A 72,089-nucleotide genomic window follows, 5' to 3' on the forward strand; every position below is an offset into this window, starting at 1 on the left:
TCATTCACCTCGCAATTTTGTGAAAGTGCATGACATGTGTGTTTTTCTCTGCTGTGATGATAGTGATGCTGAGCTCACCTGAAGCTGAGAGTTGATCATGTTGAAGTAAAACTCATCTGGGTTCTTCTCCAGAGCTTTCTTCCGCAGAGCAGAGAGAGTGTTTTGTTTCTTGTGGTAGTCACTGTTATAACACAAATACAACATAGTTAGATAATATGGAGGAGACTCATGATCCATCAACCATGTTAGACAGTCAGACTTTAATCATTTTGAATCCAGAGCCTTGAAATATGTTATACTGTATACAGTCCTGGATGAACTCACTCTGCACGGAGTTTGTAGTCTTTCTTCTTCTCCAGCAACCCCAGGTGTTTCCTGAAACCGGGCTGGTCAAAGCAAACGAGGCGGTTAATACACATTCAATACAGTCAGTAACAACATATTGGTTGCTGCATTGGTACGAAAACACGCATGTATTTGGTTTGGTTTGAGTCTGTAGTCATCTGTAGAGTCACAACATAGCAGCTAGCTGACAACACCTCACCTGGGATCTCTCATGGTGGTTTTTCTGTCGGGATTTCAGCGCTTTCCTGAACGAAGACATGTCTGAGAAATGTCCCCGGGCGGTAACTAAGTAAAACCGTTCAGTCGAAGTAGATATAAACAGGAGTTTGTGAAAGCTAAACACACAGACACTGAGCCCTGCTGCCTGCTTCCCTGCTCGGCTAAACCCACGTGGTTTCCTGCCTGCTTCAGTCCGTGGTGTTCTTCATTTCCCTTCCGCAGATTCGCGACTCACGACTCACAGCTGAAACAATACTACAGAGCTATAATGAGCCTGAATTATTATTTTTACTTATATAAAATATTCATTGTTGTAATTTAAAGGGACACAAAAGCTTCAGAGTTATCTTTCCGATAAAATGAAAAAGCTCTGAATTTAATGCCACATGTTGTAAAAACGCAATAACAACACTAGGGGGCGCCGCTGTACTGAAAAAAAATAAAATAAAAACAGTTTTTCATGCCGTCAGATTAAACTGACTGGATAGCAGCTATATACAGTACAGTTCTGTATAACTAACACTTTACATGACATTTGAGAGGGAAAATTTCCCTTTAGTTCTTCAAATTTATTTAACAGCTATGGTTCCTACTTGACAGGTTCAGATTTGATTTGGTCAGTTTATAAGTAGCCTCTGATGCACGGTTATCCAATAAAGTTATCAATAACGTAGAAAAATGAACAGTTAAATGGCACTTACTCTGTTTATGTATCAATAATTTTAATTCAACAATGCCACACATAATAGTATAATTAAATTTCCCGTTGTTCTTAGTCTATGTATGCAGTAACATTGCGTGCAATGGGGTATTCCTACTGTAATGCTACAACAAAGATCTTACTTCTCCCATCAAAGTTTTTCATGTTAATAAATCATTTTGAAATGTGTGCATGGACGGAAATCCAAAAACATTTGAATAGATGCCCTAAATTGTGTTTTCATCCAATAACCTCATGCCATTGATGTTCAAAGCCCTGCAGTATTTCATTTGGGCTTAAATGTTCAAAACTTTCAAAGTTGCATGCAGAGTTTACTGGCAATGGGAAATTAGATTAATCATAGTCAGCTTATGGTCAATAATCAACTAAAACCAATACAGTTGATATTGGCCATATTGGCCATTCTGAAGCTGTAGCCTATACAAGCCAGATCTGGCACCAGAAAGACCTAAAGCAAATGAGGGTCATCATAGTGCTGCTGACTTAATTTGTTTTGGCTGCAGTGTTTATACACTAAATTATTTTGGTCATTATAATTAAGGCCTGCATTTGCCAGCGTGCACAGTTAACACTAATTGGTAACAAGTTTATGTTTTTCCAACATGGACATTTACTGCTTGTTTCCTCTTGGGTTCCAGACCCCTGTTTTGATTTATATCCAGACCAATAGACCTAAAAGAGATGACACAAAAACTGTAATATTTACAGGCCTTATATTTTGCCGTTTGTATTTCGCAGGTAGAAATAATACGATATGCTTTTGGGATAATGTAAAACACACATATATATAGGCTACACATGGCAGGCTTCTGTGCAGTTTTTTCTCTTCATATTGAGAGAAAATAATATTGCAAGGGGGAAAAGGCTATCTGTTTCCTGAGCAGAGAGGAGACAAAAGGCAAAGCTGCAATGGCACCAGTCCCCTAATCTCACCCAGACTCCCAACTCTTTGTGGATGTGAGAAGAAGCCAGCACGACAGAGAGTTATATTCCACTAAACAGCCATTTTTCCCTCATGGCAGCTCACTATCCCCACTCCAACCGCAAGGAATTTGTTTTATATGTGTGAGATTTGCCTGGCATGCAGAATGTTTTGCGGGTGATGAGACCTATGAATGGGATCAGTGTTTCCACATTATGTCACAGGCTTGTTTATCAGTCTGATGGCTAATGACCCCGATTCCTGTGAAGGTTTCAGCCCAAGGCCCGAACGGTCCACCCACCCACCCAACACACTAACACTAACTGTTTAACTAGGCAAACACAGACAGAAGCTTGAGCCAGAATTTACGGGTTAAATGTCTGCGTTCTGAATTATTGGGCTCCGTGCTGTTTAATTCATGTGAGTATTTATCATTACAAGTGAAAAGCCTGGTGAGCCAAGGCAGGGGTAAATACTACTTTGGAAATCAGGGGCCTTGTAACAAGCTGATGCAAGAGCTGAAGGACAAGAGGTAGTGGGTTTGTTCAGGGTCAGCAATGGAGGAATGCCCTTGTGGGACAGATGCAGAGCCGTTTGGTTTTCTAATATGACCCTGTAAAAATAACACTGCTGACATATTGTAAGACTGCTGCACTTGGGCTTAGCTCAGGGCTTTGGTATGTCTCCCCTGACCATGGTTGGTCCTCATCTGCAGCGAGCCGCCAGGCCAGCCCAGTCAAAAAAATGCCTGAGCCAGTAGTTACTCCTTTGTGATTCTTTAGCTGCATCCCCTACACTTTATAAAAGGGATACAGACAACATCACATAGCGTCAGATGTTTGCCTGTTAAATTAATCCTTATTAGAAGTGGTGCTGCAGGTTGTACTGCAGTACAATTTTCTACGCGTCCTTTACTCATTCTCATTTTCTGCTGATTTATACTTGCTCTACGTTACAGTGGGAAACATAAGTTTACATTTATATGACTACTACAAGTGCTATAAAAAACAAGGGTTATAAAAAACAATGCATTTTCAACGATTACACCAGGAACCTTTCCCAGCTTTTCTGGCTTGCAAGTAGTGTCTTGTCCATCTTGGCACATGGCATGCGTGCCTGTTGTTTGCTCTTCCACCAAGTGTTTTCCCCTCTAAATCTTTTGATGATTTCTTTCAAATAACTGGCCCAATATTTCACAGAAAGAATAGAGAAATGTCTAAAAATGTATTTTGATACTTCTTTTTAACAATCTTAGTTTTGAACTAAGATTGTTTGCTTGTAGTGGAGTATTTTTAGGTTGTGGTGTTACTCCTGAAGTCAATTATCTGAATACTATTTGCACTCTGGACATTCACAGCCTCACCTCTAAATATTACCCTCTTGATACCCAGTTTGTAGCTGTGACAATAGGTGTGCTCCATAGTATGCTTGTAAAAATTGTCTTCAGTTACAATAAATGCTAGTAGATTAACTAATTTTCCCTGCTTGAGCTTTTAGAGTGTATATTGTGGTATGACCCGTTGAATACTCTATCGCAGAAGTGAAGTGGTGAGAAGTAGATGGGTTTCAGATGAGGCACCGTAAACCACAAGTGCTCTAAAGAAGCTGTTATCACCAATATCATCAAAAGGCTCTTCCGCCTGATGCTCTTTTGACAGATTGTTTTGAGCTTCTCTTTAACAGCTAGCGGCTAGTGCATGATTTCACATGTCCATACTGAAATAGAAAGCTACAACTACATTGCTAAAATCTTCAGTCATCACACTCCTTTTTTTTCAACATTGTAGCCTACCTCTTAATGAAATGATGGCTTTGTTACATAATGGCAGCTTGACGCTAGTCACCATCACGTGTGTGGAGAAAATAGACACAGGAGGATGATTTTAGGAGGAGGCAAAATACAGACAGGTGACAAATTAAATGAGAAGCGGGTGGAGAGATGGGAAGACAATGCCCTGGTCTATAGGGTGGAAAGGGTCACTGAATGTTTTCACGATATTTGAAATGATGTGAATCACAAGGTAAGACCTTTTTTGGACTAACGTGTTAAGACAACGCTCTCCGCCGCCATCATCAAAGCAGCAAATGAGGGAATGTCTTATGGAAGAATGGTGTTGAGTCCAGAGACTTGTAAAATCAATGCCTCGGACTATTGAAGCTGTTCTGGCAGCATGTGGTGACCCAACACCTTGCTACTTACTTTATGTTGGTTTTTCCTTTAATTTGTTACCGGTCTGCATCACTTAAGTGGGACTTTAAACTATATAATTGCTTCATTAGTTTCCTGTTCAGGGCCATGATGCCTGTTAGAGGTAATTCCACTCAGGTGTTCCAAAATTGCACATCCAAGAAAAGAGTGCGTGATTTACAGTGTAACACTAATTCAAATTTCATTTAGCGGAGCATGACAGTCACTTGACACACCATCATCACCATTCTCACACCGCATCAAAAAGTAAAGTATGTTTTCAACTGTATAATACTGTATTCCTCACCTGGGCTGGAAAATATCTTAAATAAAGTTAAGTTTTTAGTTAGGTTGTTCCATATTTAGACCCATACTGTTTCTATTCTGCCTGTCATCTTTTTTTCATTTCATTTTTTTTAGAAGTGATCATACTTTGAAGTGATTACACAGTTAACCCCCATTACCCTTTAACTTGTTTTTCAAAAGTAAAACAGAGAGATGTTTCATGTGAAAGGTAAAAGAGAATAACTGTTAACCAAGGAAACAGTGAGGGAGTCATCAAACTATTTCTCCCATGATATATTGACAAGCTTCTATCCTCTAATTTGTTGCAAAGACTGACAGGACCACGCCTCAGAGTGTAAAATTAGAGTTTATAATTAGGGGGTTTTGGGGGAATAGACGGGTCAGACCAGAACAGATCACACTCGTTCAGTCATCACAGGACCATGAGAGACAAGAGTCACATGGTTGTTATATAAAAAAAAGAGTGGATTGAATGGGCTATTTCATGTGTAACATTTTGCAGCTGCGTTTCCCTTTAAAAACTTATTTAAAAAAAGATTCAAAAAAGAAAGAAAATATAGCATTGTTGTCAAATCCAACAAAAATGCAAAATTTACATAATCTGGTTCATTGCTTTTAATTTCCAGAGTACACAGTGTTTTTGTGGGAATTTACAGATGATGAGTAATGTTACTCTTAAAACCCAAAAGTATGATTTAAAAGTTTTAACCCAACAATGGTGATGTAGTACCACAGATTTTCCAGCCTGTTACTAGAGAGGCTGGAAAACCAGTGTCATTTTCCATGGAATGATTACATACTTATTTTTTTGTCTTTTCTTACTTCCCTCAAAAAGTCTTGCTTCAGTTCCCATATTGACGTTGATGATTGATGTTGTGTGCAAAATTTTGTCTAATCTTACACGTATGATTGCGATTGCAAATAGCAAAGCAGCTCACACACACACAACACACTTTTGGGTGAGTTGACTTTTCTTTCCAAACAAAACAATCTTAACCCTCAGATCCTGTTGGCACATTTTTTGTACCATCTGATTTTTAATTTGGCTGTCATTTTGGCTGTGATCATGCTATAATGTTCGTAGGTTGCAGAGAGGTGGCTTTTGCAAGGTAGTTGCAAGCTCCAGCAAACTATAAGCAAACAAATCAATGTTGGCCCTGTTCAAAGGCAGACATATGACTGTTCTCATAATAGTTGGAGTAAATAAAATTATTTTTAAAATTTTTATTTTATTGCAGTTTTTCAACATTTTTATGACGGATATTAGCGGTCCCTCACTAAAACAGGCCATGAAAGGGTTAAATTATAAAAAATATTGATGAAATTACACATCATTCATTAGAAGACAACTAACCCTAAGAAACAACAAAAAAAAAATATTGTAATACCTATACTTTGACACTTTGAAAACAGGGACATTTTTTGTCCCTATGAGGAGAACGTTAGTGATTTTTAACAGGATGTGAGGGTTAATAATCGAGAGATAAAAAAAATAGTGACAACACTTTAACTCTAATTGTCCTATGTAGCTGGGTGTGTGTGTTAAAGGGATTGATGTTTAGGCTATTTGATGTGGGGTTGTGTGAGGTAGAAAAAAAGTGTGCAGTCCACACACTGTATAAAGCTCCTCGAGTGTTTATTATAGATCAGCGTTTCGATCACAGTGGATCTTCGTCAGGAAGTCAATTTTGTTTTTTAGTCCTGCACCTGTAACACGTTTCAATGTGCTTTACCCCACTGTTGTGTTCTCAGGGCTGTGAGGTAGCCACACATAGTTACTGGAAGTACATCTGGATTTAGCTCTTTCTTTGACCTGATTTTTTGTGCACTATTTTAAATGGATGACATACAAAAAAATAATTATTGAGCCCTATAAATGGCTTATACATGAATTGTCTTTGACAAAGCCAAACTAGCTGTGTCCCCCTGTTTCCAGTCTTCATGCAGGATGCTTCCAAAACTTTCACAGAATTTCTTTTAGTCTGGTTTATTAGTTGGTCTCCATGATCAGTAGCTTTTTGGGAAACACTGAATTCATGTAATAGCTTTTGCGTGACCACAGTCTCGGTATCAGCCTCTAAAAAATGTCTTACCAGTCGTATTCTAGTGTCATATGGCAGATAAGGCTGAAACACAAACCACAAGTATAGTCCTTGGTGACTGGTTGGCTGGATTCTGGTAGGACAAGCATGAGAGGCAGGACAACAATGCCATCTGTCATACAGGGTGGCTACTTATGTCAACAGTACTGTTTTAAGTACTACTCTGGACACACGCTGATAACAGCAGTGACTCAAATGATCAGATGTAAGGTTCCTTCCATGTGTGACAAAACAGCAGGCAGCTGCATCCAGATAAACGTCACTCCCATTGAGTCAAACATCAGGACCGAAGACAACGCTGTAAAATTGGGAAGTGAAATTTAACCCTGTTAGGTAATGTCAGGGAGGACATAGGTCGGTCAATAAGGGTCACTTAGGAGCAATACAGATACAACTGTGGGTGTTAGAGTGAAGCTCAAATGTCTCTTCGTCAGTCTCTCCAATTAAGGAAAGACAACAACTAAGGGACCTAAAATTGACCAGTGTGTTCTCTATGAAATATGTGACCCTGACCTTTTCCTGTTTCAGATCCATCTTACTCAATCCTGAACAAATCCAGACTCTACGCCTTCAAAACTTAACTATAAACCAAGAGTGTTCAAACCCCACAGTGCTTAGTTGACCCGCCATGACTTATTCAAAGGTGAAACTTCACTTTGTCTGGATAATAAACTCCAATTTTACTCCACTGTAAAAGCAAAATTATTACTTCAGTTTCAATGTTTCTTAGGGAGGAGTAGATCCTCTAAAATCAGTTTGTTGTGGGTTTTTGCAATAAATCTGGATTTTTTCATGAAATATATAACTTGACTATGAGATTGATTCATTCATCAATGGAAAATGAAAAAGAAGCACAGAAAGGGAGGCAGTTTGGCGGATTACACATCCCCACACAGAAACCTTTTAAGTGACAGGACCATCCACCAATACTCACCAATAACACTCAGTCCTGTTCAAATACCTTGGAAACAGCCGGCAGCAGGGCACAGAGACTCGGGGCCCTGCCCTCCGCTGCACGGGCTTCTCTCTGCCCCCGTTTGAAGTCGCTGGTGAGAGGGAGGGAGGGAGGAATGTGTGTTTTTTGGGGGGGCGGGATCTTGTGACTCACCAGCAACTTCCTCAGTAGTAGGACAAAAGTAGCCGGCAAGCTGCATCACTCTTCGCCCGCAGAGGTTTGCCTACAGTCAGAAGTAACAAAAAGTTTTACAGCTGGCGGGCGACGCTCCTGAGCCGCCGGAGTAGCGACCTGCAAACTGATCCCAGTCCTGATCTGAGCGACAGAGAGACTGCTGACGGAGAGAGGGAGGCGGGCTGCCGCTGTCAAGTTGCTAAAGGTGTCTCCAGGCTTCAGACAATACTCCTGGTAGGACTCTTTTCTTTTTTTAATAGCTACATAGGCTACCTTGACTTTTGTTCGTGTTCAGCTCTAGTGGAGCTCCACAGAACAATGAATGAAAAAAAAAAAAAAGTGTTTCCAGAGTTTGTTAAAAGTTAAGATTTTGCATCCCTATGTCATTAAAGCATACCATGGCATAAAGCAAAGAGACTTCAATGAGAAGAGATGTCAGAAAGAAATCTGTTAACTTTGAACTGACTCTAGTCAGTAGTAGTCTAGTAAAACAGTGTGAATCCATGATGAATGGAAATGACAGTGTGTGGGGGGAAAGCTGTTGTCTCAGACCAGAGTTGGCCAGAATCAGAAACAGTTTAAAAGACATTAAATCATATTGAGGCTCGATCATTATTTAGCCTATATGATTGTTATAATAATTATTTCTTTAGCACAGCCTAATTAGTCGTATTAGGCTGTAGTTTATACAAAAATTATGATTGTATTGTGCAAAAATGTTGCTCTCTAGTAAAAAACCTTTGAGGGTAAAGATGAAAGCAGGCGTGGGCTTGACAGCATGACAAGCCTTAATACTTCACACCTTAGTCAAACACGCTGCCTGGAGAGAAGCTTGCAAAGTAAAATCCTGACAAAAGAGGAACCACTTCCTGTGACAAGTGAGGAGGGGGTGGGGGGCAGGGAGTCTGGATATTTTCTGTCAACCTGTGTGTTTTTCTGCTTTTCCTTGATCATGCCTTTTCACTGTCACTCAAATCACAGTCTCACACCTGCACCCATGTCCCTCTGTTATTACAATGTGCACCCACACACATACAGTAAGGCAAAAAAAACAAAAAAAAACTAAATAAACATCCCTTCAGCGAAAGAGCAGACCCTATTGGAGCGTGTGACCCACTGAACTGTGTGGAGGGAGGATTAAAGAGCTACAGTTGTGTGACAGAAGCTCCCAGCTGAGCAGTGTGTGAAGGCCTCAGAGAGCAAAAGTCCCGCAGGCTAAACTTGTCTTTTCTTCGGCGGCAGGAAGTGGGACATGGCAGTGTGCGTCTGGGAAGGGTGTGTCTCTGCTGCAGCCTCTGGGGTTGTTTGGGTGTACATCATGGCTTGACATTGCGTAGTAGTAGCGTCATCCTCATGGCACGGGTTTGGTGTTTCACCTGTTGTGTCATCTGGGCACAGTTGGGAGCGGTGGGAAAGTAAAATGTTGGATCTTGCCAACGGGGAAGAATTGCTCAAGATCACACCTGTTCTTTTGTGAATGTTTCACCTGTTGGTTTTGATACTAGTGCAGAGCTGCTTTTCGGCCTAGTGGACTGTTCACATGTTTTCTCTTGGTTCTAAATAAAATAACCTTTTTTGTAGTGACACCATTATCGGAATGTGTAAGATGGTTTGATTTAGATGAAGCTATCTTTTGGCCATTTGAGCACAGTGGAAACAAGCTGTAAACAACACAACTCAGCAAACAGTTGCTAATACATCCGATAATGGAGTAACACTGGAATAAAGTTGTGTCTCTGGTAACCCACAAGAGTCAGTGTAAAACTCATTCCCCTTGTTGCTATTTTTATTATCTCCATTAACTCCAGAGGAAACTAATCTGGCGCTGTAGCTGCTAAATTCTCCACTGTGTTCCTCAGCTAGTTGCCAACTTCTTCTGTCTGCTGTTTGATGCTGGGCAGGTCGTCCGCAGCGAGCAGGCTTATCTGAAATTTGTTTCCGAAAACGACTTCCTACCGCTGCTGCTGGAAACGACAGTGATGAATGTGATCACAGGGAATTAAAAGAAAGAGAGAGAAAAAATTGAAGATGAGGGCTGGAAGGGGAAGCTGCAGTTGTGTGATAACTTTCACATTACACAGAATCACTTGATCTGTTGAAATATTGACTAGTGGAACTTACGTAATCATAAACCACATCTCTAACTCCATTTACTCTCCCAAATAGTAAGTAAATACATAGGCAGATTTACAACAAGGATGAGAATCTGAAAATGTCTTTTATATGGTAAAACAGCTTGGTTCCTTTGGATGTCATAGCTGTGACTAAAACTTTGGCTTGAGTAGTACAGATCTGATGTCAGGCAACAGCACAGTTCATTCCAGCAACTCTCTCTTCTCTCTGTTGCTGCAGAAATTACACCTTGGAGGAATTTGGTGTCTGAGGCGTCCTGCTGGGCTCCCTCCACTGACAGGTTTTTTTTTTTTTTTTTGCACCAACTGTTTGCCGCAGTGCAAGAAATAATCCCCCTAGCAGCCAAAAGCCAGTCATTTTGGCCCAATTAGCATCTGTGAAGTTTGCCTTGTCAGAGCCCACGGGCTGTGTAATGTATTTGTTTGCTTTCTTCCTCTTCCTGTCTCCCTCTCTGTTTCATTGACCATGGTCACATTCTTCAGAGGTCTCAGTGTTTTCCAAAGGTTAGCCCCGCGTGGTGGTTGGACCCCGGCCAGTTCTAAACTACAGTCTGACTGCAAACTAAATGACTTGGACTAGTTGCGGCTGGTTTTATGGGTTGGCATCGCTTGAAACCATGCCAACGATAATGATGGAGAATCGGCGGTCAAGTGGTTGCAGGTGGTTAGGGAGCAGAATTTAGATTTGTGTTGTGTAGTGAGTAGTTCACATTCTACAGCTGTCTGTCTTTCCATGTCTTTCCATGGTGTCTCATGGTTTTCATGCTGACTTCCACTGATGATTTTTCGAACCTGATGGGTTTTCCCTCACCTGCTCCTTTAAAACACGTTTGGTCAAAGCACATCTGAAGGATTCAGGTTGTGTACCTAATCATCGACTGCTTGTTCATTTCCTTTTTTGTATTTCGGTGTCTAGATTTTTGTGAAAAGTTTTTACAGTCTGAACATTCCAGTGCAGCTATTAGGCTGCATACCTTGTTTTCTTATTCATGTGGTTCCAAGCAGGATTAAAAAAAATGCAACCCAATCCAGCTTTTAGCTGTTCAGACTGATTAAAATAACATCACATCTGTGTTACATGTGAGACCAAAAAAGGGAAATTGGAACCCTTTCTGCTTTGGTACTAAGAAAACCTGTCTGGCGCGCAACCCTCCTGCCCGTCTCGGTGAAACAGCATCGGACATCTTGAAGGTTTGTCTGTATATTTTCCTCACAATTTCGATGTTCTCTTTAGTTTCTTGTACGTGCGGCTCCACATCCTTCGCCTCCGTAGTCAGCTCCCTCTTCAATAGGCTGTGGGGGCGCGTGGCTGGCAGCAGGAGCGCGTCTGCATTCCCTGAGTGGGGGGAAGTGACCTCAGGTTTCCTGCGAGGGGATGGCCAGGTGCTGTGGTGTTATTGTGAGGGGTGCAAGACTTCCTCCATGGATGCTTTGTTGGTAAACGTCTGAAACTTGATCCTTAGAGCTAGGGCCCCTGTGGGAGGTAATATGCCCCCCCCCAACACACACACACACACACACACACACACACACAATGCAGTCATCCTGCTTCGCGCTCCTTCCCTCTTCTCTCTCTTTCTCTCATTGCTCCAGCCTTAAGTTCACTCCATTTGAGTTTTTATTTAAAGAGAATATAGGCATTATATAGGCAACAGAAGGGTGTTAAAGGTAACTGACTCTGTGCTAATGGGGTAATTACATTCCTTTAGGGGTGCAATTACAGGCCTATACCCACTACTTACCTGCTACTTTCAAAGCAAATGCTGTTTTCAAAGGAAATACCAAATTGTTAGCACAGGATTGCAGATCCCCTCTGACACTCACTACTTTAATACAAACTAATTATAGATTCTGAAAGAATATGTTTGCCTCAGTTTACCTTTCACCTGCTCTGCTGCATCGTGCCTCTGTTATATTAATTATACACTCTACTAATGATGCCCCCTGTACCTTATCAGTATTTCCTTTACACTTCCCTACATGAACCAGATGTTGTTTGGGTGCACGAATCCTGTCGATTCACTGCTGCATCATCATGTTATGAACCTGCGCTGAAGAAATGTGTGAGTCACACCATGACTGTTTCCCTGCACCCTCGCCTTAAGGGAGGAGGCTGAGCGTCATGCTTCGACAGACGTGTATGGCATGTACTGCTCACAGGACGTGATGAAAGGAATGCTATGATGAAAAACGCAAAGCGGTTACCAACTCCTCCATCATATACCGAGCCTGCCTCGGTTTGTCTCTGGGATCCCAGATAAACCTGTCTGTGTTTCCTTAAAACTCCCTCACCTCTACAGTTCGTTGCCAATCTTGCCAAAGTGCGTGCAAACCCTTCTCCAGAATTGCTCAACGTTAATCTTTTGCTCAATACAGTGGCACCCATAAAAGATAATATCATGGGAATAGACAGTACAGTTATGCAAAGGGAATAAATGTCATAAAAGTCCATAAATAAGCGGGACAGCTGGGTATATTTTGTCAGCAAACTGGCCTCGGAAACCAACTAAGCAACTCACATCAAGCAGCCGGGTGAGGACTGAGAGGAAGGCACACATTTAAAGTCTGTGGACAAATTGCAGTGGTTTTTATACAACCGGTAATGCGATGTGTATTATAAATTCATATAACTAATGGTTATGTTGGGCTGTGGCTAATGGCTAAATCATAGGATAACCAATGTTTAATGGAGCCACTTGGGGAGAAGAATGTTGGGTGAAGAGAATTTCTGCAGCACATGAGGTAATAAGATGTTATTTCATTCTTATAGATCTCTGCTGAGAGAAATGAGAAAGTAACGAGGCCAGCTAAGGCTTACACTTCGCACTGTGACACCGCATCTTCATATCTGGGATCAGACAGTGATCTCCGGCTGTTATTGAATGAATCACTGGGCAACTGACCTGCAATTATCATGACTTTCCATCAGAAGTGGATTCTTATTAAATTTCTGTATGTGTTACTTATTGTAGAATTTAATTCTAAATCTTTGATACTGACTGACACCCCAACCTATCTTGGTATCTTTGAATCAAGACTGGAGAACTTGAGAAAATCAGCCATGGTGTGCGTTAGACCGCAGTAATCTAACAGCAATGGTCTGCCTACACAGAACTGACAGAGTGGTTTTATTTCAGTGGGAGCAACAATGTCGTCACCCTTCCCATTGGATGTTCTTGCACACTGGCTTAATTTGGCAATAATTTGAGCCCATGTGGCACACAGTCTTTAACCACACAGTGATACACAGCAGGCCTCAAACAAGGCAGCAATGCCCGAGGCTCAACATGTCACCTTTCAAAACAGTGAAGACCCTGGAGAGAGCTGGTCGTTAACCAAGTATTTCCCCACAACAACATGCGAGCAGGATTCTGCCCCTCACAGCAGATGTCTTGAAGAGCTAATGAAGCCTTGGCTCTGTGAACGTGTGTTGTTTGTTCCAGCACTACTGTATCCCAACCTCCGCCCCCCTACTGTTGTGGTAGTTGTGTCTTTATATGGCTAGTAACTTCAGTTTGCCACAATGCCAAGTGCATTAGTGTTGATTGCTTCCCAAACACTTAATAGGGTAGGCTCCCACATCTGCAAAGAATGAATCCAGACTGTGACATCATGGCAGAGGAAGTGCAGTCATGAGAGTGTGGGTGTATGGTAAGGTGTTGGTGTTGAGTGCACGCACATTTCTATTCAGATGTGCACAAATGTTCCCTGTGTTGCACAATCACTGTCTTCCAGGGATGAAGCAGAAGGACCGGCTTGTTGGACAGCATGGAAAGCTGTTACTTGTTCAGATTAGATGTGAATTATCTTGTCTCTGATAAATACAAGACTGTTTATTTGGAGTGCAGCTGTGAGTGAGAGCATTCCCCTTGCTGAAAGTAAACACTGTTAAGATGCCTGCTCTGCATGATGAAACTAGCAAGCGATCAAGAATGTGACTCCTAACCCAGAATCTCTTACACCATCTCTGTCTCATCATCATTTTTTTTTTCTGCCCACTAGTATTCACAAGCACACACACACATACACACTTTGTCGTACCCTCTTACTTTTGTGTCTATGGCTCTGCTGGAGAGACAATAGTCTCCACAGAGGAGACAGGCTGAGGCAAGCCAGACTCTCTACATACACTGAGGTGTGGGTTTGTGTCAGTCACTGGTTTGTACATTAAACTGTGTACACCAATTGTGCCCATTTCAAAATGCACAGAAGTGTGCGCTTGGCACTGCTCGGGTACACTTTGGCTTTAATTTGTAAAGCTGTCAAAGTCACACTGAATGGGAGCAGGAGTTGAGCAGGATGTTTCTTGGCCTCCTTCGCTTCCCTGTCTTGTCTCACCTTCATGGGATACTGACCGCCAGCCCTCGTACGGTGCCTTGGAGGAGCCATAAATGGCAGAAAGTGTCCTTGGTGTGGCTATAAAAGGACGTCAGCTCCTCGATGAGAGGTCGATGGTAATTTACAACCGGGAAAAGTAACAGAGTGAGCTAAGGCGGGATTTCTTGGCTGAGAAACAGAACGAAAGGATGTGACGGAGGCGAGAGGAGTGGTCCGAGTGCAACATTATTGCCCGCAGGCGTGTCTGTCAACGGGCTGTCACAGAAAGGCGTAATCGCGGATAAATGCAAATCCTCACTGTGTATAGTTTTCTCAGCATGCGCCACCTCTACATCTCGGAAGAGTTTCTACCAGAGCGCAGAAATTCCAGCGACTATTTGCCCTTATCACAACAAATGTACACAAGAGAAAGAACATGTTGTGACTCCCCTGAAGCATCCGGCGTCAGCGCTCACTCACTTTGTGTAATTAAAGTTCTTGAAACTGTTCCACTGATACCATTGTAGTGAAACACTGCTTTGTTTGACAGCGCGTTCACAACTGGCAGGTCGTATTGAGCGCAGGATGTTTGTAGTAATCCGACGTAACTCAGTGCAGAGTGTTTAAATTCAACACAATTACCAAATGATTCACAGACCTCCAGTACCAGAAAAAAATACTATTGCTTTGCCTACTTGACTCCTGTTTAGTATAATAAATTATTACTTGTGTCTTTTCACTTCACTACAATATGTACTTCTTGGCTCCTTTTGCATATTTCTACTATCCGAGCAGCAAAACATGGTCTTACTCCACACAGAAACTCTGCTCTATTTAACTTATTGAAGCTCTAAACAGTCACAAATCCAGCAAGCATTACATTTTAATAGCTTTGGATTTCTTTTTTTAAATATACAGTATGTTCTTTTATTATTATCATATGTTCTTTTATTATTATCAGTCCTGTAATATTGCTGCTGTCTGAATGAGCTGTCATCACAGTTCACAGAGATTACAAAAACACATGCATAATAATCACAGCTATATTTAGACACAAACCCTACGCAAATCGTAGCCATATAGAGCTTCTGTCTCTCCACCACAGCTGAAAAAGCAAAGATGGGCACACGCAAGAGCGCTTACTGCCGTGCATGTGGTATAGCAATAGGCTGCATGTACAGATGGTACAGTGAAGTGGAAGAACAGTGACTTGGTGTTCTTTTGTAACAATTTCATTTCATTTGATGGGGAAAAAATTACAGATGTCTGGACCTCATTGTCGTCAATGGTAGCTCTAGCTGTATGAAGAAGTATATATTTGTGCACTGTTAAGAATTTTCCTGTAAAATAACAGTAAAGAACTGGCAGCTGGGTTACCATTATGATACTGTAAAATTTACAGTTTTTTACTGTCATGGAAATTTACAGCTTTTTACTGTTAATGAAGAAAACAGTATGGGACTGTTTTTTTATTATAAAAAACAGTAAACAACTGGCAGCTGGGTTACCATTATGCTACTGTAAAATTACATATGTGTTACTGTTACTAAAAACTACAGTTTTGTACTGTATTTGAAAATTACACTGTGTACTGTTTTTTAAGATTACTTTAACAATACTTTACAGTTAACTGATTTGTTTAAAAATACATTATCAGTCTTCACAAAATCTACAAACTACAACAAAATAGAAACAGAGCAGCATGTAATTGCAATATGAAAAAAGCACAGCTTCTTAATACACTTTGACTTTTATTTCAACATGAATTTAGAATCTCCACATTCAGACACCTTCTTTTTAAAAAGACGTTACAGACAATTGAGCAATAGATAAGTCATAAATTTACAAAGCTCTCAGATGTGTCTGCCCTTTGTATCCTCTTGTAATCTGCTATTGTAATGTGGTCTATGAACATAAAAATCAAAGAAAAGCCACAAGTCCAGAAAAAAATATCCAAAGTCCTGACCTCAGACAGTCAAAAATATGCCAGAATGAAACATTCAAACAGTTGTATGTTCAGAAACAGACACAAATAACTTGGCAAGAATGACAGCAAGGGACTTTCAACTCTGTAAAGGAGAGAGAAAGAGGGTGAGATTGAGAGGGAGAAAGAATTAAAGCAATGAGACAAGATGGTCTGTGTGTGTTATGGGATTGAATAATCTCACCTAAATGAAGTCCTGCTGAAATTCCATGAGTCTTTCAGCATGTGGATACAGTACATGTGGTTTGACTGCTGTCATCCTTTTGCTTGTGGTGCTGGTGCCCCATCCAGCCTTTGGTGCCTCTCAGGGTTTATGAAGCACCTGCAATTAATAGTGTCTCATCAGACAGTGGGAAAATCATTGCACATATTCATTAACAACACAATAAAAAGCAGCAAATGTTAATTTAGAATAGCATGCTATTGAAAAGATGAAAAAAACACATGTTATAGTGAAAATACCTGACGTTTGGGTGAATTCAAGGGCACAGGAGGCATCTTCCTGGTTGAAGATAGAAGGTGGAAAATAAGGTGGGTTGGATTCCCTCACATACGACATGGCCCTCGATGCTGACCATCCAGCGCTGAAGTTTCGTGTTGTTTACCTGAAACTTGACCAAGAATTGCCCTGGTAAATTAAGATGTGCTCACTGCTTTCACCTGCACATTTTTGCAATTTGCAATCAGGCAGACAACACTACAGGTCTAATATTGCTGTGACTTTTCATGTACCCCACATAGGCAACTGAGGTGCATATACCTGACAAAGAAAAGATTATTGAAAACTTGACCATGATTCAACAAACAGGAAGCACCGTGCAATATGAACAACAACTCACAAATACTTGTGATCAGTAGCGCAGCAGCAAATAGTCTTCAGTAGGCCTATGTGTAATGTCAAAGAAATATGTCAAAAACTGTACCGTAAATGACGCTCAAAGAACTCAGCAAACATCTTATGGATCATGAGCCCCCATAGATTCATTAATTAATGGCAAACATGGTAACAACAACAGCAACAACAGTGGTCTTATACTGACTAGAAAAAGTACTAAAGCACTAAATTTCTGAGCTAAAATTTAAAATCTGGAATAACTCAGAATGAACAGACCTCTTATGTTGTGGTGTGTTACACCATTAAGGCATTATATGAATGCTTCATGAATTCACTTCATCTATCATCTGTGAAAATTTAGCTAGCTACCGAATCATTCTGTCATGACATGCACATTTGCAATAGGCTGATGAAAACAAACTGAAAACACTGCCAATTTACTTTGTACCAATTTACAAATGAAATAAAACTGCTACTCACCAAATAATTTGCTAGATGGGGGTGGATGAAGGGTCGACAAAGAGAGGAACAGATCCGGCTTCACATGTGTAGTTTCGGTTAAATTTCCCACAATGCAAAAAATACAACATGATACCGTGACTTAGATGGTTTAGATGAAAGATTAGCGGTTAAGTGCTGTATATTAGGAAAACAGTATAGTTCTGTTAAAAGAACAGTAAATTACCTAAATTTAACAGTTTTTGTTTATTTTAACAGTAGAATGATGTATTTAAAAATAACAGGTTAATACTGTTGGAATTCTGCTGTAAATTCACAGCTTTTTCTTACAGTGTGTGTGTGTGTGTGGAAAAGTCTTTTTATTCTGCCATTCGAAACTCTTTTATCATGTGGAACATCACTGAAGAAACCATAGTAATATGACTATGGCAGTCATAAGTCCACGGTCAGGTGCTGACTTCACTTCTTGCAGGGAACCGTAGCAGTGGCGTACTGCGTCTTATCTGAGCATTAAGAGGCACCGTGTAGTTCTCTGTAGTAATGTCTGGAAATGAAGCCATCTCTGTGATGCTGGGAGAAATGATGTGACAGATACAGACCCCCATTACAACCAGCAGCTTGATGTAGCGCATATAGGTCTCGGGCATTCAGCCAAACCACCTACACTGATGGAGCTTGACCACATTTGCAGCAGCAAAGTGCAAATACAACACATCCCTGCCACCAGTCTACATATAGGCTGCAATACACATGGACATGAACTACTATGCGCTGACACAACAGAAAGCATAATCAGTTTAAACAGGCGGCCTCCCGCTCACACAAGGAGATACCATTAGAAAGATGTTCAGACTGACCAGATGTACTCATAAGAGATATTATATATTATATATTATATCTCATAAGGAAAAGAGAATTCCAATTTTGTGAAATTCTAATGCCCAACATTAATTAAATCCAGCTCAGATGCAAGAAACTCATTAAGACCAGACAGAGTTTTTCCCACCTCACCCAAACACTGCTAAAGAAGTTGTACATTGTGTTTACTTCATTCCTCTCAAAAGTCTGGCAAACATCACTAAGTTGTTTTCTCCTTTACTTTTCCTGAGGTCCACCATACGTTTGCAATTCCGTCCATGCTTTAATGGGCCTAAACATTCAGCTTCAAACAGAACCACATCCAGTGTTGGCAATGGAAATTAGATCAATGGGTAAAATGGGGGCCAGACGGTGAGCAAAGCACAGCAGAGGGCCAATGACACAAGCACCATGACTTCACTGTGGAAGTATTCACCCCCCCGCCCTTAAAAACCCCCATCCCTCATCCCGTTGCACGCTTTCTCAACACTGGTGAGTGGAAACTGTTTAAGGTTTAATGATTGCTGGAGAAAGAGTGGAAGAAAAAGTGTCCCATAGTATGAGAAGTCATGCATAAAGACGATCATTAGTCATACCACGTCATGCTTGTGGTAGTCGGTCAGGGGAGCATTATTGTGCCTCTGCACAGCACCCTGTGTAAATCTGTGCCATGCAGCTTTTAACCTTCATCTACTTGCACCAGTGGATTCTGTGAGTCTAATAATAAAGGCAGAGCTGTATATCCCTTTAATTTACACGATGGGTGACATACATTTACACTTCGTTTGATGGATGAAGGGGCCGTGGAGCCACGGCGAGAACCTGGTGCCTGTGTGTCAGCTATCATCTCAGTACGTATGTGTGTCTGTTTTGTGTTCACCGCCGTTCTCACACCCCTCGAAGCCAAGAATACCGCTGTATGTAAAAAAAAAAAAGAATAGCAGGGTAAAAGCAGAATGAGGTCGAACAAGAGTCGGACGAGAGTAGTGGTTAATAGATTGAAAGCGATAGGCAGGTCTGTTTGGGGAAGCAACATAATTCAACCTCGCTATCAGTGTTTACCAAAGCACCTGTTTTCACGTCTTCTCTGCATTTAACAGCTGCAGCTGGGACTTTGCATTTTATCACCGATAATGAGTTAGGTGGAGAAGATGAATAGAGTTTTGCATGGCTGCATGATAAAGAGATCCCAGTATGTGACGCTGTGAGATAAGGACCTGACGGATTGCAGCTCTCTTCTGGCAAAGTCGAGAAACTAGTTATAGGATTTCTGAACTCACAGCTTTTCCCAGGACTTTAATGAACCATAGATAAATACACAGAGATCCATTGTCTACCAACAGGAGTTCTGCTGTTTGATACCAAGGCTAATCAGTTTTTGGGGAGTTTTACATCTACCAATCCTAGGTCGCACAGCCAAATTCAATTACGGTGGCAGCGTGCGTGGTTGCAAAAGCTGGAAAACACGAAGAACTAGTAACGCACAAAGGCACAAGGTTTGAACCTGGACTGGAGGACAGCAAAGAGGAGGAGATAAGGGTAGGTGGGTGTGCGGCTGGGGGACGTGCAGAGGTGAGGGTGGAGGCAGTCCTGGATACATGGCAGCATGATTTATGGACACCTTTGAAGTGAGCTCATTCCATCCACACGGCCTGCCTGCTGCATTACAGAGCTGGGACATTCTCCTGGCGGTACGGCGAGGGGGGATAAATTACCCCTAGGTCACCAACCTCCACTAGTGTACCACTCACATATTCACTTCAACCAGGGCATCTGATGAACACGAGACTCACCCCACAGTCATCTATTTGTAGGTCAAAGCAACAGGGAGAATGACAAAGCGGGGAAGGAGGTGGTCCCTCTCTGGGATCATAGAAATTGGGTCAAGAGAGATATGTTCCTATACAGAGCTAGTTTTCAATTTCGCCTCATTGTGCAGAATTATCAGGGAAATTTATAGTATCTGCAGTTGAGTCTGGATGGAAACTGATTTTTAATCATTATTTTCAGTTTAAAGCTCTCTCCGCAGTAGTCTCTAGTAATGATAACGTCACTGTCTGACTACGTAAAGCTTCCATCTTCTGTTCTGTCGGTGAGGAGTGAGGACTAAAGAGGGTGGCTTGGCAGGAGTAAGTCCCAGTTTGTCATTCTAGTTTGAATTCATCATCCACTCGATGTGTTTGGATTGTTATTACCCGGATCTTACCACTCTGTTTGAAACTCATTTCCTAAATACGTCAAATTGTTTGATCTTATCAGCTTCATTTATGTGAGCAAGAAAGCAGGGGGTTGTGAATATGAGCAGTAATTGCACTCGACGGGAAGTCCCCACAAAGAGACTTAAACAAACTGCTGGAGTGTGTATGCAGCTGCTCGCCGTGTCTGCCCTTCCTGCACAAGTCACCCATTGTCCCCCAGTTGGGCTGCTGTGTTTATTTTTTTGTTTGATTTCTCTATCTACCCTCAGCTTTGTGTGTTCATGGGTGGGTGTGTGTGTGTTTGTGTGTGTTTGTGTGTGCATGCATAATACTGTGGGAGTGTGCCTGTTAATGCACGTGGCTGCAGGTGTGTTTGGCTCTCTGGGACTTTGTCCGTCTGCAAGACTGCATCGGTGTGTTTAGACATAATACGCCTGTTTTTCATTGTGACTGTGTGTTTGCAAATGTGTGCGACCGTCTCTCTGAGAAGTCCCAGAGATCTCTCTGTTTGGGGTAACAGGAAGAAGCACAGCGTGTGTGCACACTGACTTGGAATTGTTGTCAATCCCATATTGGTGAAAGGGATCATTGCCCAGTAGGAAATGAACCCATGTTTGGTTCTCACAGTAAATATCAGAGTAAAGGAGGAAGACATTATGCTTTTATTACAGGAAAGTGATGCACAGGGATGTTTCAGAGTTCAACCATTACTGTCACTTCTATTTTTAGATCTTTGGTTTTATGCCGTGGAATTTTACAATGTTTTACAACGGCGCAGTTGAGAATGCACGAAAAATAATATGCGTTTAAAATTGCAAATTTACTCGAAGCAAGTTTCTGACCTGATTTCATCCATGTGCAACGCAGGCTCTGTTCTAGAAATAGTCAGGAAGTCTAAAGTCATCGACATGATCTAAGTTTAGGATGTACGAGTGTGATTACTTTTCAGTTTCCTGATGGGTTCGGTATGTTTTTGTGGCACAACACATCAGTTTTCATTTTGCCAGATCACCCTAAATAAAACACCGGGGTTGTGCCCTCAGTCAGCGCTGCACAGGATGAAACAAGAGCACAACGTCACCACCAAGAGGTTTATGGTCTAGGGGAATGAGGGCACTGTTTACATGTTGCCATGGAGAAGGGAAGGGAAAAAATGGCTGGATATACTGGAAATGACTTCTAAGTTATCCATCCCAGTCGTTTCACATTTGGCAGGAACCGCTCTGTTTTCTGAGCCAATGCTTTTTTTTTTTTTTTGCTTTTTTTTTCTTCCTTCATATGAACCCGTCTTCTCGGGGTTACAGAGTCAAAGAGGGAGAGGTGAGGTGAGTTTTTTGGTGTGTTGCGGTTGTGGGAGATAATTTGTGCAGCTGTCGTTAAGAATGTGGATTGCTCTTACTGCTTACAATGTATAACAGCCATAAAGGCCATATACGCACAGTGATTGGAAACACCCACCTGCTTATAAAAACATGCTGTTTAATATTAATGTCAGGGTTGTATGTTTTTCTTTTTAATTTTTTAAAAGAAGAAAACGCCTTCTTGTCTGGGCATTAACCTCAGGGTCAGGTGCCATCACTGCAGCCACGGGCCACAAGTCTGAATGAGTTATAAATAATTGCTTGCAGTTGTGGGTGTGTACTGCACAGTTGTGTGTGGCTGAGATTGCTGCGTGTGCAGTCTGTGAAACCTAAGCCCAGCTCCTTGATGTCCTGGCTAGTTGTGCTGACTCAGCAACATGAGGAGACCACCTGGGACTGACCAGCGGCCTGCAGGAGCCACTTTTGGGGTTTTTTTTGGTTCCCACATAACCTTGGTGCTCAATACCAGTGGGTTGGTTAGTAACAGCCATGAAGCCATACATGGCGTAAACCAGGGCATTTTTACGTCAAAATGATGATGCAGCTTTCACCATGGTTGCTTTAACAGCTGCTGTCATACTTTAGATAGTAATTTGAAACAGTGCAGGATCATAGTGTAAGCAGGATGAATTGAATTTGCATTAAAAGTCCAAAGGTCATCAGCTGTGCTAAGACCTTCTAATACATTTGGCTGCATATTTTTTTTTGTTTTTGAGATTCATCTTAGCAGGAAATGAGAGTGGCATTCCTTATTTTCCTGTTCCAAAGTAGGAGCACAAGGGCAACTGATAAAGACAACTGACAGTATTTGGGTTTATACCAAGGCCACAAAGCCATTCAACACACATTTCTAGTACAAAGTTTAACAATGAGCACATAGTCATAGCAGGAAGAGAAAAAGGGGAAACACATGACCAATTTTATATCATATCAAATAGGGTCAACGGAGTCAAAGCATCCTCAAAATCCTGTGTCATCAGTTTTCATGCACTCCAACCTCACAGCAACAGCTCAAAGGCACATGCCTGAAATCCATATCAGGACCTGTGTAAATCAATGGAGGACAAACTGGCTCCTAAATCTTCTGGCCGCAACAGTTGAGAGCATTTTGTTTTGTTTATAAGACGTGGTCCAGTGGTAATTTTCCATTGTGATGACTTGCAAGGCCTTTGCTGTGTCTGCACAGACGCAGAGACACAGACATCAGATTATATTTTGGTTATTCCACTTAAGATATTGCATCAGAAAGGCACTTTTTCAGTTCTCCCTCTCCTTTTCAGTTTCTCATGTGCATACAGCATCCTCTCCTGGAGAACGTACTCGGACATCATGAGCCACACTTCTCAGTATGGTGAGATTTAAATAGAGACATGGCTGTGGTACACCACACCTGGGTAGGATGTGCAAGGCATGGTGTCTTTCAAATAAAATAAATTCATTCAAACAATCCCCAAGTCCATAGTCCTCAACAAAACAAAGCAGGTGACGAAATTGAGGTGTATGTCAACTAAATAGGTCAGGGCTTTACATTTCAAAGGGATGTCCTGTCCCCTGGGATCCCAGGGCTGAGGATGAGAGGGAAGATGTGAAGATATCAGGATGGTGACTAGGATAGCCATTTTTGGGCACAAATCTGCCCCTGGGAAACTCTGCAGTTAAAGGGGTTCCTGGGATTAATGGCTGTGTTTGTTCTAAGAGAAATAATATACAGCGTCTCTCATATGGCCGCTCAGAGAGAACAACCCTTCTTGACTTATTTATTCTTAAAGTGGCCACACCAAAGCACCCAGCGAGACCCCCAGAAAATGTAACTGTTACCCTGTGATATTTCAGCGCCTTCCTTGTGTTTCTTTTTACTATATACTGTATGCTTATCTTCGTGACAGCACACTTTTGTTCAGCAGGCGTCGACTTTCAGTCTTTTTGAGTACTGGCTGGCTATATATCGCACATTATTTGTAACTCCCATTGTTTCTACCTTCCGATCCTTTCACCACACTGTTTACCACCTCAAAGTGTATCCAAAGATCAGCTAGCACACTGTCAAGAATTTCTTTCTTTTTTTGAGTTTGCTTTCAAGATTTGCTTTCTCTTTTCTCACTCGAGCTCCAGTTTTCCCTCTGCCATCTAAACATTTACCGGCAAATACCAGCACAGAGAGAGAGAGAGAGAGAAAGACACCCTTTCTTGCATTCTCCAGGCAATGACTCTCTCAAACCTCCACTGGCACACAGGAGTTGACTGCATAGTTTCCCCAATGCAAACCAGATGTGAAGCACTAATGTATGGCAGCTTTTTTTTTTTTTTCTTCAAAGGAAGACAAATGTAGGCCAAAAATGTAGTCTTTTGGCCATCCGCATCGAGTGATATAAAAATAAATTCAGATTCATTCCTGAGTTCCAAACTTTCCCTCACGGTGGTTGGGACAGTACTGTGTGATTTGGCGTAATTGCGATGTTATTGTTTGGTGTCAGTGGAGTATTGTGGAACATTGGGATTGAGACAGGAAGCGGATAGATGAGATGCGACATGCAGCATTTTGAGCCGAGCTTAAGGAGGTTCCATCGCCTGTGGAGTCTTTCCCTTTGCTAGCACGTCCTCAGGTCTCACTGTGCCAAGTAAGTGTCAGATCATGACAAATTTATGTTTTAAGTGTAACTAAACATAACATCAGCGGACGATGTGCTGTACTTTTGTTTATCTTTTGTACACAACATCACTATGTTGAATCCTTTTAATAATTGAGTCCACAAGGTTTGACTTACGGTCCTTTCAGGGCCAGCTGCTGCAGCTTTTCCCCTAATGCTGCAGTGTGCACCACGCAACAGATTCAAGGCTAATATTAAAAGACATCAAGTCATATCCCCCACACTTGCATGGTATTAAAAGTTGCCAAGAAGGGACAAATTACAAAGGCTGTGGTGACATTTGCTGCTGCAGGTAGTCATTTTCCTCCTTCATGTTTATGATGTCGGCTTTCATTTGAGCCCTCTGTCACCTCCCACTGCACACCAGCCGGTGTTTAAATGCTCAGGGACAATAACAGGTTAGTGTTCCAGTGTCTGGTCCTACAGCCTCTACTCTATCCTCAAGTCTGACCCAGGCTCCCACAGGAGGAGCAGTCTCAGGTGCCCCCACCCCTCCTCCCGCCCCTCCTACCACAACTCACTCACCGATGTTCTTCAAAGAAGCTCAGTGGATGAGGCTGTCCTCTGCAGCTTCCTGTGTAAAGGCTCGTGAGAATGTGGGTGGCCCAGTCTCTGCTCTAATGGAAGACTCATACTGGAGCCACTGGTTGTTTACCAATAGCATCTTAGCAGTGGCTGAATGCAGACCCCATAGTATAAACTCTGATGACCGCAGATTGCCCAAAGCCTTAAATATCATGGTTGTGATTGCAGCCCTGGTTTTTCTGGTTAAGAATCAGTGTCAGAGCTACATAAATAACATAGTCTTTAACTACAATGGAATTGCATTGTACTGGATTGTTTGTTTAAATTCTTTCTTAACATTAGAATTAAAATGTTTTCTGCATTTCCATAACCAGTGCTCGTAAGCTCGTTTAAATAAGCACATCTGTTTATGAATGGGCTTCAGCATTATCTCTCCTTCATGAGCAATTTCCTCCTCTTCCTGTGATAAGATTCATTGCCTCAGTGTGTCCATTCGATTACTGGACTTCATTTATCTGATCCAGAGAAAGCCAGCAAGAACAGCACACCAAGGATTTGACTAATATATAACAAATATATTTCAGGGTCCAACTCCCATGTTGTTTTATTGCAGCCTGAATGATTTTGTCCACTTTAGTCAACGCTCATGAAAACAATTAGTCATGTTGATGTATGTGGACAGAGTATGTGGATCTGGAAGCTTCTCCCAAAGGACCAGACCTCAGTTGCCAGTCCCTTCAAGACAAACATGACTGTAATCCCTCTGACATTGTGTCATAAACACGAGTTGTGAACCATAAAAAAAGTATTTTGCAATTCATGCCTTTGCCTTGTTGCATTAGTCACCGAACGGAAAGTCTTCATGGGGCGCTGAGCTGAAGCTGAATATGATCAGATGACATTTCAATCAGGATCTTTTCAAGTGGCCACTGGACTGAGACAAATGATTTTTTTTTTCTGAAGTGTGTTTTTGACATTGTACTTTATTTTTGATACGCTCAACCAGGCCCTCAAATGATATACTTAAGTGTCCAGTGCTGTATTTTTTCCTCATCTCAAACCCAGCCAAGGAGCTTTACTGTGTCTGGAAGATGTCCAGGCACCAGACAGAGAGCAATGGGATGGTATGTGTTTATCCAAAAGCAGCCATTTCACTTTTCCTCTGATTTGATTTAAGACTTGTCATTGGTTTAAGATCCTGCTCCAGCATTCGTTTGCCTCTAAATGTCACCTTCCTCAGGTTTTTTTCCCCTCTTTCTCTTTTTCTTGTCCCGTTCTTGTGTTTGATTTCTCCTCTGTTCCTCCATCACTCTCTCTGGGACCTGTATGAAAGGAAACAGTCATGTAGGCGACCTGCTTAACAGCACACTCCTTCCTCTGGTGTGTGAGTCTATTTGCTGCCAAAAGATCCAGACAGTTAAAGGTGATTGAGTGGCTTTTGTAGCCTCTACTTTTTTTTTTAAGTAGATAAGACCTTACTATTCACAGTAAAATCCACACTTGTTAAAGTATCCACTTGGACATAAAAGCACACAAGTCACAATGGCCGTATAAACACTGGCCTAATAAATAGAGCAGTTGCTCTGGTAATGAAATGTTCTCTTTTTTCCATCTGACCGTGTTGCTTGTAGACCTCATAGTAAAGCATATCACTACTTTTGTACAGTTCCCCACTTGGCAACAAACTAAACCATTTTAGAATCGTCTGCCAAGACATCATTGGCAGACTCTGATGCTATTTCCACCACCAGTCCCGTTGTGTTATCAGGATGGATACAGTTGCACCACTTCCGCTCTTGACTTTTTTTTTAGGATAGAGATATGACATTTCGACACTGACCCTGCAATTGTCTAACCACAAAATATTTTTTGTATTGTAAAGAAAAGAAAAAAACAGACTTATTTATTGTCCCTTATTGTCCCACACTGTGAAACTGTGATAAAAACAACAGCTGCTCCATTCCACTCAACATTCAGGGCTTTTAACATTTCAATTGGAAAGGGTTTCATATCATTATGGCACTATTCATTTACAAAACTAAAAGGTGCACTGAAAAACCTTGTGTCTGTGTGTCACTGTGGGGGGGACTGGAGAGCTTGCAGGTTGTGCCGACTGTTCATTTGGAGTCAACCAGAGCGTAAGCAAAGTTTGGGCTGGGGATTAACGGGCCTGCCTGTGGGAGTGGACTGGACAGGGTATCTGCTAGCCCTCTAGTAACCAACCATGACTATGTTGCCCAGCAACAGCATACAGTCTGCTTGTTTGCATTGGTCTGCTGCTCTGTGTTGTCTCACAACTGACCCTGAACTTCAACCCCCCTCCCCTTTTGTCAATCAGGACGGGTTGTGATGAATAGCAGAATGCAGCCTTGGCATTCCTCTACTATCTTATAACCGGATGTGTGACAACAAAACCAAAAGTCTAAGGAAGATCCAAGGTTCATCACATCCCACAGTGTTGAGGATGCGAATGGAATGAATAACATAATGAGGATTTTGGTTTTCATTCATCCTTAAAGAGAAGATACTGTGCCTTTTATGGCAATCTGCACATTAGAATTGGATATTTCTTTTGTGAAAGTGGATATTTCATCATGTTGATGCCACTTAACTACAAGGCCAAAATACAGGCGTGTCACAAACAGTAGGATTCAATTCATGCTCTGAAATCCCTGAGCACACACTGCTTATTTCATAGCAAAGTGACCATCTGTTTTGGAGATACCTTACTTTGAACAGACTGATGAGTTTCTGCAGGGCCTGACCCATATAGCTGCATTTCATATATATTTTCATCTCTCAGATGAGCTCCCTCTGGATCATTAAGGAGAATGGAATGCACTGTGGCCAGTATTAAACAATGATCCCTACTCTCTGCTGCAACAGTATCACTAACTCAGTGCAATATTTCTGGACCATTGTCCTGTGTGGAGACAGTGGTGATTTCCTTGAAGCCCACACTTTTCCCAGGGGGTAGAATTCAGTCACAGCTTTGGTATTTGGGAACGTTATTAACCCAGAGTGGGGCTTTTAGTCACTGGGTCCTGGGCAAGAAGGAGATGGAACTTTGCCGGGAAGCTAGTATATACAGTAGTAGATACAAAGCCCTGTGAGAACTGGCCTCTGGACTAGAGTTCACTGTGACCCAGATCCAAGTCTTCTCTTCTCTTCTCTTCTCTTCTCTTCTCTTCTCTTCTCTTCTCTTCTCTTCTCTTCTCTTCTCTTCTCTTCTCTTCTCTTCTCTTCTCTTCTCCTCACCCCCCCTTCCCTCTGCTCTTTTCTTCTCCTCTCCTCTTCAATCTGGGATAGTCGGTTTTGGGTCAGCAGTTTTTACATGCAGTCACGTCTTAGTTCATCACTCCAGGGGTCAGTGCACTGACGTCATGCCCCTCTCTGTGAGAGCCCGTGCCATCAGGAGTTCATTCCAGGCTCTGTGACGGCTGTAACATGAAGTGAAGCTCCCTGAAATGGAAACACTACAAGACCTGGAAGTCAAAACAAGCTGCTCTTCTGATTGGTAAATGAAGACAAATGTATGTGTCTGGATTCAGTCTCATGTTATCACCTGGGCTTTAGTGAGCTTTCCCTTCTTTAATCTTATCTGACAGCTCGCAAACTAATTATTGTTTCACACACCGCCACACCTCACTGGAGAGGGGAGTCATCCAAGGCTGCGTTGGGCTGCAGCAGTGTGGAAGTAGTGGGTGTGTGATCGATACCAGGTACAGGGATGTTGGCTGGTTAAGACATCTGTGTTTAGATATTCATCATCTTGTCAAAGGACATACTGTATAAGTTGAGTGACCTACTTTCTGCAGCCTGTAAGTCAGTGGATATGTGGATAATACATATGAATTGTGGGAGGGCAATAAACAGCTGCCTGATTTGCTTTGGAAATTAAAGCTGACATCAGACGTCATAGCGCTGCCTTCCCAGCTTTATGAGTCATGCCTCGTCTCGTTCCCTTTTACCTGGCAAGCAAAGGCAGCACATACCTGCCTGGCACTGCAGATAACATTAAGGTCATCGTGCTCATTCTCAGCTCTATACTTTTGTTGATCTAATCTTTGACGTTGCGGTTCTGTGGGCTGATGGCTACAGTGCTGGAATCTTTCTGACGGATGGTGTGTCAAATGTACAGAAATGGAGTCTTGCAAGATCAGCACCTTACCGTACATTAAACAGGCCAACCGCAGCTGCTTATTCTGATATTTTGCCATAACCTCCAGATGGATACTATAATGTGAGACATCAGATACTTAAGATGTATCCATTCAGTCATTAGATAGAGAGATATGGCAGTCTGGTGATGCAAGCCAGTGTATACACATGGCTGCAGGACTGTCAAGCATTTACACTTTCTAATTTATGTCTTTAGGTCATTGAAGGGAGGCTGGTGTTGAACAGCTGGTGCGGTGGTGAACTTTCTCACCCCGGCTCATTAAGAGCTTTTGTCTTGCAAAGGGCTGAGACAGATGAAACATGAGAGTCCATCGGGACTAATGTTTTTTTTTTCATGATAGATCCTGTGTAATTTGGCTTCTCCTATGTTCCTTTTTGTGTCACCCTGAGATTTTGTATGAATGTGTGTGTGTGTGTTTTCCTGCTTTCTATATGCGTTGTATTCTTTTTGGATATGATAGGTAGATTTTACTGCATGTGAGTGTACTAGGGGTGTAGCACAGGCAGCATGGGACACATTTGAAATGTGATTGATTATCATATCAGAGGTGACTATTATTATATATCGGTGGGAACCAACAGCCAGCAGCGCTCCCTGCCAGAGGGCTGTATCACTTATCACTGGGCTTTCCTCCAGCCATGCTGTAATGTTTTGGCAACCTGATATTGTTGCCATAATGCCCTCACAATATTATTCTGTCACTTTGTTGTGTGCTCAGTCATGATCAAGGGGCCTGTCGCACAGTGAAAACCATGTAGTGAGACTCCTGTATCTGTATAAGCATGTTGCTGCAGTTGCATCTTCAGGCTGAAAGGAATCCACTAGCGAGGGAGTCGTGTTCAAACAGCTTCTAGTGTCTGTGCTTTTGACACACACAAACACCCACAATGGGACTTTATGGGGTTTCGGTAACTGTTGGTGGTCGTAACTCAGACATAATGTATTGCTGCCTCATAAATATTTACAGGTGTGTATGATGCCCGGGCTTCAGTCTTAAGGGAGGCTGCTCGGTTTGCGTTGGCGCTTTTAATCTGGAGGTTGCAGAGTCAAGGAGTTGACAGCGACAGGAAGGAGTTACTGAAAGAGAGAAAAAGTGACAGCTCCCTCTCTTGTCCCCTCCCTCTGCATCCACTGCACTTTCATCACACACCAATAAAAGTTAATAGGCATTTTTGCACTGCCTCTCATGGCTCTCTCTCTCTCTCTTTTCCTCTGTCTCTCTCTTCTCTCTTTTTCCGCTTGCTCCCACTTGCACTGCATGCTTTGTTTGAGTTCAAGCTCATTGCTGGTACAAGCCAAAGTATTTACAACATAAATATTGGCAGTGAAAGTCTATACTGATGCCCAACGTTAACTGCCTTACCAGAAAAGGTGTCTGTATCAAGTCTTCTCTCTTTTTTTTTTAATGCACACCACTTCCCTCTGGTCGTCTCCTCTCTCCTCTTGTCCTTTCCTTCCCTTGTGTTGGCATTTGTGTTTTAAAATGGTGTTGTCTTCTTTCTGTGTTGCAGATTTGCAGAAAATTACAATGGCTGACCGTTTTGACTGTGATAACTGCAAAGAATCCCTGTACGGCCGCAAGTACATTCAGTCAGATGACAGTCCCTACTGCATCCCCTGTTACGACAGCCTGTTCTCAAACACATGTGACGAGTGCAAAGAACTGATCGGCCATGATGCAAGGGTAAGGCATTCCTTTTGAAATGATTACACATGCAAGTACATGCAAAGTTTAAAAAAAAAAAAAAAGCTTTGATATTGATAAAAGATATATGTGTGGTTTACCAGAAAACATTTCAGTGTAGTTTTACATCTCCTCAAGCAACACCAGGTCATATCAGGGAATCAATCAAAAGAGAAGCTCAGAGTCTGACTCCTGTGTTTACTGAGCAAATCTTGCAAGGTGGGACAGTGGGTCCAGGTGCATGGACCCATGCTTGTGACTGTGACATCACAAAGTTAAGATGTCCTTACAGCTTGTTTTAATGCTCAGTTTCTGAATACAGGCTGTGTGTATTAGCTTGTTGGTACTTTCACAGTATTGATGTAGAACCTAAAACCTGCTTTATAATCAAAAAATACACGGGAATGTCACTATACTATATGGAACCTTTAGAAGAAAAAAAAAAGGAAGATCTGGTAACATTTATTCTCTATTGGCTGGAATAAATCCCATGTATGACCTCAGCCTTTCCACAGTGTGAGCAACATATTAGCAGTTTAAACAAATCCAAAACACATCAAAAGATCTACACTTATAAGCTGTAAGTCATTTTTTATCATGTTTTGATGTGGCCTTGGATCACTTAAACAGAAGTTATGTCACGTTAATGAGGCATAATTCATGGTAAATGAGGCGTGTTCTATATATATTTTGTGTGGCAAGACACAGTAAAGGCTAATTTAATGTACAATTATACAGGCGATTTCCACCAAGTCTACAAAAGCTAACAGGCTAATTCTGGCAAAGACTGTAAAAGTGCAACATGGAGGGAACGTCTCCTCCTTCCCCACAATCAAATTAAAATTTAATCTTCCTTTAATGGAAAACACTAACTTGAAGTGGATCGTTTAAGACCGAAATTCACTCCTCAGTGGAGTTTACAGTATGGGCCATGCTACGGTGCTCACCAGTTTGCTTAGCTGAGGAGGCCTATGAGTTGTCAACACCCTCACGGGCAGTGAATAATAAATAAAACCCAGCGTTTGCTTGGCTCAGTGCCTTGTAGACAATCATCTCACTCCCATTCTTGCAAAACCTTTTTTTAACAGGAGCAGGCATACAAGTACAATATGTTCATGTAACCACATACTGTACTTGTCACTGTGTAGGTATGCAGATATTATACTGTACGTGTCGGTTTTAACCCAGAACAATCCCACACTCCTCTGTGATCCTGTTAAAACCAGAAACCTTTGCTGCTCTTTATTTTTTTCCCTTCTTCCTCCAGATTACTGCAATTCTAAAACCTTAAACGAAAGACAGAAGAGGATACAGTAGATGCTTTGGAGGAAATATATGATAATTAACTGGATTACTTTTCAGTGATGTATTTGTAAGTGTATGAAATAACCTTCAGTATCCTTGTTTTCTGTTTTTTCTTTTGCCATCAGGAGCTTTTTTATGAAGACCGACATTATCACGAGCACTGCTTCCGCTGTTTCCGCTGCGATCGCTCGCTGGCAGATGAACCCTTCACCAGCCAGGATGACGCGTTGCTCTGCAATGACTGCTACTGCAATGAGTTCTCCTCCAAGTGTGTTGCCTGCGACAAGATTGTGATGCCAGGTAAAGGTGGGAACGCAGGTATTAGGAGATACTCATGCACATGACTTGAGTATTTCTTTTTCTTTACATTTTTTCACATTTTCAGGATTTGTTTAATCTGTGGTCTGTGAATTACTATTTTGTAATTTGTGTGGAATATTCTTACAGTAAAGGCTTGCGAAGTGTGGTGCTGGCTAGACTATCACTATATATAAAAAAAACCTAGTGGAAGACTTAGTGATTTCTTAAGTATCTTGCACAGAGTGCATTGACATTTTGACTTCACTCACCCGCAAAGCATTAGTCTCATTGTCCCTCATTTCATTTTCCATGTACTATACAAATTCACATGTCAAGATATAAACGCAAATGGCTGGAAAATGATGACATGGCAAACTCCAGGAAACTGAGACAAATGAGAAGTATAAACTAACAGATCGAGGAGATAGAGCAAGGAAAGGAGTTTTAGAAAAAAGGAAGACAAGTAAAAAACGAGGGCCCATGGTCGAGCATCAGTCAGGGCTGGATATGACAGAGTAATTGCCAATCTGCTTCATTTGTTGTCTGCAAGCCAGATCCCCAGGGCTGGCAGGCTGCCAGCAGACTGATGATAACAAGCGATAAGCTATAGTCGGTCGTTGTAGCAGCACACACAGCCCTCACAAAGCAGCAAATGTTTCCAAGAAAGTGTAATTTTCCCCTCTATTTCTGCTGCAGGTAACCCCGTGTCTTCTTGTTGATCAACACATTTGTCTCCATATATAGCATTTAAAGCAAGTTGGACCCAAATGAGTCACCTTGTGTGGTTACGATGATTAAATTAGAGTGATTCAATCAAAAAGACATCTTGCCATGAAGCCAGATTGGAATTTAAGTAGTGTGAGATAAACTTGGGAAGACCAGGACACTGCTGTGTTGCATGTCTGAAGAGTAAAAAGCTTCCTATAACAATAGAAAATTACAGTTATATCATTTTTCATCAAAGAAAAACATGTACACCATGAAAAGCAAACAGGAACTTATGTTTGTTTAATAACTGGATGATTAGCTGAAGTGGTTTATGTTGGGAACAAAAGCAGAAAAGAAAGTTTATACCAAAGCTGCAGTATGTAAGCGGGTTCTTGGTAAGCTGTTTGGTTAAAAAGCTTGGTCAGATGAGGCTGCTCCCGTTGCTGGAGGTAGTCATGCACATGCTGTATTGTTGCGCTCTCCCAGACAATGGTCCTGTTCTTTTGTCCCCCACTTTACCCTGTTGCAAAATCCTTTGGACACAGACAGCCGTTTAGTTCTTGCAACAGCGCACTGACTCTGACGCTCATTTGAGTTTCATCTCAGTTTCATCTCAGTTTCATTTTTGCCAAGAGAGAACAAGAGAGTGAAGAAAGAAAAGAGCAAGTGAGGAGATACAGTTTAAAGGAGTACACTGTATCTGGAAAAGTGGCTTAGAAATATTTAAAAGTGCAGACGACTTACGTAAATCAACTAGACAAAATCAATTAAATACTTTGTGAGCGCTGTACAACTTCCATTGTGTGCAAAGCCTATTTTCTGTTTGGAGATTTTGTTCTCTAATGCTTGTAAAATTGTTCTCAATAATTAGAAGTAGTTTGTTATGGATTTAAAGCTTATTCACATTTTATGTATTTGCTAAATACTCATACCTAAATGCTAAAATTGTCCTCTATGAGCCGGCGTATTTACCCTGAGCTTATGACCTGGAATGTTTTTGAAGGGGATTTTTGTGTTTTTGATTAGAGAACACCGCAGCACGCAGCCTAAAGCAGTGAAACATTAGCAACCTGCAGACAGCAGAAGTACAAAATGTCAGCCCTGCATAAACCACTGCGTCACCGTAGAATAAACCAACTAGTCACATAAAAAACTCAACAGCCAAGGGGCAGAAGATGGATTAGTTGGGGACATGGAAGGGAAAAATGACATTACTCCTTTTCTTGTAAGGCCTGCCGCCAGTTTCCAGAAGTAGGAAAGAACTATGGGGCCTGTGGTGTTATGATTTAAAATAAAATAAATCTTAGTGTAACAAAATGAGATTTATGTGCCTTCATGCAGTTCAAGTCTACTGTTTCATAGTTCAATAAAATTACCACCAAAAAATACCAAAATGGTCCTATGAAACTCAGTAAAAGATGCATTCTACACCAAACATTTAATAAATCCCTCTGCTCTCATTCTTTCCATCCTTATTTTTTCTGTTTCTGTCTCTGCCTCCTGTCATCCCTCCTTTCCCCTCATAGGTACGAGGAAGTTGGAGTACGCAGGCTCCACATGGCACGAGGGCTGTTTCATCTGTCACAGCTGTGAACAGCCCATTGGTTCCAAGTCCTTCATCCCTGACAAGGACGAGCACTATTGTGTGCCCTGCTACGAGGACAAGTTCGCTCCACGCTGCACACGCTGTAAAAAGGTCAGTTAAGTTTCCAAATAATGCAATAACTGTTAGTTGAATTCCCCCGGACACTCACATGAAACATGGTTAAAGGAGGCAGGCAAACACATGGAGGATTACAGTAATCCTGGGTGTGTGCATGTGCATGGGGACAAGATTTTAGAAATGAACAGGATCTCCAACCTGTCTGGTTTTCAGACCCTGGCTAAAGGTGGGGTGACCTATCGGGATGAGCCGTGGCATAAGGAGTGTTTCGTGTGCACCAGCTGTAAGACGCAGCTGGCGGGTCAACACTTCACCTCCAGAGACGACAGCCCTTACTGCCTCAAGTGCTTTGGCAGCCTGTACGCCAAGAAGTGCGAGGCCTGCAGCAAACCCATCACAGGCAAGACCACATCATTGTGCTCTGCTCAGATAAACTACTGAAGTACTATAAAATACTGTAAAAGACTGCCACACATTGGATTTTTTATTACTCAATATTTAGTTTTTTTTGTACAGATGAAACAAAAGTGGTCTAATCTTTGCCCCCGTTTTTTTTCTGTCCTAGGTTTTGGAGGAGGAAAGTACATCTCATTTGAGGATCGTCAGTGGCATCAGCCATGCTTCACCTGCTCCCAGTGCTCCGTGTCACTGGTGGGCGCAGGCTTCTTCCCTGACGGTGAAAGGATCCTGTGCCGCGAATGCCACACCAACCTATAGAGCACTCACAATATTCTGGCCCCTACCCCTGTCTTCCCTTTTTTGTCAGCCTTTGTCACAGCATTTCAAGAACCCCACGTCATTACCGAGGAAGGTATCACAGGCTAACAAATGCTGCCTCTCAGGTCATTTTTATACAAAAGACATCAGTTCCTTCCTTGTTTCCCCCTGTCTGGATCAGATTTTCATCTGGGAGCTAGTTCACAGAATCCTCTGTTGATGCTGCATTGTTTGCATGAACCACCACAAAGATTTCCTCTTTAACCAAAATGTTAATTATCATGTGAAACAAACTTTACAGAGTGCCTTAAGAATAAGATTTCTTATATGTTATGCTCTATTAAACCAAAGAAACGCAAAATGCTAGTCACTTTGCAAAAAATTCCTTTGTATTTTATATAAGTAAGTTGCCACTTCAGGTAGAGGGCAGGCTCTGAAGAGAAGCCGCAGAACACTGATACAGTATAGAATATAAACCTTACAGTCTGTATTTTCAAAGTTACTGTTTTAATGCTCTTATAACTGCAGTTTTATGCATTTTGAATGTTGCTTTTTTCCTCATGTGTCAGTTATATTTCTGTAATAGATGTCTTGCTTGATGCATCCTGAACAAGTTACTGTATATAATGAATTAGAAGGAGGTGTGACACTGTTGTATAAAGTGGCAAACAAATTAGACCAGTTAAAAATAAAACTGAAATGTGTGAGAAAGTAAAATCAAGAGGATTTTCTTTTAAAATGAGGCAGTCGGTTTATGATAGTCATGATCAATAAAGATATTTGCACTTTGGATAAGATATTTTCTTGTTACCATGTTATGTGCACATAAAAACACAGTTCAAAAACATGGCACAGACACACATAAAAAACCTTTCAATGTTTTGTATCTGCTTGTGGATCTTTGCAATGACACGTATTTTACATATTTTTTTCTCTGTCTTTTTCTTGTGTTGTAATGAATTTCCACTTTTGCTCAAAGAGCCAGCATTTATAACCCAAAAGAAGCTGAAATGAAATGCATTTCTGTCGTGTATTGCAGGAGTATGCATGTCTTCATCTGCCATGATTTGCCACAGTAATTATTTTGTTAATGTTAACACAGTTAGTGTTTGTTTTTCATTGTTAGTTTTTAACTTGTATGTGAAAAATTCTAAAACAAACAAAAAAAACTATATTTCATTTTTTCAGCTTTGATGCTGGTGAGTCAGAGTTGGCAAATACACATTGTTAGATGGTAACTAGGCCATCAAAGTGATAACAGTATGAACTTCATGAAAGAAAAGATGATGATTGATGATTAAATGATTAAATGCTATAATTGTTAGTCTTATTTGTGAACTCTTATTAAATACATTTACAAAGACTGATCTTTGCTGAGCAGTTTTTGTATTCTGTGGTTGTAGTGAAATATCCAGTGCTGGTTTATGAGCTCATATGAGCTCCTTTTCTGTAGACTAGTGTTTACTGTCTTAGCCAGAGAAAACCCTAAAACCCTTCTGGTGTGTTTAAATAGTCTTTCTAGGAAAGATTAGTGTGTGTGTGTGAGTGCGTGCAGTGTGCACACGCAAATCCAGAGGGGGAAGGGCATGGAAGTGTGCTAGTGTGAGAAAGTGTTAGAGAAAGAAACCATGCGGGGAGAGAGTGTGTGCATGCATGCTGGTCGTGTGTGTGTGTGTGTGTGTGTATGTCAGTCAGTAGGTTTATGATATTTCTGTGCGTGTGTGAGAAGAGGGAGTGAGTGTGTGTGTGTGTGTGTGTATGCGCAACTGAATATGTATACATGCACTGTTGTTTATGCTGAGTCGACTGTTTCATCGGCTTGATGAAGCACACACATACACACACACACACAGTCAGCCAGATACACTCTCCTGTCTGCATTGGTGAAATGTCCTCCTCCCTGCCTCTGTTTCAGATTTTTTCACCAAAAAAGGAAATGGAAAACTCGTAGCTGCATGGGGGAGGGAGGGAGGGAGGGAGAGGGGGGGGTTGACCGGTGGTGGAAGCGGGAGAGAAAAGAGTGTGGGAGAGAGAGAGAGAGGAGAAAGAGAGAGAGAGGGAGAAGGAGGATGTTCACATCTGGAGTTGCTCCATGGCACTTTCACTGGGGGGTCAGCTCGACACACAGCCCCCTCTGGATTTATTGGAAGGAGGAGACGGGCAGGGAGGTGACAGCTAGCAGGAGGGGTCAGAGGGAGACAGTTAAGTGTATCATATGGTGCGTGCACTCTACGAGCAAGTAAAACTTTATCAGCTATCACCAGTTAGAGGGGAGAGATGTGGTGATATCAACTTTATAGCTGCCTTTTGTCAAGCATTGTTCTCTTTTTCCTTGTAGTTGATCGTTGTTATCACTGCTCCCAGAATCAAACCAAGTTCCCACAGACTCGGTAACTTCGCCCAAAAGACATTAGCCTCACAGTTTTGGTGCTACTGTAGACCTAACACTTTACTTCAACCCCTCAATGCAAAAACAAACAGTGTGACTTGTATTTAGACTCCAAAACAAGACAATAGTAAGTTAGTAACAGAATTATATGAAGTTAGACTCCTTCACACATCTAAAGTCAGTAGTCTGTACCCTTAACACAGCTCAGGTAAGTGTCAGCGCGGCTGTCAAACTTTAACTTTACTGAACTGACACTCGGTTTTCCTTGACAGGCATTTAAAAATTCCATCCATTTCTAAAACAGTAGGTATTTGCTACACATGGTCATTAGCATCACCTCCTTTCATCTGTAATCTGTCAAGTGATTGTAGATAGTCCAGACAAACAACATGTGACGGGCTTTTGTGGTCATCTGTGGTCCTCAGTCTAAAGTGCTGCTTGGTGCAGCTTCTGATAACAAACCCTACTCTTTAACATTTATTTTACTGCAATCATGCCTCTAATGCAAAATGAATAACCTTCACATTGACCATTAAATTATATGCAAACATTTCTGCGATCCTTACCACACCATGCATGTAAGAAAGGTAACAATTGCAGACGTACGTACAGTAAAGCATGAATCACAGACAGCACAGGTCAGGGCTACTTGTAAAGTCTATAAAAAGTCTCAGAAGAGGAGTGAGGCTGATAGGATCATGTTAATACAGGCTCAGATCCCACCGGTTTACTGAAAGTTGGGTCCATAAAAACAGCAGTAAGGGATGATTAGCACCGACCCCATCTGTATCGTTCCCAGATGTCTGCTCTTGCCCAGCTGAACATCAGAGGCACTTATCACAGTTTCAGAGCAATGCTGAACTTGAGAATCCCGAGTAAATGTGATGTGACAAAAATGGCTTTTTTTTAATGTATTAAAAACAGTCAGTTAAACAGTCTGAGCCCTTTCTCTTTGTTTTTTAAACCATGAGTACGAAAATACTTTTATTACTGTGTTACCATCTGTCATCTGTGGCCATTACAACATTTTATTTTGAGCTCCTGTCTTAACTAATTAATGATTATGTATCGAGATTAAATGAAAATTTTATTACAAAATTAAATTAAATTTTGCAGACAGAATACAACACTTGTTTGTGAAACAATAAAATGCTTTCATAGGATCGTTGTCAAGCTACTGTCTGAATTGTAAAACTAATCTGATTTCTTCTCCAGTTTGCATTGAACTACTGTATGCAGAGTTGACTTGAACTGATGCCTGAGGTTATAGGAGAAATTAGATTAATCCATGTCACGCATCTTGTTGATCATGTGATAGCATTCATTATGGAAATAGCCAACAATTGTACCGCCAAAAGTAGTACGTTTGTGTATAGGCATAACAAGTCACACAAAGCAGCACCAGAGAAGTGCTGTCAAAGTTGAGATTTATTGAATATTCTTTTTGACCCTCTTTGCAACGTTTTTCCTGCACTCCCAGTCAATGTTAGTGCCCAATTATCTTGCTTAACACCTTTTCAAATCTTCTCAGTTTGTTATGTTCTGTGACCTCAGGTAGTTCGCAGCATATAGCAAATGGTGGGCAGGCCTAATTAGCTACAAATCAAAATACCTGTGTGAGTGTGTATGGTTTTAAAAGTAAATCTCTTGTGTATTCTGGGTATATTATCAATTCAGTTCCCCAAAATATCGGTGAAGTACTGGCATACTGTCAGCGCATTTACATTGTGTTTGCGCTGCTTTATCATTATCTTTTGGATGGTCAGGCAACCTTTTCAGTCTGTTTCAACGCGTGCCTTATCCAGCCCTATGACGCAGAATTGAATTTAAAATACAGAGAAGACACTTGATGAGTTGATAAATGAAATAACGAATGAATGACCATCCTGCTGTTTTTCATTTGCCAAAGATCAAAGCAGACATAATCAGAGGAGCTTACGTGAGCCAACAGCAGCACATGTTGCAATAGGTCTGTTACAGGGAGCAGGTTTAGTAAACTAAATTTAAACCTGAACTAAACTGCCAAACTCTGAACTTTTGGTGTCAGAGTATGAAAGCGTAGTTCAATCAGTTACGCTAACCCTGACTAAAGCTTGATCATCAGAAGGTAAAAATGACCTCAAGGACCAGCTACTTCTCCCCTGTAGAGTTTTTATTCAATTTCTTATGTCAAACATCATACAAAAGACATTAAACTTCAACACAAACAAGTCAACCATATGAAACAAAAATACACAGAATAAAAATAAAATATGTAGACCTATATACATATGCAACACTACTTCTTAACTGGAGGTACCACCAAAAGTCCCCCTTCTCTTTCTTGTACTGATTTCTTGAAATGAGAGAAACATCCCATCTTTATATAAGTCTCCAGTCTTGTTCAGGTTCCCCTCCAGCAAGGACTTCCACAGGAAAGGTTTCCTGTCTATTTTTATAGATAGATTATTCCAGATAGAGGCATAATCTTGTCTATCCTGCATTTTGTGTAACTTTGCCCATACTACTCTGGAATGGTGCAGGATTGGATTACTCTCACAACCAGTCAGATTGCCCAAAGCATTTTGTGATATGGGTTTCAATTGGTTTGAATGGTTTCTATTTGTGTCCATCCAAAGTGTGAGCCATAGCTGGCCCAATGTTTGGCTAATTTAACCATCTCAAATGCTATGTTATAAAGTTCCACATTGGGTAAGGCTAGGCCTCCTTTTCTTCTTGATTCATAAAGCTTTTGCATGGTGATTCTAGGTTTCTTTCCATTCCTGATTATATTATACTACATGTACTTAGAGATCCCAGCAGGAATTGTCACAGGTACCATCACTGATGTGTAATTAAATTTAGGGGCAACTACCATTTTAATTGTATAGATTTTTCCCGTAAGTGTACATTTTATTGATTTCCATCTGTCTAGGTCATTCTTTATTTTCTGAAGCAACTGAGTCATATTAATTTGCACAATATTACTCATGTCAGCAGTGAGTCTTATACCAAGATACTTCATCCCTGACGATATCCATTTGAATTGGAGTGCACTGCTGGATGGCATCCCATAGACACCGGCATAACCTCTGACTTGTGTCAATTGATTTTATAGCCAGAAATTTGTGAAAACTTTTCAATTGTGTGTAGAAGAATAGGGGCTGATGAATTTGGGTCCGCAGAAAGCCAAAGGATGTCATCTGCACACAGAAACAATTTATGTTCTCTACCTCCTGCCTTCACTACTGTAATTCCTACCTCCGCCCTTATTGCGATTGCCAGAGGATCAAGGAATAAAATGAACAATAAAGGCAGGTGTCCTTGCTTCGTTCGCCGTGAGAGCTGAAAGAAGGAGGGCAACTGACAAATCTCAACCAGAAACCAAAAGCTTCCAAGACATTAAAAAACCGCACTCAACCCTATCAAATGCCTTCTCTGCATCAAGGGAGATGGCTGCTACTGGTGTGTTTTCTTGAAAGCTCTTCCACATAAGGTGGAGAAACCGTCTAAGATTGTTAGCGTTCATTGTTCAAAGAAAGTACCGGTAAGTGAAGTGAGCAAAAGAAAGTGAGCTGGCATGGCTGAAAATTGTTGAGCATAATAATAATTATTCAGTGTGAATATTATTCGAAAATGCTATTAGGAAAAACTAAAAGTATTTGTATGAAGAGCAGGTGAAGTTTTTATTCGGATATGGGAAGAGGAAGAGGTTGAGGATGAAGAATGTCAACAATAGTGAAAAAGTTCAAATCTGCAAAAAGCTGAAGATTGTGCGGAAAGACTCATGCATTGCTTTATGCAGCCTTCACTGTGAATCACAGTTTGCTCACTTAATGGACATGAATTTCCAGAATTTTCATTCAGTCACGAAAGGAAATAGAGGGAAGCAGCTCACCAACTACTCAGCAAAGCTAACCACTATTTATAGAAGATAATTCTGTGCATCAAAAATCAAAAGAACAGAAAAACAGAAATAGATAGATAGATAGATAGATAGATAGATAGATAGATAGATAGATAGATAGATAGATAGATAGATAGATAGATAGATAGATAGATAGATAGATCCCCTTTGCTGCCATGGTTCAGTGCTTCATAAAGCGTCATCTCACCATCACCACAGTGACTCATCTTACCATGGTAATAGGATCTCTGAAAGACATTTCTTAACCGTCTTTGGTATAATCAAAACCTCAATTGTTGCTCAACTGTACTAAAAGACAATTCTAGGCCCGGCAGGTGATTTCTATCAGCAATCACAGCTTGGTTGAAGTTTCCAACTTTGAGGTCCTAACTCCTCACCATCACCACAGGAGGGCAGACTGTAAATTGAAGGAGGTGTGGTTAGTTCTGGTTCTTCGTTGCAGCACCCGTCCTCTTTCCTGCTTACCTGTGTTTCGGAGATTGGCAATCCACAACAAACATGGAGTTCACCAACTAGTGCCAGACCCGTCCCGTTTGAATGGAGTTTCTATGATGATACGGCAGAACTCAAAGGCGCTAAAAAAGTGAGTGGAGCAAAAATGAAATAGCGGACTAACATAGTAATAGACTTGATCGACTTTTACTTGTTCAGCATTTATTTTACAGGGAATGTGTGCGTTTGTATGTGTAGGCTACCCATTTCATTATTTGATTGTGACCATAATGGCCAGTAGGCTTGAGTATTTATTTTTCTTTTCTTTTTTTTACCTTAACACCCATTTACCGATAGGCTACATCTACATTTGTGCTCACTGGATGTGTGTCGATTTTACTTTCATTTTAGCATGTTTAAAAAAAGAGACCTGAGCCTCAGGAGAAAACAAAACCAGATGCTGAAAAGGTGGCTCTCATGACAGTGGATGGCCTACTGCTGAAGGTATCTTTGGAGGAAGTTTATGATCCAACCACACCCAAGAGCACAGGGGCCTAAAATAGGTGAGATATTCAAATTAATAATTGACCCTTTTGCTTTATTTGTGATGGATTAAGTCTTTCTTTATGATAAAGCTCAGAGTATCTCCACAATGTGTTGTATGCAACTAGGGGAGAGAATATATTTCAGAAAATTGAACGATTTTGTCGTAAAACAGAAATACTCAAAATAATAATCATCAGGGAATGATAAGACATCCAGGTGGGGTCTGTTCACCTTCTCATAACAGATGTCTGTGGAGTGTATGTGCACAGTATCAACTGACTCTTGCAGAAAAGCCTCATTCTGTCTGTCACTTCCTTTGGTGTGTGGACTTCAGCCCAAGAGGATGACTCACAACTGTTACAGCTGGGCTAAACAGACTTTTTAAAACTAAAATCTAAATTTCTCTCATCTCTTATTCAGCTAAGTGAAGTTTCATTACATCCTCTGTTTGAGACAGAGTCCTGTGTGTTGTCTAGACAAGCACGGCACAGCATGAGTCATTTGTACATTGCCACTGTTAATCTCTAGGCTGTACTCAATCAATTTCATTTGTCAGTTTTAAGGGATAGATAATTATTTGCTCTGATCTTTCACATTTCTTACGTAAAGCAATGTTAAACACGTAGGCTAATCTTTGAAAGTCAGAGTCATTTATTTACAGTTGACTACTGCTTTAAGTCCCATTGACTGCATCCGTGGCAACTGACACACCTGGTAGAAACGATGACTGTGTCACTCGTTGATTACTAATTGGGAAACACACCTGTGGTGAGTGATATAGTGTGTGTACAGTATGGTGTGTCATTTGCTGATCCAGCCTTTTAAAGCAATTTCAGAAGAACCAGTGTGTCTAGACACTATTTTCTTAACAAACCATATTTTTTCCCTTGATTTTAGTTTTTTTTATTGTGTGTTTGACTTTCCAAACTTAAGTTAAACTATGTTAGATAGATGCTGATAAATCCTGGGTTTCTACAGAAGGATGAGCAAGGTCTACAAAGTGCTGAGTAAGCATTCCTACAACTGTTTAATCACTGACCATGACTCCAAGTACAGGATTGCTTATCTCTCTAACTCTACTGAATTAGGTGTCCACTGAAAGCCCCATCTTCACGCAACCTCTTAATCAATCCAGCCACAAAGAGTGAAACCGAAAGAGTGTTTTAACCTTGTTATCAGGAGTGACACAAGCAAGAGCTGAAACACAGTCAGTTAGGAGGGGCAAGGTGTGTTGTTTTTTCTTCAGACCAGACTCAACACTTTTGTTTTGTGTGTGAGTCACTAGGTTAGTGAGAGTAATAAAAAAAATCCATGAACACTGTAGAGAGTAGACAAGTTTATTTTATGTGGGAAAAAAATAGTGCTTCTTGTGTGCTGGGTGTTGTTAAAGGATTACCTTCATGACCACAATAAAACAAATATTCTCACAAGGATTTGACTGAATAAAAATCTTGACGAGCAAGAATAATCATTTAACTAACAAGCAGTGGAGCAGCTCAGCCTCCCTGAAAGCCAAAGTGACACAGCCAAGTGTTTTCAGCATCAGTTAGTTCATCAGAAACATCTGATGAAGCAACTGCTTTGTGCTTTGTGTTTATTGTGCGTAGAGACACAAGTGACGCAACAAGTTTTGACAGAGAAAATTACTTTTCAGATATTTTCCACAATGGAACATGGAAGCTGCCGCAGAGAGTGCAACTCCTCAGCCATACATTTCAGCCATCATGGTTTCTTCCTGCTCTCCCCTGGCCTGTGTCATTACTGAGTTTAGCGTTAGGTGTCCACTTGACAAAGTACACTGGTCCACCGCAGTCAGTCTGTAGTATGTAACCTCAGCAGACATGGGTTAACCCCAAATGAGAAAATGAGAGCTTATACTCTCATTGGTAATTCAGCTTAGCTCAGTGACTATTTCAAATTCAATTCAATTTCAAATGTTATTTGTCACGTACACAATCATATAATGTGTAGTGAAATGTCTGAACTGCATGTTTGCTACTGCAGAGGCTGGTAAACGTAGTGATGGAGAGTTGGAGTAAAATTAAGGCCCAAAAACCCTCAGTTTACAGTTCAAATTAAGTTCTGAAGTTGAAAAGATAAGATACGCCAAAAAATAAGTTGGAAACATGAGTTAAAAGGAGTTTCTTCACATTCAATTTATTCCCTAACTGTGATTTGCAAGATCCAGTTGAAATTCATTAATATATGTCCGTATACATGAATTGATTAGTTGCCACCCCCTCCAGCAGGCTAATTCTGTTCACTGAAACACTGAGATTTGTGGTCAAGATGAGTCCCTTTGACTTTTCATCTAGAACTACATTTGTGGTGCTTTTAACTGAATTTTCATGGCAGTCCATCGAATAGTTGTTGCTTGACAGATGAACCTGCTGTAGTGAAGTTGTGCCTTTTCCCATTTCATAATTCCCGGGGAAGTAATGGATAAAGAAGAGGACTTCTCATTTATCTGCGGGTTTTAATGTTTTGTCTAAATTTGTTCTGCCGTTTTGTCTGAACCACAACAGAAAATAGGACTCCATAGCGAAGCAGCTAAAGCCACGGACAGTGTTCTGAAGGAGTATGTGCTGTGGATGGAGAATAAAAAAACAAAAACAGAAACATACATCCGTGTCCCAAGCTGACGTTCCCGGGGCTGGTGCTTGTTGGCGAGGTTTGGAGTCTGCCTCTGTGGCTTGGCCCAGGCTTTCATCCTCTCCATTCACTCCAATCTGAGGTCAAGGAGTTGGGCTTGCTTGTGGGAAGTGCGTATACTGTCTTGTAATGAGCGCTCTCAGCAGGAAAACAAGGCCTTGTTTTTCCAGAGTTCAGGGCTGGATGCGCCCACCACTCTGATCTGACCTCTGTTAAAACCCCTCTGTTCGAAAGAATGACACTCCAACTCTGGGCAGGATTACTGCAGGTTGGCTGTTTAAACAAGAAGCTGAGGTGTTGATAACACGCCACCGATGTAAATGCAACGTGTAGAATAAAGCTGGTGGGCAAAACCACCCCATGCTGATAATGAGCAGTCAGTGTTCTGAATTTAGTCCGTTTGTATGAACAGTACTTGTTCTTCACGCCCACACTGCTATTTCTCACATTCTGCAATGCAAAAATGTTTTTGAAGACCCTTTTTTTGTTTGTTCTGCTGCCATTTACTGCCTCACCATACATTTTTACACTTTTTAAGGGTTTGATGTGGTTTTGGAAAGAAAACCAACTATTAATGTGGGGAGTAGGAATGTGATAAATTCTTATAGAGCAATAGAGACAAGAGCATCCTCGGGACACAAGAATATTTCTCCCAACTGTTGTCTGCAAGTATTGGGACTGTGGTTTTGAGCTTTGCCCTGTTGGTATTTGGTCTGGTGAAGCTAATAAAAAAACTATAATGCTGTACAGAATGAAGTAAAACCCTATTCTTTGCATCTGAAGAGGAGAACATATGGTGTCAGCACTGTTTGGAAAGTTTGCAAATGGCATTAATAATATAGCTATATCTATCTATATCTTGAATACAGCTTTTAATGTTTTTCCGAAGGCAATTTTGAGGTTGAGCACTACAGGTGCCTGAAGAGTCAGTTTGTGAGTGGGTGAAAAGAAGTTCATGGAGGGGGGCGGTTTTGAAATGAAGTAAGGATGATGGGAATAACAACTGCATCAACCAGTAACAGGAATCCAGTGCTGAGGCATGAATCACAGTTCACTGATTGTCCAGTGATTGTTAGAAATGAATACAACTGTCACAATCAGGCTCAACAGTGAGCGCCGAGAGACAGATCAAATGAGGAAGAGCTGTTGACAGGAAATGAAAGACCTTTTGATTGCATTTCTGCTCCAGTGAGACATACAGTACGGTTTGCAGTGAAAACATTTCTACTGTAGGATGTGTTTGACTCTGTATGGCTCCACGACAAAGAGGTGAAATGAGGATAAAATAGAAATTTGCTGAACCTTTATTTTCTTTTATTTCAAAGGTGTCAGATAATTATATTCACAAACTTGCTTTTCTTTCAGTCCAGTAATCAGCATGTGCTACTATGTAGTCATACTGTTGGCAGCTGGGCAGCTCTGCTGGAACAGTTGGGAGATGAGATGTTTGGAATGCATAGTTGGAGGAGTGGACTGACCATGATTGACTGTAATTCAAGATGTCTAAAAGATTTAGTATTTAAAAAACAATATAAAACAATGGCAGTGTCGAGCTCTTTCTATAGGAGTTATCTGATTCTATTTCAGTTCAGGTAAAAAAAAGAACATATTGCTGGATCATAAAAGAATAAAGGTATGGTAACACAGCTTGTTTTTCAGTTATTGAGACAAACTAATTATTGAGATGAGATGCTGATGTCATCTGATTGATGAAATGAATATATAAATTATACTTCTCACTAAAATTAAGCGCAGAATAAACCACATCAAGGAACTGCAAGAATCCTATGCAGGATGTACTGTATATGGAAATACAAAAATAAAAGTCATCTATCATCAGCAAGGACATAATTAGAAGTCAATGGTATAAGTAGGCTACACAGATGGGAAAAACAAAATAAAAAACCGTGTAGTACATACTGTAGAGCTTATCGTGACCGATTTGTGACTTTTTTTGGTGTATGGGGAAAAAAAAGATTATTTTAAAAATATAAACAGAGATTAATCGTGACATATGGGTCAAATCATGAAAATGACTTGTGAGACTTCATCAACATAATGATGGAGTGCAACAACAAAGACTGTTTAGATTTGAATTCATCACTCCCCACTTCTCTTTTTGTTTTTCTCTTTTCTCTTCACTTCCCTGACCAAAAACTTTCCAAGCTTTTTTGACAAGCCTCTGGAAATACAACAAATCCATTCATTACTTATTTGCATTGCCAAATTTCACTTGATCTTTGCTATGATCTCATGAATAATACAGCAAATCATGCCACAATTTCAGAAGATAATCTCTCTTTTCACATATTGGAAAGGGATTGCTATTCAGTGGTTTATGTGTTAATGGCCCCCTCTTGTGGTTATTTTTTTCATTGCAATTGTCTGACATAAAATGCACCACAAGACTGTGATGTGATCTTGTGCAATAAAATTGAAGTTACCAAACCTCTGTTTTCACCCTCACCACACCATTGTCTGCAGTATAGCCACATCCTTCCTCAGTCCACACACCAGACTGAACTGTCATAACACTGCTGATTTAAAGTCACGATCACTGGGTTAGATCCAGTGACCAAGACAGTGATGTCAACTGTGTTACTACTCTTTTATTTGATTATATTTCTGAATATGCAATGCTTATATATGCTTGTAATGCTTATAATCTTATAGAATATACTACTCACAAAAAATCAGGGATATTCGACTTTCGGGTGAAATTTATGGATAATGCAAAAAGTTACTACAGTGATATTATATCATGAAAGTAGGGCTTTTAAGGAAAAGTATAGAGTGGTAACTTCTTCATCTCAAACAAATTTTATTGAAACAAAGGCCTAATGACAGTGGTGGGTATACCACAAACAAACAAAAAGTCTACATACCGTAAGTTGTCATGTGGCCAGAGGATGTCCACTTCTCTGTCTTTCTGTGTCTCTTCCAGTCTCCCTGGGTCTCTGTTCAACCTGCTGATGACACTCTAGACTCAGTGGACATTTCCCTGACAACATCCCGTCTTAACCCCCCGACATGGCCACGTACTGTTGATGAATTGTTAGGTGCTGTCTTGGTCTCATGATGTCAAGATGTGAACAGCATGATAAGGAGGACTGTTCAAATACAAACTGCCATTGAACCAGATCATTTCGATTCATGGATCAGACACCTGCTGTGATTTTATTCACCTTGTTAGAGAACTGCATGTTATGTTATAAGTACTGAAGCACTGAACAGTTGGACATGTGCATTTAAAAGTTCAGAGAAGGTCAAATTAAGTTCACCGGTGAAGGTTAGTGCATTTTAGGTGCATTCTGAAATTTCATCCAAAAGTTGAATATCCCTTACTTTTTCTTAGTGTAAATGGACATTCGGTCGTGATTTGCTATCAAGTGCCCTTAGAGGCCAAGCTGAATGCAGGTTCTCACTTTCAAAAAAATTCAAGTCAACAATTTTTCATGAGACAAGTTTGACATTTTATCTGGGTTCACCCATGACTGCTGTGTGGTAGGCATGATTTAAAATGATCATATATAAAAAGAATTATCTTATGGTAAATTTGGTATGTTTAATAGAAGAAAGTAAAACATACCAATCTCTCTATAGAAAAATGCTCACCATGAAATGTGCTGTAGATGTTGCTCTCCTCCCATGTATTACTGATTATCTCCAAAAGGGGGCAGTATATATCAAGTCACATCATATCACATCTGCCATTCTGTATAACTTCTCCTTTCCTGCATCAGGAGTTTCTGACCCTGTTGTCAAGTTAAGTCACATTTGGGCAAAATTGAGCTTCCTTGATAGAAATAAAATCCCTTTAAGCTTGTCCCATACTTCCCTCGGGTTTCCATTTGCTTATTGTCAAACATTAGTTTGATACATCATTGATTCTCCAGGAGAAATCTCCAGTTTACTGCAAAGGTCCCCTGCTCATCACGTCTCAGTTCTGATTTCAATTTCAAGCATTTTGTCTTTTTTCACTGTCATCAGATGTTGATTTGCTCTTTTCACAAAGAGTGTTGGCTTCCCCATAACATGAAATAGTTTTGTTATTTTGATTTAGCAGCCCTGCTTTTATAGATATCTGTTGCTGATCAGACATGTCAGGCTGTCAGTGTTGATGTACAATGCTTTGGAATATTTTAAAATCGAAGAGGACATTTTCTCTTTGTAGATTTCCAGATTCAGCCTCTCAGATCTTGAGCCATAAAGAGAGGACGGTTGTGGAGTTGTAGAGATGGAAATTATCATGGATCAGTGGGATTGCTGATCTTTAAAGAGCTGGAAGCCACTAAAGTGAGAGGAGAGAGTCCAGTGGATACTGTTGGCAGTCACTGGTGACTCAGTTGGAGACTCCTGTAGCCTCATGTACCCCTGACCTCCTATTCACCCAGATGATGACAGGGAGGTTTCTGCAAGAGTTATGTCACTGAGGCTGTGCATTATAATGGAACTGAAGAACACGGCAAAGGAGATACTGTTGCAGGCTAACGGTTCTTTCACACAGTTTCAGATGAGACATTGTTCTAAAAATGAATAGAAACCAAGACTAAGAATTTGAAAGGCCAGGTCACCCAAAAATTAGTTTTCCATTCACAACTTTATTCACTAGTATTCTAACATTGTATGATCCTCACAACGCTAAACAATTGCACTTAAAAATCTCAACAGCAGCATATCTTTCCAGAGCTGTGCCTCTCTTTCTTAATTCACAGACTTTGCTGTGAGCGGGTTCTGGTATTTTCTACGTTAGAATGGAAATTGTTCCTTTTGGAAACTGATATTTGTGAGTTATCCTGAGGAAGAGCTACATTATCTCTGGGACACAATGTTACAGCTTATTATTTTTCTCCTGGGTTTCCTGTAAAAACCAGCATTTTTACCAACTGACTGGATACAAGAGCTTAGAAGTTCACTCTTGACCCAGGGAGTTGTGCATGAGACTTGCGATTTGTGGCACATCTCTTTTCTATGCGACAATTCTTTTATTCCTGGACCTGAACAAAGTTTAGCGCACAATTAAAGCATTATTGATGATTTGCAATCATGAGTCGATTTATGTTTTTTTTTTTTTTTTTAGAACTTCCAAATATATCTTTCTGTTCCATGATGCCAGTTTTCTTAGTTTAAATGTGTTAAATACAATCAACATCATTGCATTACACATTTTAACTCCTCATGCTGGGGTCAGATGAAAACACCTGATCCAGCTCTTTACCGGAGACGGTGGGATGCAGATGAAAAAAGCTTGTTTTGGTTGTATCCCAGTGACAAGCTTTGTATTCGGAGACCTGTCAGTCAGTTTGAGAGTGATATCAGGTTCACAGTTAGAGTTTGGTGTAGTGGTGGTACCCTTTTGTTTACATTTGGATCAGAGATTGTGTGTTTAAGTCGAGCATGGTCATGGGTGTTTCCTATTGACGTGATGCACTCCCTGGGGCCTGGCCTAAAGGCCAAACTAAAGTAATGAAATCATTCAGTGTTAAGCATCTTGGCAAATCATGGGCACCCATATACTCTAAGGATTTACCATTCATTTCTCTAGGAAAACACGGGAGTGGGGAACAAGAGAGTGGAAAAAAAGAGGGAGTGGGAGGTGAGGGAGAGCTCCGTCCATTGGAGCCAGGGTAAGAATTTATGGTCAGGAAGAGCGATGAATGTGTAATTTACGGTGCATACTCTACCATTCCCCCTGCCCTCCCCTTTAGTAATGAGAAACAGCTGTTTTGTTGTAGGGCCAAGGCATGGTATACCCCCTCCCTTCTGGCTATGACACACCATTAGTTTTTATTTCTGTCTCTGCTTTTACGACCCCTGCCCAGGCGCCAGCATTTGGCCAGTGATCGGGACCATCACACCATCTAAGCTCGTCCACCTCCCAAGATGGTCTGCTATTGCCTAGGAGAAGACCATACCATTACCACCGAAGTCACCTGGAGCTACATAGCATCGTACACTCAGCAGAAATCTTTTGTTTTCTCTTTGCAGTTTTAATTCGGAGAAAAAGAACTGTACAAATTCCCCCGATGAAATTCTAGAGATGGACCTTCTTTGTCATGTATTTGCTTCATCTGTAAAATGAGTAAATGATTAGTGTTATTGTTATAATAATAACAGTCATATTCGTCTTGTTTTGGCCATCATTATGTTATGTAACTGTACTCACTGAAGTAATTGCAGAGATCTGAAAACAAGGCAACACAAGCACAAACAGTAAGACAAAACGACCAGTTGTTAACATGCCTGCAGTTTAGCCAGACTATCCACCGCCTTTTTAAAATAACTCAAAATGTGGGTGATAATTTCTCCCCTTGCAGGAGACTGTGTGTGAGCATAAATATAATAAGTACGCATGTTCAAATTTGAACCACAGTCAGTCTGTAAATTGTGATGGAGATTTAAAATGTATAATTGAAACTCTAATTTTAGAATTAGCCTACCATTGTTTTTCTTTAAATAAATTTGTAACATGCAGATAAGTTTAAAACATGTAAAAAAAACAACTTCAGTTTTTGGCCCCATGAGACTTTTACTCTGCAAGAAGCGGAGTTGGTACAGTTAGAACAAAACAAACACAAATAATGGCCAAAACTGTGAAAATTAAAAAGAAAAAACTAAAATAAAATACATTTTAAACTTACAGTGAGGCCAAGTTTTTATAAAATGTATCCTCGTGTGTATGGTATCTGTAGCATCATAAGAGAATAGAGAATTGAAGAAGTGGATCAATTGCAGGGAAAATCATAAAAGTCATTCAAACTGAAATCAAAGAGACCAATAGCAAAATCAGTGTATGACCGAAGTTGATCAGCTTCATCTGAACTTTATTTAGGCTTTCACAGAATAAGCTATACATGATGATATTAATACTTCTTATGTTTGATGATAAACACAGTTTGACATATTCAGTATCACAATCCATAGTATGAATGAATAACGTAGCGTGTAACTTCTCCTGAAACTAATATCTTGTGGAAAGCAAACAGACCCATGGAAAACATTCTAGGAGTAGAAAAAACCCCTCTGTATCTGCAATGTTATGAAGCCAGCATTTGGAGTATAAATGTGTAAAATGCTATGATTGTTCTGAGACTTGAGCAGTAGGAAACATTAAAGTTGTGCAAAATCTTCAGACCCTGTTGCAAACATACATGATTACTGAGCAGCTGATGATTTGATGGCTTATATAATAATCAGTGGCTTGTAGTTACTGCATATTCGATATATCACTGTGCATTTACATTTTGTTTCCTCTTGATAACCAGACCCTAGTTCTTTTTCTATGAGACCAATATTAACACATATGTGCAAATGTAAACACACATGTACGAACGACTAAGTTCTGTCGACAAAACTTGATTCCGTGCAGAAATGCATACTAAGTACACAAACATCCAGACTTTAGGTAGAGACAAGCACACGCACACACACACACACACGCCTGCATGCACAATGGCACGCACATGCAACCTTGTACCATGCAAATATTCGTGTTTTTAATTCATCATTTTCTGTGCAGAGTTATTTTCTGATGCAAACATCAACATTTAATTCGGAAACAAACAACTACGCTATGAAATGGCAAAAGTCTGTGTCAAGACACCAGAGGAGGATGTGAGCTGAGCTCCCACTGTTCCCCCCCTTCATCCTCTCTCAAGCCTGTTTTGTAAAATACTCCTTCATCAAAATAATATATAGAAGACCTTCTGTCCTCAACAACCACAAATGATTTCCAGTGCCTTTTCTTTTTGTTTCATCTCACAATAGGAAATAAACGTACAAAGACTTAATACTATTCACCGTCTTTACATCACGTACAGCGGCTGTTGAGAAAATCCATCTGCCACCTCTCGCAAACATGAAAACAAATGAAGAACAGATTGTGATTAAAATCGGACTCCAACAAAATACATCATAAACCGGAGGGGACTGGAGAGGCCCTTCATTCATTATCAGTCTTCCAGCTTTAATGCTGCATTTAAACACAAGGTCTGTTCTGAGTTCAAGAAGTGACATAGGTTTCCGAACTACAGTCTTCGCTGTGGCTTTGCTTCTCCAACAGTGATCCCTCACGCTGGCAGGAAAATCAACAAGTCTTTCAGAGTACCGCTAAGACACCAGTCTCATGCAGATAGGTTCATCTATTCAAAAAGCTCTGGAAAGCCTTTTGTGTTGCAGCAATCCTCCAGTTCTTTTTGCATCTTTTACAACACATAGCAGCATTAATCCGTTCCTTCATCACTTGGTCTATGGCTGGCACCGCTGGGTGAGGCACTGTCTCTGCTTTTCCTCTGGGCCCCACCCAGCAGGCACTGAAGTTTAGCTGACGGAGCTGGTTGTGATGCTGGGAGCAGTGGTTGTCCTGCCCTGGCCTTTTCTCCTCTTCCCACCACCTCCGCTGCCCCCTCCTCCTCCTCCACCTCCTCCTACTCCTCCTCCACCACCACCACCTCCGCCACCTCCTGCTCCTGCTCCTCCTCCACCTCCTCCTCCTCCTCCACCACCACCACCTCCACCTCCTCCTCTACTGCCATCTTTGCCATCTCGTCCTCGCCCACGTGTGTTCTCCCTCTCTCTGCTGTTTGTATCATCTTGTTGGTCTCCCTTATTCTTCCTCTCTGAAATATGAATGCACAGAAAACACGATTAATAGATTACGCCGTTTCTCAAATAAACTATCGTCAGGCATCTGTCATCATCGGATGCCGTACGTGGAAGTGCCTCGGCTTGACTAAACTTTTTTTTTTTTTGTTAAAGCATGGATTCCTGAGAGATGAGAATAGAAGATGGACAGGATGTGTGCTGGATCAGGACTTGCGGGTGTGGTTGTGTGGTTTTTAATGCAGGCAATGAGTAAACCATGTACATCCAGTCCAAATCATTCATAAATGCTCACATCATGCTATGTTTAGGCGTGCTGACAGAATATGTACAGTCAGCATGTACCACAAGTGGCCCACAAATAATAATCAAAGTTAATGGGACAAAATAACACATCCAAACATTTGAAGGCTAATCGTTTTTGGCCACTGTACGGGGTCAGTCATTTGGTCTACCACTCTAGTCCAGACTAAAATATCTAAACAACTGTTGGATCAAATACCCAAATAAATGTTGTGCAGACATTCACATCCTCCTTAGGATTAATTGTAATTGCTCTCACCAACAGATCAGACTTTAAATTCCCATCAGCCTCAGCTGGACTTGGAAGAAAGTTAACTTAGCGAGCTATCAGGCCAAACTGAGATTCTTACTCACTACCTTGTCCCACTGAACAATCATGAACGTTCCCCCATTGCCTCGCATTAGGATTCACACCTGTCACACATTTTAAGAGTATAATTTCTCTCTAAATACAGACATCCATCATGACGTGGTTAATGGCTGCACATAACCCATCCAGGAGAGATAAGAGCTGCTGTTCTGCTGAGGATTTAAAAATGCAGCACATGTATAGACAGTGAGAGCACTTCCGACAGTCAAGTGACATTTATTTCTGTCACATAAATCACCTTGAAGTCACTTCTGGCATAATGAGTTAAACATTGTCAAGGGCCCAGTAATGGCCCACAAGGACATGAGGAGCTGTCATAAAGTGGAAATGGACATTGTGTCTAGAGTCAGATGGCTATTGTTTAAGCAGCACTCAAAAGTATTTGGTTTTGTATATCTGTGGGAGTGTAGTTATGCTGGAGGATGTTTATTATGAACTTGCGCGTTGAGAATCTCTGCACATCCTAGAAACTGAGTGAACACGAGCCAAGGGCTGGACAGTGTTCACCATGCAGTTGACAACAGCAGGGCTTATGGCGCCACCATGTTTGTCTAGTAATAACTTAAGGTCTGTGTTTATTTCCCTGCAGCATTTTTTAAACTTGTCGAACAAACAGTTATGATTCTTTGGTTTAAATGCAAATGTAAAAGCCCAAAGGTACATTGTTTCTCAGATTTCACCAAAAACAATATTTCTGCGCAGCCAGTGAAAATCATTATCTGGTGATGAAGTGGATTCAAGGTCGTTGAATTTGGACAGACCCAACACAAAAACATTTATTCACCGCAGGCCCATGCAGACTCACAGTTGCATTATTTTCAGCTGAAAATGAAAAGGCTCAGTCTCGCACAGTAGTGAACAAACAAGAATAACTCATCCTCTGTGGAAAACTTTTCAGAGTAAAATCATGCAAATGACATTTGGTGAGTTGGCTGAAATCAGAAGATTTTATGTCCAACACCCTCATCATTTATGTGTTGTTTTGAATCAATAAATATATTTCTGAGCTTTTATGACCGCTATTTAAACAAGCACTTAATACTGGGCTTTAATAGTTTCAATTTAAATCAATGAGGGACAATGAGCAAGAGTGGAGCCTGAGTGAAGTGAAGGGTCCTCACACACACTCTGCAGCATCTGAGCTGATGTGCTTACTGTGTAAGGACTTAATTACTCCTCTAACAAATTACTAATGGAGCCAAGAGAGGGGGGACTCCATCAGTTTATGACAGCTCTGATTGCACCTCCTCTCCATCCAAGCTAAACAATTGTGCCTGACAAATGCAATAACACATCCAGAAAATTCTGTTTTCGCGTGAGACCCTTTTGTGGAGCTTCAGGAAAGGAGGGAAAAAATTTGCAGCCAAATCAACACAAAGCGTGAGATCTGCAGACCACTAAATCACTAATGTTATACAAGGTCTGCCCCCTGTGTTTTATATAGCCAATCTGCCAGCCAACTCCCACAGATGAATCCACAGTTGCACTCTTTTTTTGTGTGTGTGTGCATAGTGTTTACCCACATTAACTGGTTCACCGAGGTCACGGTACCATCACCCATGAATTACCTCACAGAGGAAAAGTCATTCTCATGCATTTTGGCAGTAAGATGCATTTTATTTTCATACAAATGTGTTTAGCAGCCCAACGAGGGAAAAACAGCCTAAACGTCAACCAAGTCGACCATTTCACAATCCACAAAACTTCTGTGACTCATTGCTCGTCAGGTGACACCTCACATGTCATCTTGTGACCTACCTTTGCTCTTAACATTTGGCAGTCAGTAGCTACAGCGGTTTTTTATATAATATTTCACTGTTAATTATTCTTCCTAACCAAAAGCTGACGGTCTTTCCAGGATGTAGGTGTCATGCAGAGTAAAATTGCCTCTTATTTCTCAAATCATGCTGTCATAGTCCTGTCTAATGAGGAGTCGCCACTCCTCACTGAGCATTTACAAGCTAAGCCAGCCTCCCTCCCTCTAGACATGACCACAGATCTATATGGGACGATGTCAGATCATGTTCTGTTTCATGAGTCTTAGAGCCCTGAAGGAATTCTCCAAGAAGGAGAGGTTGGTGCTGGAATATGCAAGCCCCCTCCATGTTTACTCACAAATATCCAGGCATATCATCTGTTACATGTTGCAACATCTGTAGAGTTGCCAAGACTGTGCAAATATAGTTACGCAATGTTGTTGCTGTGCCCGAAATCCCCTATGCGTGCCACCGTCCAATAAAGGCCTTAAATACTGCTCGTTGGCAGCTCCCTTAGTTTTTGCAAATATGTGTAAGTTTACAACATTGGTTAAAATTGGTTCACTATGCAAAACAGATTGGTATTTGGTGACATTTAGAAAAAAGAGATTTGCTAATCACTCTTAATTAACAATAATCCCTTTTAGTTCAAGAGAAGGAATCCCATAATTTCAATGAACAACAGCTCCACTTGTGTTTCTCTGTTTTTGTAAGGTTTCCATCCCAGCAGCCCTGCTAGTAAATTCATCATTTCTTTGCCTCACTACTAAGGACAAAATGGTTAAAAGCAAATAACTGGGATCATTGCTGCTTTTTGTAGCACTTTTCATCCAATAAACGTCTGGAGCACCTGGCCAGAGCCGTCATTTATTGGCGCTATCTGCAAATGAGGCCAAGAGCGACTAATAAGCTGTTATGAAAGCCGATAATGGCCATTGACTGGCGAGAACAACTGTTAACCTGCTGGAGAGCAAGCTGCTGTGTGGGTGATAAGAACCCAAGCAAACATGTCATGGCCATGTAAACCTCACGCTTCAACGGTCCTCAGAACAAATAGCTCTTTCCTGCTCTGATCCTCGTCCAGCTTCGCAGTGCATAATGCCCGCCCTTCATCTGCTTGGCTCGTAGATTGGAGTTTATTGTTTACATGCTGAGAAGTCAAGAGATTCTGTATCCTTCTGTGAGCTCAGCCAAACAAAACCCAATCAACACGCTGTGGGTCACAAACAAGCTGGCGGGAACGCAGGCTTTTAGCTATTGAGTAATGGTTCCATCATTCATCGTATTAAATGGTGGAGGCATTTCATGAAGCACATGGACTTGCTGCTAGTGATTATGGCTATTTGAATTAGTAGTCCCCATTATCTGACATCTTTTCCCCACTGTGCATTGGCTTTCTACTTCATTTACTGCTGATGTTTACCTCTTGTACAGGGTGTCTTGTTCACAACACACTTCCTTCTCTCGGTCTGAGGCACACAGGCCTGTGAGGGCACAGAGGCCGGGGAGGTGTCTGGACTGTGGACCTGCGGCAGCGGTGAACGGACCCGAGACTGTGAGCCTTTCTTGAATCCACATGTTTTGTTCTTCTTCATACAGGAACCCCATTGGCTCCACTCACACTCTGAAGCACGCTGACCTGGGGGAAAAACATGGCACAAAGACTAAGGTAGTGAACAGTTCACATTTGTTTTGCAGCTTTCCTGTCTGCTTTTTACAGCTCAGTAGTTTTAGCACAGGATAATGACTTTAGGTAATTTCCAGTTCTGAAAGCAATCTTTTTTTTCTTTCTTTTTTTTTTGACAGATTCTTTGGACAGATTGAGAAAGTTGTTACAAACCTGAAAACGTATGAAGGCATGCGGCCATTAAATATACCGTGCTTTTACACAATAGCTTGTTTCTAAGGTCACGTTTATATTCTCTGTGGACAAGCAAGGTCAATTTGACAGCACATGATGCCAAAAGTCAGTCCAGAGCTCCAAGTCTTTGCAGCACCAAGCCAAGATGCCTGGAGAGCTCTGAATTTCACTGTTGATGGTGTTGTTTCTGACTTGACAGAATAATTTTCAACAAAAATAAAACCACAGAAAGGAAAAGCCCAGGAGATTCTGTTATTCTTAAGTGTTCACTTCCAATTTGCTGGCCAAAACAACTGAATATCAATGGTTTCTTAGATAAAGTGTAGTGTATAGTATGGCAGCTGTCTTTTCAGATTTGCCATGTTTCTGTTTTGAAGGTCGAAGGTCACTCACCGACACACTCCATGGTCTCGTTGGAGGTGCGCTGGCCTGGAGGGCAGCTTACATAACATCGCCCGCTGTGTGAATACAGGCCCTCCTTACATTTTGTGCAAAAGTTGCGATTGAAACATGCTTCACAGTTGTCTATTTTACATTCTGAAAGACACAAGGGAGACAGAAAAGCAGACCAAAAAAAAAGAGTTAGGTGAACTGTGATTTCGTGCCATTGTTTTCAAATTTCTCTGTCTTGTTGAGGAAATGTTGTGGATACGCAGAAATCTCTTTTCTTTAAATGAGGAATTCATTGTATCTTGGCTCAAAAAAAAGGAAATCGTTCTCCAGAGAGAGTACAAGAATAACTTGAATTTTATTCCCTCTGAGAGATTAATTGGTGGTTAAACAACACGGGGTCTATTTAAGGGGAGTAACACTCTTCTCTTAAAAACACATGCACCACAGGCCTTGTTTTTTTGGAAGGAGGGTGTGAATGAGTACAGCCAGGAGTGCAATGCTTCACTGGCTTTCTCAAGAGTGGGCTTCTCCACACCTCAGACTCATTAAACTCTCTGACTCTCAAGTCAAACAAAGAACTTCTTGAAATTTGGATAATTACAGACACCGAAAGATAAAAAACAGACACATTAAAAGACTCCAAAACAGCTTTGGTCTCATCATGAAAGGCACTTCCTGATCCCCGTCATTCATTCCATGTGAATTAACCTTGCTCAGATGAAAACAGCAGAGAAAGATGGATATCTGTAAATTTCCATGTGCCAGTGTTTTTGTATGGGAAACTTATTCAGATCTAGATGCGTTATGTTCATGAGCGCTGAAGTCAAGAATGTCTACTCTGCAGCTGGTCTGATGCCAAGGTCAGAAATGATCTAACACTGAATCCCTCATTGGGATCTTAAAGTCCTTGCCTCCTGCTCCCAATTACTATTTTTAAGCCCCTGACAGCTAAATTTGACAGTACTGACGTTTGTAGCCCTATAATGTAAGACAAATGTTGCTAACAAGACATTCTGGGATGACATGTATAAAGTCAGATGATTGGATAATAACCCAGGTTAGCCACTGAGGGCCTCTGAAAGGAATTTTTGGAGGAAATTTAGCCCTCTCTGCAAAAGTCAGGACAGTGAAATAATGCAGCATTAAAATAACAAAAACACATGTGGTTGATTTATTGCAAATGATCCAGTATTTTGATAGAATTGCAAAAATCTCATAAATAATTCTAATTGTGTCATTTGCACTGATGCAACAAACTTTACAGGGGAAATAAAACATGCTGTCAGTTTAAGAATAAAATGCAGATTCTCTTGTCGACATCTGAGCACAAGTGCTGTAAAACACAGGCAGCACAAGACAAGAAAGCGCAGCGCCGTCATTATAATGTGGCAGATAGAGGCACAAAATGACGGCTCCTGAGTTGTATATGCTTCGTGGTTGTTTAAATTTCACAGAAAAACACAATTTATCACATCTGACAGACTTTAAGAGATGTAGGAATCTGGAGTCGTGCAAAATAACTTGACAGATAAATATAGGCTGCATTTTTCTCCCTGTAGCAGAAAATCACTACAGGCTGGTGAGCACCGTAGCTGCCATCTACATCTACTGTGTGGCTATCTTAAAGCAGTGAATGTAACAGTATATCATTAACCACAAAGTAATTAAGTCAGTATTCTTCTGTGCAAAATCTGATGAGACATGATTCTATAACCACACACATTCAAATACACAGAGAGTGTATGATGCAGAATAAAATGTGTAAAAGCGAAAGCATAACAAACATGGATTGTGGCCTGGCATGAACCCTGCACATGAGGGCCAAATAAAAAACACAGACATCCTCTCAAAAACAGACAAACAACAATGCATTAGAAATGTTTTTGTTGGGATTTTGTTGCAATCCTGTTTGCTGCCCACACATAAGAGGAAACAGACAACAGACTGAGGTGCTGGCACCGCTCGGCTGAAAGTGCAGGACCCAGCTAAGTGAGTTTCGTAAGTGCCATGAGTGTAGCCACCCTTTCACCCAACTTCCCAATGAGCCAAACTTGCCCCATAACCAAAAAGAAGACCAGATCGCTTTAAAATCCTTTCGGACTCTTTTCTTCTGTTTCAGCAGTTATTTTGCTGAATTTGCTGGCTATTTGTGTTTCCTTTTCCACTGGGACAGAACGGCAGAACAACAGACGGGTTTCATCAAGCGGTCACTCATTTACTTATTAGTGGCCAGTTGCCTCTTGTTAGTGAGCATTCAGTAATAGTAGTGCACTTATTCACTCACAAACTTGAAAAATAGTAGCACAGATCGCTTCAAAGAAAGACAAGACAGCAGGGTATGAACACAGAGTTCTTCGTAAGGTAGGAGCCGTTCTGCACTAACATTTCAGATCTTTGTTCAACACAAAGTATAACAACACAAAGTGGAAATACACAAGACAAAAACTAACAGGGTATCCCCCTATCCCTCTTCCTCATATTGCACATAAACAGGAGATGATGAGCCAAAGATAAACAGATCATTTACACTCTTGCAGTTTTGATTTGACATCAGCCGTGTAGGTTTTTATGGCGTGAGAGAGAGCTCTTGCCAACCAGTTAGCCCCGGTCTGCGTCTGTTTTGAAGATTCCAGATGTGTATTCTCTATACAAATCTAACGTGCCCGCTTACACATCCTGTTGATGTACCCCTCACACCCTGCGCCGTCCCACAGTCGAGAGTCTAGAGACGTCACCAAGCAAAACTTACGGGTACATCTGTTGTTGCCTTCTGGATTCCTCATCCCAAAGTATCCCATGGGGCAGGAGGCGAGGCACACGCCTATCTGACGGATGTCGTTGCGCTCCAGGAAGATGAAGAGCTTGGGCTTGCATTTAATGCAGCCGTTGTACTCAGAGCATCGGTCACAGCCTTTGGGGCAGGATGGTGGCCCCTCAGTACTAACTGTGGAAACATACGGTAAACAGAAGGAAATTAGCGGTAAGCAACGGAACAGCACAGCGTACAGTTACATAAAAAAAAAAGAGATTTCAGCCAGATATGAATTTTAATGATGAAATCAAAAGGACATTTGTCAATATTCTATGAGAACAACATCAGGCAACTGTAATATTACGCTGGCATGTCCACTGATCCGGCCACAAACCTGCCAGCACTTTATCACTCCAACAAGCAGGGCTTAATGCTCGCAGCTTAATCTAACCGGGGGCCAGGCCAAACATCTTTGTTTGAACAGTTACTCACTGTTTACTTCAAACTGCTTGCCGGAGATCCTTAACAGATTTTCATTTGGAGAAACCCGGGTAATTGGGGCTGACAGTCAACCGAGAGCCAGTCAAAATCAGGCAACTCGCATCACACAGGGCCTCCACTGAGATCAATCACAAATGATCTTTGGCATTGGGAAAAGTGCATTAGTGACGGACGGACATGACCAAGAGACGTACGCTCAGTGTGCAAAGCCAGTGGTTTTTTGGGGGGTTTCTTTTTTTACCAACCAACCAGCAAGTATCCCCCTTGTCCAAAGTATGAAAATGCACTGCAGATGCATTTATACTTCACCTCCTTGTAATCCCAGGCTCAGACATTAATCCAATTCCTTCATTTTCTAAAAAGGCAAAGCCGCAGCGCACACACACACACACACACACACACACACACACACACACACACACACACACACACACACACACACACACACACACACACGGGTAATCTGAATCATTTCTAGGAAAAGTGTGTCAAAGTGCACATCCTTTCTCTCGTAGTCGTTCAGAGACAAAAACACAGTTGTTGGAGTTGATTTACAGTACGCGACTGTAAATCATCAGCTCTAAATATACATGCCCTCACACAGTCATCCATCTGCTGCCCTGCCTCCCAGAGATAACTTGGATGGTAAAAACGTTAAAAGGATTCTCCCGTGAATGGATCACAGCACGCCTGAATTGCGGCAACCACAAATGTAATCATCACAACGAGGTCTTATTGTTCCCGATCACTAGTAATGATTAAAGGAATATAACCACACCGGGAAGAAAAGAGTGTATTAGTCTGAGCATGTGTTGTTGTAAACTGTTTGTGACACATGGTGGATTGCGAAAAAAAAAAAAAAAGAGAAAGAGACAGTTTGTCCTGCCTGGAACACGAGGAGCAATATGTGCTACTCTCCTCTCTGATGGTTTCAGTTTGATCCCTGCATGACACTGAGTTCATTCAAAAAGGGAACACAGAAAACCCACGGGGGGAACAAAACAAGTACCACTGTCGTCAGCCATTTGCCAGCCAAGGGGGGCGGTTGGAGAAAACACACAGAGTGATGATATTAACGACGCAAAAGCCATAAAACAGACACGTAAATTGCAAACCTCTTTCGTATCTGGAGGTGGGAGAAATTCAAATGGCACGTGCTCATGTATACAACGAGTGACCCGAATCCTTCTGGCTTCATAACAGACAAACTGGTGTGTTAGTAGGTAGACTATACTATAGAAAATATCCTATATCTATCTCCCTTCTAGTACAGTATGTGATTTTTAATAACACCACATCTGTTTCTGTGGCCAGTCATGGTATTATATGAATTCTGGTTCACAGAGGTTGGGGTGAGCTTGGCATTGGCTGAAAGCTCCTTGTGTGTAAAGGAAGAATTATTTCAAAGCTGACAGTAAGACCGGCACTGAGGCTCTGAGGCCAGAGATATACTGCGAGTCGGCCCGAGCACCATCTTTGGTTGCGTGAGGTCAGAAAAATGCTTACAACAACAGCGGCAGCACGGTCCAATTGAGAGCTTAGAACTGTCAGGTACTCCTTCCATTATGTGCCCAAAGAGCCAGACACAAAAAGACCGATGGCTTTGAGGGCAAATACATCAAAACCCCCTCTATAAACAATCCTAATACCCATAAAAGTTTTACATAAACCAAGAGAGGCATAATCTTAAAAAGAGGAAGAAAGACGAGCCATTCAGGAGAAACACTGAACCTAACATAACCCGCCCAGGAAAAACAAATAAGAATGATGAGAAAATAAACAAAATGTTATCTTTGCTTTGCTTGTTAAATGTTTATAAGACATCCACCGCCGTGACTCAGACCACAGTAACGAAAGGCAGCAGTGCTGAAGTGGAAGAAAAGAGAGATCAAAACAAACTGAGGGAGAGAAAGAGAGAGAACTCACCCCGTCTCTGCCTTCTCGCCTTGGAAAGCCTGAGAGCATCGTTATGACCCATGGAGCTGAGGAAGACCATTGCCAGCGCCACCAGTCCCAGCTGCATAGTCCCTGTTGCCTTCCCGGCCACGCAGGGTCCCCCCCTGCAACCAGATGGATCAGGTGGGGGGGCCCCCTTCCTCTGTGGGACAGGTGGATCCCTCTGCTGCTGGGACAGATGATCCCTCCTCTCTGCTGCGGTGCTCCTCTCTTTCTCTGTCTGTATCTACCCTTTCCCCCCCACCCCTCCTCTGTCTCTCTGTATCCTTCGCTCTAGTGGCTGCTGCGTCCGCAAGTCTCTGTAGTGGAGGGTGATGCTGCGGTTGCAAGTCCAAACAAGCCCGAGGCACAACAAGCCATCACACTGGTGGCAGGACTGGCAAAGGGAGTAGACAGACCAGGGCTGCAGGGGGGGTGGAGGGGTTGTGCAGAGGATGAAGAGGAGGAGAGAGTGGAGAGGAGAGGAGAGGAGAGGAGAGTGTCGAACTTCTGGTGGTTCAACCCATGAAGCTTGGGGTGGGCTGGCAGGAAAGCAGGGAACCCGCTGTCAGACGAGTGTTTGCTGTCAGTAAGAGCTGGAGCTCACAAGCGTGCGTCGTATTAAAGATGCTCTGAGGATGCACTAGAATAAGAGATTGTAGAGTGAGGAGAGACCAAGAATGGTTCTTGTCTAAATGTGAGCACACATCTGCTTGCACCAGGACCTGCTGAGAAAAAAAAAAGGCAGAAGGATGGGGAACAGGTTTAAGAAAAGGAAATGTTACAGGTACAGATAAATTATCATAAAAAGAGTAGTTAATTCGCTGTCCTACTAGGACTTAGAGGAGACAATCTATACCTCTGTCATGGACAAAACTGGATTAACCTTTCACTATTTCCCCCAATCATGCGGAAACCAAACAGTATTCTAAAGTATTCTCTGAAATGATTTATTGATTGGTCATTCATTAGCTACAATATTTATTGGCAACAATTTTGATAATCCAATAGTTATATAACTCATTTTTAAGAAAAAGCGCAAAAGAAGGTACTAGTGATACCAGTGAACCTTGTTTCTTGAGTTTTCTATCGACTCTTGTCAGACAAAACATTAATTAATTAAAATTTTGAATTTTTACTTGAGCCTCGAGGGATAGTGGTGGATTTTTTTTAGCTATTTCCTCAAGTTTTATAGACTAATCAATTTATCGATTAAGACAATAATTGTCGGAACTATTAATAATGAAAATAACATATTTTTCCCCCATATTCTGTGTTCTTCACCCAAGGTTAGCCGTGTGTTAATGAAAAAACATACCAGAAAATTATGAATTAATGTTCAGTTTTGGACAGGGTCCATCTACGATCTACGATAAGGATGGTGGACCCATCATAACTATCATTGCACTTTTTATTAGAGCAATTTTTTAATTTTTTTAATTGCTGCAGGAAGACAAAAATGTAATGGCATGCCCCTGAAGCTTTGGGGTAGCCTGCTTTTCTCATTTTGTAAATCCAGCCTTGGTCATACCTGCAGGATAGAGACAAAATCAGCAGCCTTGTAGCTTAGCCTAGCGTTATGACTGGAGACAAGCGGGAAACAACACATGTGGCTGCCAGCACTTAAAAACTCACTAATTTAGTTGTTGTGTCTCGTTTGTTGCTAGGGTTGAAATGACAAGTTGCACAAGTCATCACATCCAACTCAGGAAAACAGTCCTGTGCCTAACCCTTTGTTGAGTTCCAACCAATAATTTTTACCATTTGGTTTTTCAGACTATTTTGCCTAAAAGATGAATTTTGTTACCGTTTTCAGTTAATCAGCTTCTGGCTGTAGCTTCCTATTCACTCATCATATATGCGATCTGCTCATCTCATCATCATAGATTTTTTTCTTTAATATGTTTTTCAGGCAGTAATAATAGCAGAATATTATTGGTGTGTTACCAATACATTGACATAGTGAAAGCAGTCACATTAAATCCTAATCTATTGTAACTAGGCTACATTTCTTGGCTTAAACTGCTGTCATTCAAGCATAGTACATAGTTTTTACTCCTCAACCACAAAAATCTCTGAATCTGATGGACAATAAACTCATGACCGTTTTCATTCAAATAATCAGTCATGGAACGAGGAAACTAAAAACCACAAACACTTTTAGGTCATGGCATTTCATGCTGTATTTGGATGAAGAATTGTCTTATCCTTTAAAAACACAGCGGTAGTCAACTCTCCCGGAGAAATGCAACACACACTTGGACTGAGGGTCTTTGTCATATTTGGTGCTGAGATCTTTTTTAGATAGTGTCATACGCTGCCTGTATTTACAGCTCTTGTGTGAAGAGGATACACAGAACATGTTAGGATCAGAGCAATGGGAGGTCCTCCCTCGCAGCCCAATAAAGACGAATAGGCCCATATTTGGCTGTTGAGTTGGTTGTGGCTCTGAATCACACTAAGGACAATGCCATTTGGTGCGTCTAAACATTCCAGCAGGCAACATTACATTCTTTGTTACACTATAAATCAACAATATCAGAGTTACACAATGCTTGGCGCCGCAAATGAAACACAATCTTAAAAATAATAGAAATTGCATCAATTTTGTTCTCTTTCCCCCTGAACTTCTACAAATGGGTATACAAAAATCCCAATAGATTTTCACTCCTGATGATAACTAGACCGCTTCTCCAGAGAGGCAACAGTTATACACTATTTGAAGATGGAAATAGAAGAAAAGGAAGGTCCCTAAGTACATGAATGTCCTGTTCTTCGGAAACAAGATATTTAATACTGGCTAAGTGATCTGTAGAGCCATTGGTAATTAAAAAAAAAAAAGGAAACTGTCACGGTGTGTTGGCTTGGACAGAGCCAGGAAAATGACACCAATGCACGTACATGTACACAACTCTGTGGGATTGATTGTGCCTGGACACTCGCGTTCAGAAAAAGGACGTTTATGTTTTAATAACTGCGAGCCCATAGCCTTGCTTTGCACTTTGTTGAATTACACTGACTAGAGGGGTGCTCATAGCCTCTCCTAATTGGGAAACACTTCAGACTCACTTCCCCGCAAGTCTGTTTATTTACTCCTTAACACTTTAATGACTCACAATGTCACTGACACCTCTCAGCTAAAGTCATATTTACGGGAAAGAGCCAAAAGAGTGGCGCAGCCAGTATTCAGCAGCACCTGTTTGTTACTTGAGAGAGTGATGACTGGAGAATGGGACATGTTAAGTCTCTGGATCTGTCAGAACACAACCTTTCCAGCTCTGAGTAACTCAAGACATGTGCCAGAGATTCTTTCATAACCCAGCACTCCCACGGCTGTGCAACCTGCCAAAAAGCCCACCTCAGCCCATCCATATCTGCTCTCACACGCTGTGAAGATAAGAGTCAGGATCGGGCTGTTAACTCACTGAGAAATTTGACTGTTATTCTTTTTAGTCCATCTACGCTGCAAGGCCCAGTTTTTTAAAAGAAGTAACACGCCACTTCACAAACACTCATCTCATCAACTGTGGCACCTGTATGTTTTGAAAATCCTCTGTCTGCGCTCCCTCATCCATTTAACTGTGTGCCTTTCCTCACCATCAGCCACATTCACCTGAGCCCAATGAAACTAAGCCCCGCTCATCAAATAGTCAGGAGATTAAATTGCCTCCTTTGTAAGTCTTAAGTTTAATCTATCAATTATTCAGGCACTGAAAGGGAGCTCTCACACTGGGAATTTATTGAACTCCAGAAGGTGCCAGAACTCTGAGCTCAGAGTTACAAATACAACCTGTCGATGAACTTTCTGCCTGTGGGATCTACATGCGTCTTTTGCCGAAATGCCTCCATTGCGCGCAAACACACTGAGAGGGTTTATGGAAGGGAGGTAATAGTGGCATTTGCAATGTGCAACAAGTCTGAGACACAGATGGCACGGAAAGGATTGAAAGGCGTTGTGAGTTCATAAGTCATGATGTTTTTTGGGGTGGTGGGGGGGGATTACCAAAAATAGTCAATATTTTCCTGCTCCGTAACCCCACACTAACCTCAAAACCCTCGCCTTTTATAGGAAATTATTTTTAAGTGGACTCCAAAAGTAGAATTAGCAGTAAATTCCACTTTTTAAATGAGCACATTTTGCTTCCGAAATTTGGCCGCTGGTGTGTGCAGAGAACAAAGCAATAGGAATTTGTGGGTGATTTCACCAGTCAGAGTGCACATTCATGTTCAATTTACTTTGATATTTGTAAAACCCCTGATTTGTACATCCAAGCCATAAGCTCTGTTGGTGCTAGCCAACCTAGACCACAATGAAAAACAGAAAGAGACGAAGAGCATTAAAAGATGATGTAACGCGGAAAAAAAGGAAATAGGGAAATGGGGTGTTGACTGAGGCTATCATAAGAAAATACAGCCAGAGTCATCATCATCCTTATGCACGCACCCATGCGCTCAACACCTATTAATCTACATCTATAGATAGATAAGAAGCCTGTCCAGCTCTGCTTGTGCCGCTGAGTGTGGAGAAACACCTGGCTGCATCACCAGCATCCCCCAGAAGCCTCAGTCATCTCACTAATCACTTCCTCTGCTCTTAAAGAGTCGAGGGAGTGAGGTCAAATGTGCAGCAGCTGAAGCACACTCGGCACACGGAGCACGGCAGCAAGCAGCACTGACCGCATCCTCCAGTCAAACCACCACCACAATCTCCCTTTTTAAGTTGCCATGTAGCACTGAAGCCTCACACAGCCCCAGCAGTCAGAGGCTTGATCCTGTACAGCTCGGTTTGAGCACAGATCAGCTTTTGCCTGGAGGCTCGCACACCATAGTGGATCACAGCTGTTTGCACTGCACCGCTCTTCAGTGAGAGAGGAAAATCAAGTGCAGATCTCCCACCTGTCCCCAGTCCAGCATCTCTGCTGTCACATCACTGTCCTGTTGTTTTTCTAAATCCCTCCCTGAATGCTCCCTTCACTTTGAAGCGGTGGAGGCGGACATTTATGCAGCTCCAGAGGATGAGGAGCAAATGTAATGTGTGTGTGTGTGTGCGTGTATGTGTATGTGTATGTGTGTGTGAGTTGTAGACTGTAATCCTAAACTCTATCTCACTCTAAATTGAGTTCAACCAGTACAAAGACCTGTCAAAATACAGTTGTGCCAAAATTAATTCTCAGTGTTGTTACACTCATATGGCTAGATATTGGGCAACTCCTGAAAATGCATTTTAGGATAAAGTTACACTCATGATGGCTAAAAAGAGCATTAGAGTTTAGAATTTAAATGTTTTAAAGTTTAAATTTATTGCAAATTAGGATAATCCCTGACACACATACATAATAATAATAATAATAATAATAATAATAATAATAATAATAATAATAATAATAATAATAATAATAATAATAATAATAATAATAATAATAATAATAATAATAATAATAATAATTCAATTAAAATGTATTCTAAATATTATTTGTTCAGGGCACAATAAAATCAGTTTCATTAATCGAATTCACAGATACTGAAAATAAAGTTTAACCCTTAGCTAAAGTGCATCGGTTTATTAAAAATATCATACAATATTAGACGAAAAAAACATTAACCCACCTGTATGCCGGGGTCCCCGATTAATGCTGTTCATTGAGCGGTTGGGGCTCAATTTCCTTTTTTATAAGGGAAAATCCGTTACTTGTTTGGTCACAAAAAAACTCCTCCTACAGGATACCCCCATGCAACTTTTCTCTGTCATCATTTAAAAAGACATATGATTTCATCTCTTTCACATCTGTCACTATACCGAGGCAATTCCCTGTGCGGACTGAAGAGAGGATGCACAAGACAAGAAATAGGCAATGGATTAAAAAAAAAGTCCAATAAAGGATTATATGCATGAAAAAAGTGTTTATAAATATCCCGATGAAATAAGTCTGTCTGGCTTTTTCTCGTCTTCTTTAGGGACGAAGCGCGTTTGCACTGAAGCTCCTGCGAGTTGCGCTCTTTAAATCCACTTTGGAGCGTCGAACTGCATCCAACTCAAGCAAGTAGAGTCACAAAGCCGTGATATTTGCATCCAAACCCCAGAACTGCCAGCGGGCATTACAGGCCCCACCCCTCAAATTCTCACTGAGAGATGAAAAACCTGCGCTGGACTTGAGTAAGTAATGCTGTTAAAACAACTAACATGGTGTGCAAATTCACATTTAATCCCTCATTTAATGGGATTTAATAAATATTATTCTTTGTCCAATGGGCCGCCATCCTGGAGAGAAAACTGTACTGTAACACAAACAGAACATAAAGTAAAACCACTCCAAATACTTACCTTAAAATGTCATAGTATAGTGCCAGACTTTAAGACAAACACAGCTGCTTGTGAGTGACCCGCAGCACCTGTCAGGGACTGTGTGTAGGCAGGGAGACGTTTCACACTTTGGATTTAATGAAAAAAAAAAAAAGGCATTTAATAATTCCACAGCTGCATTTATTCCAGTAAGGCAACTCTGAAACTGCCTAAATTACCCCCAGACAGCTTATAGCATGGTAGCAATTTAAATATGATCCCAATTATGTTTTAAACCACAGATGAAAACAGAGGATTATGGGATATGTATTTTTATTTTCCGGTATTTCAGGCGCAAGCAAATGGTTCTGCAACCTCATCTGGCTTTATTTTATTTTATAAGGTATTATTGTAAAAGTTGCATTTACAATTAAAGCATCATATAACTATAGGTTTATGTCCTCATAAATGCAGCAAGATCATATAGATATTATGAGATCTATATACTGGTGGCAATGATTATTTCATTTTCTCAAGAAAAGTGGCATTGAGACATAAAAAAGAGACAAAAGAAGAGAAAAAATACAATGTTCATGTTAACACATCATTAATATACTTCTGCACATACAGTAAGTATGAAACATCAGAATAGCCTCCATTTCCTTGTTATCCAACAGGGGGCCATAAACAACAATTCTTGGAGATCATACAGACCAGCATTCCTTGTTTTGAGACTGTGACATTTATCAACAGTGTTACGATGAGAAGGACTACTGGATAAACACCAGCCCCATTCAGCAACACTTATCCCGCTGAAGGATTTATCATGAGAATTAAGTTACAGTGCAGCCTGTTTGTTTTTTTGTCCAGTCGCCAAGAAATAAACAGAGCCAGAAGCCTGAAAACAACACATCATCACTTCATCTTTATGACGGCCTGTGATGCAGTCCGATGTCCACCATGAAAGAAAAACAGAGATGATACCGTGTCTTAAATGTAAACCGACTCAGTGGAGCATGCAGGCAGTTTGAGTCCGTTTGAGCTCGACATATCTTTTATTTGCTTATAAGTTTGAGGATAAAAATGCAAGATGCACCTGGCTACCTTATTCTACCAGCTAACTGGTACATTCTGACCTACATACTGTATTTAAGTGATGCAACTCACAGAGGTGTTGGGAAATTAAAAAAGTAATACAGAAACTCTACTCGCAGCAACAGAAGCGATCTTCACGCATAATGCTGCTATTTTACATTAAGACGATAAATGACAAGTAGCTCCTCTGAACTGGCCTGCTGCTCTTATTGTTAAAGCATTTTTGAGTCACTTTGACACACCGTTAAGTCATGAGGACATCCACTGCCTGCCAAGAGCCAGCCCATGGGAGCACTAACACAGAGCCAGACAGTCTTTTTTATCAGATGCTTATGCATGCAAATATTGCAAAGTCGACTTTATTAAGGTCATAATTTCTGTCATAGCCTAAAAGCCAAGGGTAGTTATGGGCAGTGTAATGCCTCCAGGATAGACTGCGGAGCAGCCAGTTTAAAGAGAGACCTGGGGATTAATGATGACTAATGATAGGTTTATGACTCCAACAT

General features: G+C 41.1%; 3 protein-coding genes across 7 annotated transcripts in view; 1 reads left to right on the plus strand and 2 right to left on the minus strand.

Annotated features, from left to right (window-relative positions):
* Nucleotides 1-755, minus strand: part of utp11 (UTP11 small subunit processome component) — a 2,626-nt gene extending 1,871 nt beyond the window's left edge. Inside the window, exons 1-3 of one of the 2 annotated variants that reach the window (XM_085802388.1) lie at nt 545-755; nt 325-386; nt 79-181 (exon numbers count right to left, since the gene is read on the minus strand). In XM_085802388.1, coding sequence (XP_085658514.1) covers nt 79-181; nt 325-386; nt 545-604 — 225 coding nt within the window. In that variant the 5' untranslated portion in view covers nt 605-755. The remainder of the gene's footprint in view (nt 1-78; nt 182-324; nt 387-544) is intronic. The other variant, XM_085802387.1, reaches the window with a different exon arrangement.
* A 7,210-nt stretch (nt 756-7,965) lies between these two features.
* On the plus strand, nt 7,966-36,539 carry fhl3a (four and a half LIM domains 3a). Of its 3 annotated transcripts, none has more exons than XM_085802390.1 (6): nt 7,966-8,166; nt 30,944-31,116; nt 32,547-32,739; nt 34,956-35,125; nt 35,306-35,492; nt 35,658-36,539. In XM_085802390.1, exons 2-6 carry the CDS (start codon nt 30,961-30,963, stop codon nt 35,807-35,809), a joined length of 858 nt encoding a protein of 285 aa, XP_085658516.1. In that variant the 5' UTR covers nt 7,966-8,166; nt 30,944-30,960; the 3' UTR covers nt 35,810-36,539. The 3 variants fall into 3 exon arrangements, with proteins under 3 accessions (XP_085658516.1, XP_085658517.1, XP_085658518.1); XM_085802391.1 differs by having other exon boundaries at nt 32,547-32,721; XM_085802392.1 differs by lacking the exon at nt 7,966-8,166 and adding an exon at nt 26,370-26,373 and having other exon boundaries at nt 32,547-32,721.
* A 16,003-nt stretch (nt 36,540-52,542) lies between these two features.
* On the minus strand, nt 52,543-70,382 carry rspo1 (R-spondin 1). Of its 2 annotated transcripts, none has more exons than XM_085802394.1 (6): nt 69,816-70,382; nt 64,200-64,936; nt 61,770-61,964; nt 59,021-59,164; nt 58,190-58,405; nt 52,543-54,353 (listed from the first exon to the last, which is right to left on the minus strand). In XM_085802394.1, the coding sequence occupies exons 2-6, from the start codon at nt 64,294-64,296 to the stop codon at nt 54,055-54,057; spliced, it is 951 nt and encodes a 316-aa protein (XP_085658520.1). In that variant the 5' UTR covers nt 64,297-64,936; nt 69,816-70,382; the 3' UTR covers nt 52,543-54,054. The 2 variants fall into 2 exon arrangements, with proteins under 2 accessions (XP_085658520.1, XP_085658519.1); XM_085802393.1 differs by having other exon boundaries at nt 64,200-64,933; nt 69,816-70,340.
* Nucleotides 70,383-72,089: the final 1,707 nt, after the last annotated feature.

The sequence above is a fragment of the Trachurus japonicus genome, chromosome 16 (genome assembly GCF_045865225.1).
Source record: "Trachurus japonicus isolate A0001 chromosome 16, Traja_1.0".
In the NCBI taxonomy this organism is placed as follows: Eukaryota; Metazoa; Chordata; class Actinopteri; order Carangiformes; family Carangidae; genus Trachurus; species Trachurus japonicus.

Bases quoted from the DNA above. Each gene is read 5' to 3' on its own strand.
- rspo1 (XM_085802394.1), bottom strand. From the start codon at position 64,296: ATGCAGCTGGGACTGGTGGCGCTGGCAATGGTCTTCCTCAGCTCCATG. The intron at 61,965-64,199 runs GTGAGTTCTCTC...ATGTTTCCACAG, and splicing joins GGCGAGAAGGCAGAGACGGG to TTAGTACTGAGGGGCCACCA. The intron at 59,165-61,769 runs GTAAGTTTTGCT...TGTGTCTTTCAG, and splicing joins AGGCAACAACAGATGTACCC to AATGTAAAATAGACAACTGT.
- fhl3a (XM_085802390.1), top strand. From the start codon at position 30,961: ATGGCTGACCGTTTTGACTGTGATAACTGCAAAGAATCCCTGTACGGC. The intron at 31,117-32,546 runs GTAAGGCATTCC...TTTTGCCATCAG, and splicing joins TGATCGGCCATGATGCAAGG to GAGCTTTTTTATGAAGACCG. The intron at 32,740-34,955 runs GTATTAGGAGAT...TTCCCCTCATAG, and splicing joins AGGTAAAGGTGGGAACGCAG to GTACGAGGAAGTTGGAGTAC.